Here is a 64,854-nt window from a genome sequence, read left to right as displayed (position 1 = left end):
ATCGGACACGAACGATCGCTCCAACACCACTTTGATGGGTAAATTATTTCCACTAAAGGTTGATTACGGTTCTCATGTATTAAGCACGAATGATCATTTCAATACTTTTTATTGGGTAACCAATCTCTTAACCCTAAAATATGTTTACAAATGCGGAATAGAAGAAAACGCAAACAATTGCTAATCTTTAACGTAAATAATAATTACCAGGATACTCAAAATCATTCAACAACAGTATATCTAATATTTAGACAAGTACAATCAACACAAACCATAAGAGGATTTAGTTACATACCTTTTGGCTCAGGTACAGATCATTCACGCTCCAAGCTTTTGGATCTCCTTACTTCTTGCATCAGGCTTTTAGTGATCTTCAGATCTCGGCTGCTATTTGCTTCTTAGATCTTCGGATCTCCAAGCTCTCAGATTCCTCGGAGGCTCCTTGCTCTTTGGACCTTCGGCTCTCCAAGCTCTCGGATTCCGCGGTTGCTCGTCGGTTGATCGATACCAAAGTCTTCGAAGATGTAATCTTCTAAAGGATAGAGACCAAGGTGTAGGCCAACTTTTTTTCTCACTTATTACTCCAACAAAGTGTCAGAATAATTCTTTCATTCTCTGGAAAAGTTCATGAACCAATTTTCCAACTCCGGGAGAGAGGAAAACATCCAAACCAAGAAGGAAGAGGGTGTTAAATTTTCAGTGTGGAATAAGGCTGTGTTGGACAAATTTTGAACGACCCCAAGCCTCTATTTAGAGCTTTCTAGCTTACAAACTAGAATATGCAATTTTGTGATTTTCCTTGATCTTATTCTAATTAATATGAGATATTTGTTCTATAAATAGAACAAATCAATATCTTATGGATACTTTAATAAATAAAATATTCATATCATATTTGATATTTATTTATTTTTCATATTAAAATATATAAAATAGGTAACTGATTAATATGAAATATCTCCATGATATTTTTAATAATAACATAATTAATATATTATTTATTTATCAGAATAAGAGATATTGTGCTATAAATAGAATAGTAGATAATATCTTCATGATACTCTTAATAAATAACACAATTAATATATTATTTCTAACAATAACATATACTATTATATAAATAGAACAGTAGAGAATATCTCTATAATACTCTCATAAATACTTACTATATTAAATATTCACCAAATCGGATCATATTTAATATATAATTTTTATTTTCTATTTGAGAAAAGCGTTAATCCTATTGAGCTATGATCAAACAAATGCAAGGCTCATGTAGCTCTATGAACAGGCCTACCATTTGCCATTTTGGGCATTGTGACTGTTGATGTCGATTTTGGATCGATCAACAATCACTAATGAAGAATAATACACGTATATTGATTAATTTTATTGATATAAAGAAGGTTACAAATGGGCGAGGTGACGAGCTCAACAAGCCGAACTCAAGATCTTGGTTATAAGAATACGAAATAGAATATTAATTCGAAACTAAGACTGAGAGCTTGCATGTGCGAAAATTGTCCTCTCCTCTTCTATTTATAGGCGAGATAGAACCTTCTGGCCGAAGACACGTGTTCCTCGATCCATTTTCCTCGCCGAGGTCGTAGTCGTCCGAGATCCGATCTTCGCGGCGCGGTCTGCTCTTTGACTGATCCTTCGGATCATGAAGACGTGGTCGAACTGGCGTCCCTCATCGTATCGGGAAATGTTGCTGGGCTTGGGCCGATCTGCCGAGAGTGAATTGGGCCCGTAATTGATTTCGTGGGCTGGTCTTCAAACTGATTATGGGCGTCAATCGGGCCTAAGCCCATTTGAAATTATATTTTAATATTTGAGTTTTTATACCCCACAATTAGCCCCCAAATATTTTGAAAATATTTCGAATATTTTGGTAATTTTTAACGCGGGGAATTCGAAGTGTTCCGAATAAAAAGGGGGAAGATCGAATATTTGGAATCACGTGGCATCGTATGAGAGCGCGTTCTTTTCACACGTGTGGTGACGTAACTGTATTTCGTAGGTCGAAGTCGCAGAGTCGGGGAATATGTTATCTTTGCAGATATCGAGCGAAATATCTTAGATTTGATTTCCGAAATCATTATATTTTTTCGGGATTTCGGGTAATAATGAAACATATAAATAAGCGTGCCGAAGAGTCACTTCTTCTCATTTATATTCTCGTCGTCCGCGGTTAAAAGGTAACTTTCTTTTCTGAGTTTCTCTCTCTACCCTTTAAATTCTCTCTAAGTTCTTCGATTTTGGTTAGACTTCGATCGCTTCTTATTCTTAGTTCGACCAACGAACTCACGAAAGTTCATAACTTTTAGACACTTCGCCCTTAAAAGCCATAGTTTTAGAATGTCGGGATCAGGACTTCGTCCATCAGGGTCTCAACCTCTAGGGAATGAAGATATATTGTTACCTTCTGCCGTGACCTCGACCGACCTCAGGAGAATCCGCGAAAAGTATCAGATTTCCCCGGAAATTAATATCCTTCTTCCTCCTCCTTGAGCTACAGCCGACACCGTAGTGGAGGGTTATTGTTGTATATATGAAATATGGCTGGAGAAATGTGGTTTAAGATTTCCCATTCATCCTCTCCTATTCGACTTCGCCCAAACTCTAGGGTTGACCCTTCCCCAGATGTGTCCGAATTTTGTTAGAATGGTCATGGGTCTGATAGTTGTGGCCTACGAGGAGAAGATCGAACTCACTTTGATGGATTTAGTCCGTCTGTGTGTGGTCAAGGCGAACTCGAAACACGATATGAAGTGTTTCTACCTCTCGAAAGCCGCGGGCAAGGGTGTGATCTCGAGTCTACCCTCGAAGGACAAATTTTGGGGGAGGCGATATTTTTACTTTGCCGTGAATGAGCATTCACTCGGTGACCGAGCTCGTTCTTTCTCGTCAAAATGGGTGAGCTCGCCGAGTATGCATAAATTTTAGTTCGCCCGTATTTATATTCTTCACAATGAGATTTACTTAATCATTTTCATCATCATTTTTTTTATATAGAAAAAATCAAAGCGCCATCCCAAGGAGTGGAGTTCGCCGAGAAATTAACGTTGCTGCAGTTGGGCGAAGTAGAGTGGTCGAGCTTCACCCCATTCAGATTCATTTCGGCCAAAGTTTGGCCTTTTCCACCAAAATTATCAGGGCACTTAGAGGAAGGTTAGCTTGATTTGATCTCGTCCTTTTTCTCACGGTCAATTATATACCTGTTTTGATCGTTTTTATTCTTTAGTCGTAGGGGACAATATGAATACCCCGATCAGTGCGAGTGAGGCGAGGAAGCAGAAGAAGGGAGGCGCTGCCTCGACTTCGACCCCGACCCCGGCTATCCCCGTCGACGATCCTAGGTCGAAGTGACCGGAGTTCGTCTGGTGACTGAGATCCCGATTGTTCAGGTGCCCTCCGACGAGGTACCCGAGACGGCCGAGGTCGCTCCGAAGGACGTTCAGGGAGCCGAAGTTCCCGAGGCCGAGGAAACTCAAGCCCCTGGAGTCGGCGAAGACGTCCCCGAGGGAGCTGAGGGTCGAGCCCCCGAGAGGGACGAGATCGGGGGGGCGCCCAAGAAGAGGAAGATGGCGGCGAACCGGGTTCTTGAGGGGGGAGCCCCCGGTGCGAAAAAGAAGAAGAAGAAGGGTCCGGGTCCTGATCTTGCTGGCAGGGACGGCGAAGAGACCGCCCCTGATGTCCCTGCGACAAAGTTGACTCTGGCGGAAAAGGGCAAAGCTGCCGCCGAAGGAAGCAAGTCTTCCTCGAAGTCGAGGTCTGGGGGCCGAGATGACTCCGCCCTGACCCGGAAGAAGAAACACGTCGTCAACTTCCACTTCGCTCGGGATCATCTGTTGTGCGACGACCTTTACTTCTCGGCGGGGCTTCTTCGTCAGATGACGTGTTCCGGGATGGAGCTCCCAAAGGTCCCTGACCTCGCCGAGGCAGACTGGTACAGGATGATGGCCTCGGCCATAACTGGGGTAATAATTTTTTTATATAGCCGATATGTTATACTTTGTGAAAAATGACTATTTTCTGTTACGGTCGAACTAATGAGAGGTTGATTTCAGCTGTCCACCCAACTGAACCGATGTGTTTTTCGTTATGAAAAGCGCCTTCGTGACGCCAAGGTCGGGCAGGAGAAGCTTGCCGAGGTTCAGAAGGGGACGGAATCTTTACAGGCCGAGCTCCAGGGGATGAACGACAAGATCACCACCCTCCAGAATGATCTTCTGGCCAAGGATGCTCTCTTGGAGAGGTCGAACGGTAAGATTGAACGCCTTCGCGGCAAAGTTCAGTTCTTGTCCGTCGACATCGATGATAAGATGGAGAAGATCAAGGGATGGGTGGCTCGTTCGAGAAGGAGAGCAACAAGCTGGCGGCCGATCTCAAGGCGTGAGATAAAGAGCTGAAGGATGCTCTGGAGGAGATCGCCCGGATGAAAAGGTCGGCGAAGGCGGAGCGAGATCGGGTAGTGCACGCGGCGAAGAAAGCGACCTCGCTCAAGTATCGCGAACAGATCCTCAAGCACCGTGCGCAGAAAGAGAAGATGGACGAGGCCGTCCTCATTCTCAAAAAGCTTGAACAATGTCGGGGGAACAAGGAATTGATCTCGGAGGCCTTGAAGGGCGAGATTTCGGACTAGGCGGCCGAGATGAAAGATACTGAGGATGACATTGCTCAGTACGAGGCCGACTACACGGCCGTCACCGTCCCTGAGGTCGAAGACATCCCGTTCACTCCATATGCCGACCGTTCCCCTGCCGATGTCTCTATGACCGAAGGCGAGGCCTCAGTCATCAACGAACAAGGCTCGATGCTTGGCTGTTCTGACGAGGTTCTCAACTCAATCCCGGAGAAAAATGAAGAGACGGCGGCATTCACGCCTACTCCAGAACATCAAGATACCGAGGCCGAACCCCGCGACCAAGCTTGAGTCCTCAGCTTTGTTTTTTTTTTTTTTGCTTATTCAATAAAATGTTTATTTTCTTTTTGGGGCCCGTGTTTTTGGGCGAAGTTTATATTGGTTTTGATACAATCATAAGGGGGCTTCGGTACCTCTTATTTTATTTGAATTTATGTTATTATTTTATGCAATTTTGATTTTTAATTTTGCCAAGATTTTTTAGCTCGCCAAAATCTATTATGAATGCATGGATGTTTACTTTTATTCAGTCCATCCTGCCGATCTGAATATCTATTTTGTTCGCTCCTGAGGCGGCTCAGGACAGTGTAATATGTTCAAGTCTTTTAGGTCGCTTGTATCTGGCCTAAAATGTTTCCCCTGAAGTTTCAAATGATTCGCCAAGTCTCTTAGATCGCTAAAGATCTAAAAAATTTCCCATAGGCCGAGGTTACGAATTGGTTCGTGGTTCAAAATCTTTTAAGTTGTTCGGACTATCGTTTGTCCGAAGCATTTCCCTTGTAGATTTGAAGCCGAAGTCCATAATCAAATTTGGTGAAAATTTTTCAAGTCTTTTAGATCGTCGTGGACCTAAAAAGTTTCCCTTAATATTTTCGGACGAGATCGGCCTTCGTGGGTACGATCTCTGATGACACTGCGAGATGTCGGTTCTCGCCAGAGTCGAGGTGTTTTCACTGCTAGCCAAATCCGAGGTCGTGGTCATTGGCCGAGGTGCGAGCTCCGTGGCTCAAGAGGTAGGGGGACTGTGCCTTAGTAAGAGGCTGCCTACGTACCCTTATGCAGGGATCAAGTAGGACGTAGTTCAATTTTTACTGGTTTTAACAGTAATACTTTTTGAGGTTCGAGACGTTCCATGATCTTAAAACCGGGATTCCGTTGAGTGTTTCAAGTTCATAAACGCCGGGATAGGTTACTCTGGTGACCCTATAGGGGCCTTCCCATTTTGCCCCGAGTTTTCCGGCGTTTGTCTCGGCAGTATTTTGAAAGATTTTTCGGAGGACCAAGTCCCCTACATCGAATCTTCTTGTGTTGACGTCTTTGTTGTAGAATCTAGCGATGGATTGCCTATATCGGGATAACCGTGATAGGGCTGAATCTCGCTTTTCCTCCACTAGGTCTAAGGCATCGCGCAGAGCCTCGTCATTTTTTGGCTCATCCTCAGGTGCGTATTTTATCCTAAGGGTTTGCACCTGATGCTCGATTGGGATGACAGATTCGACTCCATGGACGAGGGAAAACGGAGTTTCCCCTGTCGGCCTTCGCGGGCTGTTTCGGTATGCCCACAGCACGCCTGGCAGTTCTTCTGCCCACCGGCCCTTCTTGGCATCGAGCCTTTTCCTTATGGAGTCGACTATGGTCTTATTTGTTGCTTCCGCGTGCCTATTTCCTCGAGGATATCGTGGTGTTGACATTCTTACCTCAATGTTGTTATGGAAGCAAAACTTTCTAAACTTTTTCGATATGAATTGTGATCCGTTGTCTGTTATGATCTCGTGGGGAGTTCCATGCCGACAGATTATATTTTTCCAGATGAATGCTGTGACGTCGACGTCTTTTATCAAGACGAAGGCGCCAGTTTCCACCCATTTAGAAAAATAATCTGTTAAGATTAACATAAATCTTAACCCGCCAGGGGCGACCGACATTGGTCCCACAATGTCCATAGACCATTTCATGAATGGGTATGGCGCCGAGATAGATGATAATTCTTCCGCGGGTCTTTTTATGTTGGGGGCGTGGCATTGGCATTAGTCGCAGCGGCGCGAGTGCGCCTCGCAGTCTGCCAGCATGGTCGGCCAAAAGTAGCCTTGCCTCTTTATTTTGATGGCAAGCGCTCGTCCGCCTGCGTGATTTCCGCATTCCCCTTCGTGCACGTCTTCCAGGATTCGTCTAGACTCCTCTGTCCCGATGCACTTGAGGTAGGGTCCTGCGAAGCTTCTTTTAAACAGGCTTCCATCTATGATGCAAAATCTCGCGCTCCTCAGCACGAGCTTGCGTTTTTCCATCTTATCAGATGGGACCGTACCAGTTGTGATGTAATGTAGTATTTCATCTCTCCAATCTCCCCCTTCTATTGTTATGACCGCGGCGATGATCGTGGCAATAGAAGGTTGTTTGATTGTTTCGACTGGTATAACCCTCTTGAGGCCCGGATCCGAGGTAGATGCCAGGGCAGCCAATGCGTCGGCCGAAGTGTTCTCGCCTCGAGGGATCCTTGTCAGGGAGAATGCTTCGAAGTTTTTTGTTAGTTCTTTTACGACTTTTAGGTAGGCTTCCATTCGCCCATCCCTGGTCTCGTATTCCCCGGAGTATTGGTTTGCTAAGAGTTGGGAGTCGCAGAAAGCTTCCACTTTCTTTGACCCAACTGCAGTGGCCAACCTAAGTCCGGTGATTAGTGCTTCGTACTCGGCTTCGTTGTTTGATGCGAGGAAGTCGAGCCTGAATGACTGTTCTATAGTCTCACCGTGGGGGGAGGTTAGGTGTATTCCTACTCCAGCCCCTTGCTTCGATGATGCCCCGTCCACTTTGAGTGTCCAGGTGCCTTCGACTTCGGTCATGGTGGGACTCTCCCTCGGGAGTTCGATGATTAAATCCGCTAAAACTTGCGATTTTGCGGATGTCTTCACTCGGTACTCGATGTGGTATTCGCTCAGCTCCACGACCCACTTGGTTAACCTTCCTGATTGGTTAGGGCTATGTAGGAAACTCCTGAGCGGATGTGATGTCATTACTACTATGGTGTGAGATTGGAAATATGGTCGAAGTTTTCGTGCGGCGGAAACGACGGCCAAGGCCAGTTTTTCCATAATAGGGTATCAAGTTTCAGCATCGACTAACGACTTGCTTGTATAAAAGATCGGTCGTTGGTCCCCTTGCTCTTCCCGGACGAGTACTCCACTAACTGCCGCTTGAGATACTACGACGTATAGATAGAGTGGCTCCCCCGCAACGGGGTTTGCCAGGATTGGGGGTGTCGATAGATACTCTTTTAATTTTTTGAACGCTTCCTCGCACTTGTCGTCCCATTCAAGCTTCTTATTTCCTTTAAGGAGCCGATAGAAATGGAGACATTCATCTGTTGACCGAGAGATGAAGCGATTGAGGGCAGCGATGCGTCCCGTCAACCTTTGAACTTCACGCCTATTACGGGGCGAAGGCATCTCTCGTAAGGCGTGTAATTGATCCGGGTTAGCCTCAATTCCTCATTGGGTAACTAAATACCCCAGGAACTTGCCGGATGATACTCCGAACGAACATTTGGTGGGATTGAGTTTCATGGCATATTTATTCAATACCTCGAAACATTCCTCCAAATGCTTTATGTGGTCGTTCTCCCTTAGGGATTTCACTAGCATATCGTTAATAAACACTTCCATCGTCTTCCCTATCTTTTCCTTGAACATTTCGTTGACTAACCTTTGATCGGTGGCGTCAGCGTTCTTTAGTCCAAAAGGCATGACCTTATAGCAATATGTGCCACGGTCGGTGATGAAAGCTGTTTTTTCTTGGTCGTCCGGATGCATCAGGATTTGGTTATATCCTGAGAATGCGTCCATGAATGAGAGTATTTTATGCCCTGCGGTCGCTTCGACTAGCTGGTCGATGCGCGGCAACGGAAAGCTGTCTTTGGGGCATGCTTTATTCAGATCGGTGAAATCGACGCATACCCTCAATTTCCCATTTTTTTTCTTTACGACGACAGTGTTTGCCAGCCAATCCGGGTATTTCACTTCGCGGATTGAATCTGCACTGAGCAGTCTTTCGACTTCGTCATTGACTACCCGCGCCCTGTCGGGACCGAGCTTTCGTCTTTTTTGGGATCGCCGTTAAGTTGGTGAGACGTGACGTCGATGCTTATTCCTGGCATATCTTCGGTTGACCAGGCGAAGGTGGATTTGTTTCGTTTTAAGAAACATATCAGTTCTCGCCTGATGCTACCTTTAAGCTTAGTTCCGATTCCTACACACTTGGAAGGATCGGAGCCATCGAGCTGTACTTGGACTGTTAACTCAGTGCTTGGCGCATCGAGGGAGTCGGGGTCCTCTAGTGTGAGAACGCTCTCGGCCGACTCCACGTTCATTAATTGATATTGCTCTTCTTTAATTGTCTTGGCACAATGTTTGTGACTAGTGAGATAGCAACTGCGGGAGGTTGCCTGATTACCTCGGATCTCTCCTATTCCCTCGGGCGTAGGGAAACGAATACATTGATGAAAGGTTGATGGCACAGCCCTCATCATATGTATCCATGGTCTTCCCAAGATAATGTTGTAGGGGGATGGACAGTCCATTACTTGAAACTCTACTATTTTGTTGATTCCATGTGTTTTTACAGGCAACCTGATTGTTCCCAAGGATGGAGTAGTGGACCCATTAAAACCTGTTAAATGGGTTCGTTCTCTTTCAATCTCATCTTCATCGATTCCCATCCTTGCCAGGGTATCCTTGAAAATAAGATCTACAGAGCTGCCTCCATCGATTAGAACTCTCGCAACCTCACAATTAGACACGTCGATCGTGATCACGAGTGCGTCGTCGTGCGGTTCGGTTGTCCCAATTACTTCTTTTTCGGAGAACGAGATTTGAACATCTTGTTCTAGTCTGATTTTAGTTGTTTGGTTACTCAGTCGTCTTTGATGTGTTTTGATGGAGTTAACCGTTTCTTTGCAAAACTTTGAGCCGCCCATTATGAAGTCAACTCTGTGTTTTGCGACAGTCGGCGGGGAGTTTGGTTCTCCTTCCTCCTCGGGTCTCGCTCTCTTGGGGGAGGGGTTGCCCATTCCCCTGTTATTGCTATTGAAGACCTTCTTTTTTGGCGGGGGTCCTAGGTCAACGTCTTTTAGTTCCCCCTTTGCGTATTTCTCGGCTAAAGCCTTACGCATGGTCTCGCAGTTAACTGTGTCGTGGCCGTTAGCCTTGTGGAAACTGCAATACGCATTGGGATCCCGTGTCCATTTCTTTGCTTAGGGTCCTCCCTCCTTAATGTCATCACCGACATTGAACGTGTAGTTAGGAGGGGCGTGTTGCTTTTTGGCGTGAGGTGCGGCTTCGTGGGGATTAATCCTGCGAGGGTTATTTACGGGCCTCACCCAAGTATTGGAGGGTGGTTTCTTTTCGGCCACGCGTTGCCTCTCGTAGGAAGCAAATTCTTCTTCGGCCTTTGCATAATTTGCAGCCTTATGAATTGCATCCTCTAGTGTGAGGGGGCGGTTAACAGTCATCTCCAGTTTCAGCTTTGAATCGTGCCTTAACCCGTTCCTTAGAGAGGTTATGGCAGAATCGTGGCATACGTTAGAGATTTTCGAGAGTACGTCCTTGTAACGGATCATGAAATCCTTCAAAGATTCGTTCTCTCTCTGTTGGATCCCCCATAAGTCTGCTATGGTCAGGTCGTCCTCCACGAACATTAAATAATGTTTCAGGAATGCAGCCGATAGCTTATCGAAACCATCAATGGAGTTTGGTTTGAGTTTGGAGAACCATTCCAAGGCGGGTCCGAACAAGCTCTCGTCGAATAATTGGCAGTACCCTGCCTCTAATTCTCTCTCAGAGAGCATAACCCGTCCCATTGCGACTCTGAAGGACAATATGAAAGCCTTCGGACTTGAGGTGCCATTGTACCGTGGGAGGTGAACCTTTCCGGTATCTCCCAGCTGCACTTCAGTGATGTTTCTGGCGAAAGGAGTTCGCCTTGTTTCTTCTACGAGGCGATCTATCTCGGGAGCCGAGCTGGTCGCAGAATGAAATTCTGAACGAACAGCTCCCAGCTCGGCCGTTATAGATTCCTTGAACCTGTCCAGTTCGGTCATATTGGGTTTGCCACCACGAAAGAGGCGAGGTCCCGATTGGGCCGGATTGATCGCGGTTGCACTTGCCGGGCCATGACGGGTCTGATTCATCCCGCCGAAACGCTGGGGGGTGAATGTTTTATAGATCGCTGGAGGGCGAGGTCCCGAATCAGTCGCGAAAGACCCGGACGGTGCTCCCCCGGGCGGAGGCGGAGGGAGTCCAGAGGGATCGATCGTGACTTCTGTCGCGACCTCTCCAGCAGTCCCCCAAGCTGGAAGCTTGTGACGAGAGTCTGGTCTGTTCCTCGGGCGACCTGTATCCCAGAGAAATCCAGACGGACTCCGGGAGGGATAGCTCGGCTTGTTTGCGCAACCGAGGTTGCTTGGCGAGCTGACTCAGAGGCGGTCATATCTTCGGATCCCACTTGAGGATCCGAGGTGTTTTGAGGAGTCGAGAGAGTATTCAACCGGTCATTAAGAGCGCGGTTGGTCTCGGCTTGCTCATCAATCTTTTTGGTCAGCATATCTAGGATTGCCCTGATCCCCTGGGGGATCTCCTCTCCGGATTCGTAATCAGTCGGAGTGGAAGACATGCAATTTTTTTTTACGAACTGTTTCTTCCGAGATTGGTCTTTTTGAATTTCCCACAGACGGCGCCAAATTGTTGATGTCGATTTTTGGATCGATCAACAATCACTAATGAAGAATGAAATTATAAAATATTCTAATAGGGGTTTAGAAAGACGTCGTATAAGAAACGATTTAATAATGAAGAGCTATAATAATACACGAATATTGATTAATTTTATTGATATAAAGAAGGTTATAAACGGGCGAGGTGACGAGCTCAACAAGCCGAGCTCAAGATCTTGGTTATAAGAATACGAAATAGAATATTAATTCGAAACTGAGACTGAGAGCTTGCATGTGCAAAAATGGTCCTCTCCTCTTCTATTTATAGGCGATATAGAACCTTCTGGCCGAAGACACGTGTTCCTCGATCCATTTTCCTCACCGAGGTCGTAGTCGTCCGAGATCCGATCTTCGCGGCGCGGTCTGCTCTTTGATTGATCCTTCGGATCATGAAGACGTGGTCGAACTGGCGTCCCTCATCGAATCGGGAAATGTTGCTGGGCTTGGGCCGATCTGCCGAGAGTGAATTGGGCCCGTAATTGATTTCGTGGGCTGGTCTTCAAACTGATTATGGGCGTCAATCGGGCCTAAGCTCATTTGAAATGATATTTTAATATTTGAGTTTTTATACCCCCACAGTGACCTGATTTAAATTGCTCTTTTACAAGCTCATTTAAATCTATGTGATATTATGAAGTAACTTAACAGTAATAATTTATTCGTAAAATACTTTATCACGAATGTGAAAGATATTACAACCAAGTTGCAATACTAGGTGTGTAATCAATTATCTCATTATTACGAGTATCTCTATCCATCTTTATCAGAGCCACCTTGGAGACTATGGACCTAGTAATTGAAACTCTCATGAATACAAAAAATTAGATGAAACCTCTTTTTTCTCGTATTCATTCAATTCGTCAATCTCGGCGTCACACCACAACATGAGCCGAGGCTGTACTCTTCTTGGTACTATAATTATATTTTACTCGATGTTTATGAGCGTCTATTGATATAGTCAGCTCATGAGCTTAATCCTATAGGTTCAACTCGTAATGAGAAATGTCAATTATTTTGTTATACCTTTCTTGATATATATGAGACCTAACCAACATTGCTTCCCCAACTAAAAATTCTTTCATATGTACTTATTACAAAACTGCACACAATCAATTGGTTATGGAATCAACCCTTAGGTAAGTGAACTTTTTATTATATTCAGTAACTATCTTCAGTGGAAAATATTCCTTACAGATAGACCTTCAGTACATTCCATCATCATCGGACGTCCAACGCTCAATGAGCTAGAAGACAGGATATCCACGTGCCATCAAGACCATCTTTGTGTCTGACCGAGGTCATTACTTCTACAAAATCATGCTATTTCACATGGAGACTGCTGGAGCCACATACCAAAGGCTCGACAATCAAATGTTCTCGAAGCAAATTCGAAAAATGATGGAAGTATATGTGGATGGAATGCTAGTGAAAGCCTAAAGGCAGACAACCATATCCGAGATTTGGAAAAGATGTTCACACTCCTCCGACGGTACCACATGAAGCCGAATCCCAACAAAGGAGTTTTTAGGGTTGATTCGGAAAAATTTCTTGGATACATCGTCAACGAAAGATGAACCAAAGCCAAACCCGATAATGGGATGCTTTTGGGGTCATTCTTTATCTTACACCCCTACTTAATCTCTTAAATTCTCAACGCTTCCGAGCTGAAGATGACATTTTCTCCTTTCCGTTTAACATTACAATCACGTTAATTTTGAACGTCGGAGAGCACGAATGAGGGAAACCTCCCACACCCTTCTAGTTCATTGCTTACTTTCTTCTTAGGGGGCGAACCAAAAGAACTTCCTTCTATCTAAAGTCAATGAACTCTAGCCTTTGACGATACCAGCCTATGTGCGATATTAAGGTCTAGCCCAGTGTCGAGCCGTGAACGGCTCTCAAGTGTTAGCTCGAAATCGAACGTTAACACTTTTTTTGTCGCTCATTTTCGGACAACGATTTAAGAGCCCCAAACGGTTCGACCCAAGGCCTGACCAAGTGGTCGCGTTCGGGCTCGAGCGTGTCGGACTCGGTATCCCGAGTCTTCCCTTAGTTTTATTTTCTACTTAAATAAAGAATATTTAATTATGAGAGAATAAATTAAATATCTTATTTCCATTTAAATATTATTCTCTCCTAATTTTCATGAGAGAAAATAAAGGACATTATCTTATTTCGTTTTAAATATTATTCTCTCTAAATATTCATGAGAGAGAATAAATGACAATATCTTATTTCCTTTTAAATATTTTTCTCTCTCCTTTATTTAATCAACTAAAGAGAAAATATTGGTAAGTACCAATATGGAAGAAAGGAATTTTGACCCCACGGCCAAGAGGGTTGGACGCAGATAATTTCGACTTCCTTATTTTGTGCAAGGCCCAATTGCTTAAAACCCAATTAATAATTTATTTACCTGGTCCAACAATAAACAAATAAGAAATTGATTAATTATTTATTTGATCAAACAATAAATAATTAATACTACCATAAATAATTATTTAATTATGCAAATACCCATATTTCAGAATTGATGTTGTCAATCACAATTACAGCTTGTGAGATTATAATAATGAAATATTATTGTTAAAGGTTCTTTATTCGTCTTATCGAAGCCGAATCGGGGACTATGGACCTTTTAATAGAAGCTTAACAAATCTGATGAAAAAACGAAAAAAGTCATTTCTCTTTTCCACATCGATTTGTCTAATCTTGGTCAGACTCGACTTAGGTACGTCAAGATTGAACTCTCCTTTATACTAGAATTATATTTACTCATCGTTAAGAGTGTCCACTGATCTAGTAAGTTCGTGATCAAGATCCTCCAGGTTCAACCCATATCGAGAAAGGTCAAGTAATACGTTATACCTTTCTTGATACTTATATACCCTAAGCATTGTTGCTTCCCCAGCGAAAGATTCTTCCGAATGTACAGACTTCGGAAGTGCCGACAATCTGTCGGTTTCGGATTCAACCCATAGGTGAATGAACATTGACCTTCTTTTAGGGAGGCTGGATTCTGTATCTTTCAACCACTTCCCACTCGAATCATGTTCCGAAACTCCCAAGACAAAAGCTGTGATTAGCATGATAGTAGCCTTTTAGCGAATGAGTCAAAGAGAGCGGTAACTTGATTCAGTGTCAATGATCACTTCAGGATTCGATCAAGTCTCACTGGGACCATCATAGTGACCTCGGTTAGTGTGTCGTAACGGTACTCAAACGACACATCTACAACCAAAGCCTGTCCGGTCGTGCACTTACCACAAGTGCAGAATGCTCGCATGTTGTGATCAACCTTCACTAGTGTTCCACATATATGACTTTAGATAGAGCTATCCAGGCATGTATCAGTCATCGACCATGTTTTAGCTCACCGCACGAACTCGGGTCCCATCATGTGACTCAGTTTAATACAGAGGCTACGGATGATAGTTGCTATTGATTCTGATGTTCAGAGCTCAACCCACTAATCATATGATGCTAATAAAGTAAACTATTATTCTATTTAGTAATCATTTAAGATTTATTCATTATCTCTCGTGGCCAAGAATTCCTAACATCATCAAGGGTGAATAATATTCTTGTCTCACTAAGTCACACAACTAAAGAATAAATGCTTATGAAAATAATTTAACCAATAAAAATTAAGCAAAAATTTGAGAAATTTAATCTATCACTTAAGAAAATTTGACAAAATAACATGTAACTTACATTCTTTGAAAAAAAGTTATTATGTCATCTAGAGTACACGACGAAGACTTGTTGTCGATCATTCATAGCAAACCCGAAACATAAAGAAGAACGTCGCTCAGGGGCTGATGGTCAGGCCGGAGGTCACAAAGAGTGGTAATCTTCTTCCACGAGTCAACTGACAGGTCCTTGTGTCGAATCTACACAGCTCCTCGAGTCGAGTTTTACTCCTTGAGTTGAGTTTGCTCCACGGGTCTAATTTTGGGTCCATGAGTCAACTGACGAGTCCACGTGTCGACCCTAATTTCTCGAGTAGAATCTCTCCCCTTTCGTGTGACCTGCGTGAAATCTCGAACTCCGAAAGCCCAACGGGCCGGGTCACTGAAGACCGCTAAGGCCCACAACCAAAAAGTACAAGACCATGGAGCATGGAGTGGCCATCGCACGCTCCCCGAAAGGAGCATGCGCTCGGCGCTCCTTTTGAGCGCACGAGCGGTCCTTGAAAGAGTGATCGCGTGCGGCGCGCACAGCACATGGCGCGCTCCTTGAAGCCATGTGTGCGCTCCTTTTCAAGGAGCGCGCACCCGAGACCTGCTCCTCGCTCCATGAGGTGCGACCCTACGGCTTTCTAGGCCTCCTCATTCACTATAAATAACCCCTCTCATTGAGGGGGAAAGACACATTCATTCCTCTCAAAGATTACTCACTCTCATTGTTCTGAAACGCTGTCGGAGACTTTCTGAGCACAATTTCCTCTGATTGAGCACATGATCTAGAGTGCAAGCCGCTCCTAGGATTTTCCACTAAAAATCTCCTACGCGTCACACAAGACGCGTCCACGATTTTTCACTGAAAATTGCCTACGCGTCCAATGCACCAGCCACGTCCACGATTTTCTATTGAAAATCCCCTACGCGTCCAATGCGCTTGAAATTCGCCACTGAGAATCTCACACGTCTCAAAAAGAGAGAAAACACACATTCTCTCTCAGATCACTCGATCCTAGAGTTCTGAGACATCATCGAGGACTCGGACCCTATGACCACACGTAGGTTAGGTGTGGTGAACTTCTTCTATTCTCTTCGTCTTTTTCTCACCGGAAAGTGGTTTTCGGCTCCTCATCACTTCGCCTATAGTCGGCCTTTGTGTTCTTCACGTTCTTCGTGTTCTTTGCGTTCTTCATGTTCTTCGTCTTCTCGTCGGATTCTTTGTCTTCTCTTCGTTCTCTTCTCTTGGTCTTGATTCCTTCTTCTCTTCTCTCCGCCTTTGTCTTTTTATTTTTCTTGGTCTTTTATGATCTTTTGAGTGCTTTGAGAGCTTTTTGAGTTTTGAGAGCTTTTTGTAAGCTTTTGTTCTCTTGAGAATTCCCTCCTTTTGGTAAAAAAAAATGAGGGGGGGGGGGGGGGGGGGGGGGGGGGGGTATTTATAGAATTTTGAGTGTGCAAAGTTATGGAAACTTGGTCGGAGGGATTCTCCGGTTTTGTGGATTTTACAGGAGGGATCCTCCGGTTTTGTAGGTTTTACCGGGGGGATCTTCCGGTTTTGTGAGCTTTACCGGAGGGATCCTCCGGTTTTGTGGGTTCTACCGGAGGGATCCTCCGGTTTTGTGAGTTTTACCAGAGGTGTCCTCCGGCTTTGTGGGTTTTACCGGAGGGATCCTCCGGTTTTGTAGGTTCTACCGGAGGGATCTTCCGGTTTTGTGGGTTTTACCGGAGGGATCCTCCGGTTTTGTGAGCTTTACCGGAGGGATCCTCTGGTTTTGTGGGTTCTACCGGAGGGATCCTCCGGTTTTGTGAGTTTTACCAGAGGTTTCTTCCAGTTTTATGGGTTCTTCGGAGGGATCCTCCGGTTTTGTGGGTTCTACCGGAGGGATCCTTTGGTTTTGTGGTCCTGGCAGAGGGGTCCTCCGGTTTTGCGTCGTTTTTGCATTTGGATTGTCGTTTTTTCCCATACGAAAAATGACGCCATAACATTAACCCCCCAAGTTTTACGTGCGACTCGTCGAGCGTGAAACTATAATTTTTCGGTACCGTTTTGAACATTCTAGTGAACTTGGATGTGTAAGCTTCAATTACCCAGATCTATTTCGAATTTTCGCTCACTATTTTTTTTTTACTTGGTGGTGTGTTCCGAATCTGGTGAATGCTTCCGCTCTCCTTTCTTCAATAACATCTAACTCCATCCAAAATGTCTTGTTGTTGTTTTCTTCGTCAAAGCTTTCCATTCGGAAGGATAGAGTTCCGATCTCGACAGGGATGACAGCTTCGACTCCGTAGCTGAGGGAGAATGGGGTTTCTCCTGTCGCGGGTTTGATGGTGGACGAACGTTCGAGATAGTAGCCATCGTAGTCGAGTTCTTCTTTCTTGGTAAATCGCTTTCAAATTCATCGTCTTCTCTTCGACGGTTTCCTCTGTCGCAAGTCTTTCGACTATCGAGATATTCCTCAACAGAGATATGTTGGGTGGCGCGAGTGATAAGTTCCGACATGGCCGTCGGTCGTTGTGTTACCAGCGATATTAGGAAGTTGTTGGTTCTGAGACCGTCGATGAAGGCGTAATTGCATCGCTGTCATCATAATCGTCTACCTTGTTTGATTCTTCGATGAATTTGTTTAGGTAATGCTGAAGGGTCTCATGGCTTCCTTGCTTGATTGTCATGAGATGTGACTTATCTTTCCTTCGAACACGTGACGCGGCGAACCGTGTTAGAAACTTTTCTTGAAGGTCCTCAAAATATTTGACCGATCCTCGCTTTAGCCTTTGAAACCATTCGAACGCAGTTCCAATGAGTGTGAGGCAAAACGCTTGACACATTGTTGAGGGCGTCTGTCCCGCCATTTTCATGTTTGTCTGATATTGGTGAATATGGTAGAGTGGGTGAGCGCTCCCATCGTAAAGTGCCATGGTGGGTGGACGGAAGTTCTCCGTGGTGTCGTTAGCGAGCATGTTTGTCGCAAATGGTGAGGCTACCCCTTCAATCATGCTCCTTACCATTGGGGTCCTGGTCTGTGCTGCCTGCAACTCTCGGATTTCCTCTCTCAACATGTGGAACATGTTAGTTACTTCATCATTTCCGGCATGTATGGTGGTAGGCGCAAATCTGGTAGTACGTTCTCTTTCATTCGATGCTTGATCGATCAAAGTGATATGTGCTGCACGCGGCATTACCGTAATTGGAGGGGCGACTTCTTGTGGTCCGCCTGTTTTGGGGACGGCTTGGCGCCTCGGGATCTCCCACCGAGCGTTGAGGTGACGTCGTAGATCCACGTTGGGCCCTAAGCTTCCTGGCGAACTCGTACGCCGCGGCGGAGAAGATCTTCTGACGTCTCCGCTATCTGCTACTTCTTCTCCTTGGCCTAATCAGTCGAGAGCAGACCTTCGTGATTCGGCTCCGGCTCCTGCGACAGAGCAGGCGGCCTGAGGGATACTGACGCGTTGTGGGTTGATGCCTAAGTTCTGCGGTCCATGTTGATCTAGCCCCCGAGCGGTTCTTCGTTTTGCCTGGTGGTGGCGGCCGATGTCTCGGATACTTGGGTCAAGGTCGTCGTCTTGTCTACCTTCGATGTTCGCATTTAGTGTTTGCCCTTGTTCGCGCATTTGACCCCCGAAGTTAACGTTTTGCGGGCGTCCTTCTCTTGCATGGGCGTGTAAAGTCATGACCCTCTCCTCTCGATCTCTTGCGAACTTGCTTGCTAGCAGGAAAAGACTGTTCTCGAGGCGCTCCATGCGACTGTCTCGTTCGACGAAGACAGTGTCGAGGGGGGGATTTCTAACGCTGGTGGTATTTGGGTGTGGTAGAGGTGCGGTGCCTGCTGCCGGGACGACGCTTGGTGGTGAGGTTTCTTGGTCGTGCCTAGCTTGAGTTCGGGCCCGTGTGTGAAGTGCTACACTCTCCGCTTGTTGAGGGGCGTTGCTTCCATAAGCGGCGACGTGGTTGGACATCTTGCAGGAGATTTTTGCTGGAGGAGCTTTCCGGTTATGATGATTCGGCGGAGTAGTCCTCCGGTCTTGAGACTTTCGGTGGAGGATTCTTCCGGTTTTGAAAAGAGAAAGTCTACCAGGGAGGCTTGTGATGGTCCCGTAGAGGGAAGTGGATTTTCCGGTGGAGAACTCGTGGTTGTTTTCGAGTACCCCTCCTTCTAGCGCCAAAATATTAATCGCGTTTTTGGATTATCATTCAGAACCGTCCGTGGTTCGATCTAGGGTCGGACACTATGACCGCACGTAGGTTAGGTGTGGTGAAGTTTTTCTATTCTCGTCGTCTTTCTCTAACCGAAAAGTGGTTTTCGGCTCCTCATCACTTTGCCAATAGTCGGCCTTCTTGTTCTTCACGTTCTTCGTGTTCTTTGCGTTCTTTGTGTTCTTCGTGTTCTTCGCGTTCTTCGTGTTCTTCGTTCTCTTCTCTTGGTCTTGATTCCTTCTTCTCTTCTCTCCGCCTTTGTCTTTTATTTTTCTTGGTCTTTTCCGATCTTTTGAGTGCTTTGAGAGCTTTTTGAGTTTTGAGAGCTTTTTGTAAGCTTTTGTTCTCTTGAAAATTCCCTCCTTTTGGCAAAAAAATGAGGGGGGTATTTTTAGAATTTTGAGTGTGCAAAGTTATGGACACTTGGTTGGAGGGATTCTCCGTTTTTTGTGGATTTTACCTGAGGGATCCTCCGGTTTTGTAGGTTTTACCGGAGGGATCTTCCGGTTTTGTGGGTTCTACCGGAGGGATCCTCCGGTTTTGTGAGCTTTACCGGAGGGATCCTCCGGTTTTGTGGGTTCTACTGGAGGGATCCTCCGGTTTTGTGAGTTTTACTGGAGGGATCCTCCGGTTTTGTGAGTTTTACCAGAGGTGTCCTCCGGTTTTATGGGTTCTATCGGAGGGATCCTCCGGTTTTGTGTGTTCTATCGGAGGGATCCTCTGGTTTTGTGGTCCTGGCGGAGGGGTCCTCCGGTTTTGCGTCGTTTTTGCATTTGGATTGTTGTTTTTCCCATACGAAAAATGACGCCATAACACCACCATAAAATGATAAACATCGAAATAATATTTTGATTATTTGACAATAATAGTTAAAAACTAGTTTTTACACTATGTGACGTTTCAGCTAGTTACATTTTCTCAACATGAACTATATTCAACATTTGAATCTTATTCCAATATAAATATAATTTAACATATCCCATTATTTTGGATAGATGGAGAGACCTTATGAACCCATATGAACAATGTTTAAGATTTAATCATTAGACTCAAAAGTTCACAAATTTTTTCCAATGTTCATTACTAACGTCAAATGACTTCACTAAAGAATCGACTGTTGGAATTGATCTAAGGTTAAGAAAAGATTTAACGCTTCTAGCAAGCGACGGAGCAAGTGAGTATGTCAAATGAAGACGAATAGTTATAAGTGAGTATGTCTCATTTCAAGATTTAACTTTACTTGAGTGTATTCGTATATAATGAATGATTGTAAGACTCTAAGTGTTAAATGGTGTTGGTCATATTTAATATCTTCATAAAATATATAGGAAAAACTATAGAGTCCCAACTCTCTACGTTTCGTAACCAAACTATATAATCAATTGTCTATTTGCTTCTAAGATTGTGAATATTAATTTATAAAGAACCTCATAAGATATGTTATGCAAATAAGTATCAGACTCTTCTCATGTTGTGAGTTGTTTCGGGACAAAGATTATTTAATCATATCACAAACTTAAATAAACAAAAATGATATTTCTTATTGCTAATTTGAATTTAGCTTAAAATTATCCAATTTATTATATTTTAATAAATAAATCATCTACACCTATTTTTTGGGCACTGGTAATAAAGTAAAAGAAATTTAGTCCAAAAACAACTAGAACTAGACTAGAGAAAGCTATATGGACTAGGAGAGGACTTGGTGAAGCAAGAGGCTTAACAAATGGACAAACTTATCGACATAAATTGGCTTTAAATAGAATCTAGAATCTACGGCATAGCGCGATTATGATATGATTAATAAAAAGATTTCTTCCAAAATTTATCTTTATAAATATCTAAAACTTATCGACAGAAGTCGGCTTTAAATAGAATCTAAGGCTTAGCGCGATTATGATATAAATTAACTTAAAAGATTTCTTCCAAAATTTATCTTTAAAGATATCTAAAATTTTCGAGATTCATATGTAAAACAAAAGAGAGATTTTTTCACAGTTATCTGAAAATTGCACAAACAACACTATTTTATGATGCATTGAAAGCGTAAAATTTTCATTTGATTATCGAGGAGAGCATTTTGTAAGTTGTGATTAAGTGGTCTACGAATTATGTATTTTTTAGTATAAGATTGAATTGTACTTCAAGAAGTTTCCAAAATTTTATTTTATTTTATTTTATTTTTTATTTTTTTTATAGATGTTTGAGAAAAGAAGAATTAGTCAAATAATGACCTGATCAGTACACATAATTTGACAGAAATGCCTACCACACTTCTTACTGGACAGATAATACCGAAAAGTCCAAATTGAAGATCCTTTATTTATGTTTACGAATTGGCGAAAACTGTAAAAGACCCGACTCATGTGTTATGATATTCGACTGTAATCGTTATCTGACGTGTACTTATACGTCAGCACCTGAGAATCTGACGTGGCATAAAAAGCTTGGCTGCTCCAGAAATCGAAATAACAACTACCAGCAGTAAAAGAAATACGCTTTGAGAGAGGAATAATGTTTTGGTAAGACACGTTCAAACATCCATGCCCTCACGAAACCGGCCCTATATATATAATATGTATATTTATGTGTATAACCCTTTTCCAACAAACAAGTAGGCCAAGTATTTATTAATATAACTGTCTATATTTTCTTTATAATTCTTATTAAAGATAATTTTCCTCCCATTGACTTACTCTATCCCGTGTTACATATATAACAAATATAGATATATAATATCAGCCCTTAATAACCAGAGCACAAAAAATTAATCTAATAATGCAAATCATATCTTACCCATCTTCATCCTCATATCCTACTATTTCTGATCAACATTTCCCTTCTTATCTCTCATCAAGTCACGCCGATTATCTCTCTGCCGGCGCCGGAGAACCATGGATCCAGCGCCGCCGCGGAAGGAGCTCCAAGGTCCCCGTCCAGCCCCTCTCAAGATCCACAAAGACTCCCACAAGATCCGGAAGCCCCCCGTCGCGCCGGCGACGGCCATCCACCACCGTCCTCCGGTTGCGCCGCCACGTCAGCCCGTCATAATCTACGCCGTGTCGCCCAAGGTCATCCACGCGAACCCCAGCGAGTTCATGAACCTCGTCCAACGACTCACCGGCCTCTCCTCCGCCGAGCCGGCCACAACGTCGTCGGCATACCTCGCCGCCGACGGACCTTACGGCGGCGGAGCGGTGTCCCCGGCGGCGAGGTACGCAGCGACGGAGAAGGCGAACAGCGAGTACGTGAGGAGTAGTTTCGGGAACGATAATTATCAACGTGCAAGTGCAACGACGATGATCGATAGGAGTAGTAGTACTACCATGGAATTAGGAATCGGTATGAACAGCAAGGGATTTTTCTCCGGCATATTGTCGCCGGGACCCGGATCCCTGCCGCCGATATCTCCCGGGTTCTTCTCTTCGGCGCCGTCGGACACGTTCTTCAACGACCTGATTAGCCCAGTAATCCATGGTGGTTTTACGGCGAGTCCCGTCGGGGCTTCTTCTTCGTTCTTCGTATCTCCTCGGGCACATCATCTCATCGCTTCTCCGACCACTCCGTCTTTTGATCATTTGTTCTTCAACAACATATTTTCCGATCACAATTTGTAGCTTTTTAATTTCAAGAAGAAGAAAAAAAAGGATATATTCAATTTCTTGGAGATGGAGAAGCAAGTTGGCAATTAATTCTTATATATACGACTTCGTCATTTATGTCTGTAACTCTGTATATTCTCTTGACAATTTTTATTTTAATTTTTATTGACTTATACAAATTTTTTTTTTCTAAAGAAATACAAATATATATATATATATATATATATCTTAGATTCGTATAACTTTTTTTTTATATTTTTTTATATATATGAATCGTAGTTTGTGGGTCATTATATGATAAAATAGTATATTGGGCTCGTTAATTAGGTTATTATTATTTTTATTTTTTTTTGGGTAAGTGTTTTTTTGTCGAGTTTTGAAAGGGTTAATTAAGTTTCTGACGATATACCAAAAGCAACATAACCCCATCTATAGGTTTATTAGGCTTCATTGGACCATTTCATCTTCAATTATATATTCTTCGATCACAATTTGTAGCTTTTTAATTTTAGAAAAAGAAAGAAAAAAAAAAAAAAAAAAAAGAAGAAGAAGGATGTATTCAATTTCTTGCAGGTGGAGAAACAGTTTGGCAATTAATTCTTATATGGCCATTAAAGACTATCATCATTTATTTCTGCATATTTTCTGATTACCCATTTTTCCTTGGATGACGTACGCAAAATTATTTGTTGGTTGTGGGTCATTATATATATGGAATAGTTTATTAGGCTTTTTTAAGGGTTAATTAGCTTTATGATGACATACCGAAACCAAAAAATTTAGACTAAAAATTATAATTTTCAAAAGTTGAGGTGCATTGGTCCCCTCTGAGCCCAAGACAGTTCCTTAGGCCATGTTTGTTTCTCCTCTCAAAAACTGTTTTTTAGTTTTTGAGTTGAAAAAATTGAAAACATGTTTGGTTAAAGTTTTTGGAAAAAAATTTCAAAAAATTTTGAAGTTGTTTTGGAAAAAAGTAAAGATAACTGAAAACAAATAAAATGTGTTTTTGAAAAAAAATTTATTCTCTTCTCTCATCTTTCTCCTCATCTTCTCTTTTCATTCTTTCAAAAACAAAAATGAAAACTATACCAAACACTTTTTTCAGTTTTTTCATTTTCTCAAAAACAAAAATGAAAACTGTACTAAACAGCTTTTTGAAAACAACTACAAAACAGTTTTTCAGTACAACTACAAAAATTAGAAAACAGAAAACAAAAACTTTTTGAGTTAACTACCAAACACAACCTAAAATTCTAATCAAATTGAATATTTACAAAAGTCGAAAACTAAATAACGAGCTATTCGCCACAATGTAAAGTTGTGTTGTCATAATCAAAGATCGAAATACCGTTACCGTTACCGTTCCGAGCTTCAGAATTTACTGATAACCCCTGATACCGTAAAAGAATACCGGGAAAGCAGGAAAAAAAAAAAGAAATCGGTACCGTTGAGGAATACCATCAAATACCGTATTTACTGAGAGGAATCTAGAAAAAAAATATACAAACTACATAGGATAACATTTATAAATTTAAAAATAGTTTACAATGTTTCAACACATTACCAAATTACAAACACAACAAAAACTAAGTTCAATAGTACAAACTAAAATGATAAGGTTCAACACAATCCACCAAATACCATAGTTTAACAAATTCAGCATAAAAGGAACATAAATGATTACTCAAAGCGACCGTATGCAGTGGTCATGCACTAATCATACCAACTCACAAACTCTAACATATTCTCGGATCTAAATGAAAATTTAAAATAATTTATAACAAAGTCTAAAATTGAAAACAAGTCATAACAATTTCGTCATAAATCAATAAACAAGTTCAACATAACCATAATCATCACTAACTAATCCAAAAATTACAAAATAATTCGGATTAATTACAAAAAAAATTATAAACATGACCACAAACTATAAAATTGAAAACAAGTCATAACAATTTCGTCATAAATCAATAAACAAGTTCAACATAACCATAATTATCACTAACTAATAAAAAAATTACAAAATCGGATTAATTACAAAAAAAATTATAATAGCATGACCTTATCTCGACTGATTTTCATTTTATTTTTTTGGTTTCCCGAGTTTTATACCCGGTTTTTCGTTTTTTTACATTAAACCGGACCGGGAAGTGGGAACCAGGTTTCTGACTGGTTTCCGGTCCGGTTCCCCCGGAATCACCGGAATATTTCGGTTTTGCATCTTCCGGTGTCGGGGAGTTCAAAAAAGGGGAAATCGGTCCGGCTCCCGTCCGATTCCCCCGGGATTTAAAACCCTGGTCATAATAACCACTAACATGTGATCGTCTCATTGAGTGTGATAAACCAACGATGAATGAAGCTCAACGATATAAAAATGAAAATGAGGCAATGAAATTTCTTAATATACGTCTCTCGTGCTTCGATAGCAGGCCCGGCCAACGTTTAAGGGTGTATAACTATAATCATGTGGTATTTGCATCTTATGTCACAAATTGACAATCCAATTGCAAATAAGTCACACACAAACATTTTAGAAAGTTTTAGAGGAATATAAAGTGATTTTTAATGAGGTATTGTAAAAATTCAGAAGACATGGAGTAACTAATAAAAAGATTAAATTATGAGAGAGAGTAATTTGAAATTTGCACATGTGACACTAATGTAAATACGTGACACAAATGCAATTTTGACAACTTTGTGAGACAAATGCAAAAACTCGACGAATTTGTGACATTGACGCAAATTTCCCTATAATCATTGCTTTAGGCTCACAACTAAGAAGAAGGCCCACAACTGAATAGAAGATTCAAAAAATAATAAAAATGCATCAACTAAAAGCAAAATAATAAAAAATGAATTGTAGAGTGTGTAATGCACTTAAATCATTTCTCCAATTAACTGTCCAACACACAATACTTATAAAGCCCATTTAAATGACAAAAACCCATTTTTTTGGTCCAGTTAATTATGTCATGCTTCTTCTATAATTTTTTTTTTATTTTTAAAGAAACGACACTTCTCTCATCGTCAAAATAGTAACCATGATGATTTCTGTAATGAGAAAAAATTATTCTGATTTTATCTCTATATCTTCGTTGATAATTGTCATTTAGATTTTTTTTTCACTTTATATTATATGTGGTGTTTGCTTTCTTATGATTTTTTTTTCACTTTATTGTTGTAAGATGCCAATATTTCTTGATTTGATCTGTTCATAAACAAAGAATAAATATGTCTTGAAAAAAAATATCAGTTGGGATACAACAGATTAAGAAAAAAGAGGAAATTAAAACTTGATTCAATCTCAAAAAGAGTTATTGTCGTTTGTTTTATAATTATCTTTTTAACAAAAGGCCTATTTTTGAATTTTTCTTCAGGCATCAAAATATGTTAGGCCGGCCCTGCTCGCTAGCATACTTGCATTATCGCTCAATTTATTTTCGCTTATTGTTTTATGTATTCAATTTTTATAGTAATTGGATTTGTATGGTATATAACTAACGACTTAGATTTTCGTCACATCAAACAATTTTATTTGTCACACATGGGTCTCCACCCGAGACAATTGCAAACATGATGAAGATCTCTCCCTTAGATTGTTTGAGGACCATAAATTAACGATTGGTGTGAGGCATGCCAAGGTGAAACTAGACTACAAGAAATAATGGCTCTAGTCACGACATTTGTCGTGGCGGAAGCCAAAAAAAGTTGGGGCTAAATTGGTTTAGCAACGAATTTAGTCGTGACAAAAGTCGAGGCTGAAGCCTCATCGATATTCATTAATAGTTGCGACAAGTTGAAATTGTGGTATTGCCGTGATAAGTTGCCGAAATATTTATCACATGTCATTTGATGGGTGACTAGATAGTTGCGACTAGTCGTTGCTATATCTCTTTTTAAATAATAATAATATATATTTGTTAATATTATATTATTATTTAAATCACTAAAATAAAGTTTATATTGATAAAAGTGTACACTAATAGTACAAACCATGCTAATAAAGTAAGTAATATAATATTACATCGTTCACGATCGGGTTGAGGTCCTCTTACCGCCTCTTTTGTTGTGGGAGCACTTCCTGAACCAAACCCTCATTTTTATAATGCGGGGGCATTCTCGGAATACGAATCTCTTTAGTTTTTGTGAACATAAACATTACTCTCCATTTGATCATGTGGTGATCAAGGGTATCGCCTCTAATAAAGGTAATTTAGAAGCGACAATATTGCTTCTAAAAGGTGTTTTTTGTATTCACTGTCTAGGTGACTAGACTGAATGAGTCTGATACATCAATCATGTCACAATAGCTCACGGTTGAGACCTTGGGTGGTTCAGAGCTCAATCAAGTATCTATTTCCCATGTCTTGTATGGTTTCGCAAACTCAAAACCAAGCAAGTTAGAGGCTTCCAGCTATCGTCCTCGACATGCATGTAGATTCTGAGTGTCCTCACACTGCCCTCTTCATAAGAGATCGTAGAAGAAACAAAGCAACTAAATAGAGAACGGTGTCGAGTATTCACTACTACAAAACGGCTTTTGTCGCTTATAAAGGCCAAAAAGTCGCTTCTAAATGACCTTTAGTCGCTTCTAAAAGTCCGCTTCTAAGGTCATTCATTTCTAAAAATTAGATGAGACTCTTTTAGAAGCGGCATGTCGCCTCTAAATCCGCTTCTAAAACAAAATTTTGGCGTCGAAAAAAGTTCCCGCGAAATGGCGGGAAGGGTTTAGAAGCGACATTTGAAGCGTATTGTCGCTTCTAATCCTTTCCCGTCGTATCACGGGTAATATTTAGAAGCGACTTTAGAAGCGGATTGTCGCTTCTAAAAGTTTTGGTTTTTATTTTTTAATTTAATTTAATTTAACTTTTAGAAACATAAAATTAAAAGTTTCATTTATACCAAAATACGTCGTAATAAAACTAATTAAAAGTTTTAACAAAATAAAAACGAAACATTATGTGTCTGTACATAATAAAATGTCTAAATAAGAATAATTATGCATCGTTGTCCTCCTGAGGTGCGTCTTCCACTTGGTCCATATCTGAGCTCATCAAGGTCGGGGCCATGACTTGCTCGAGCCGATGACGATGGAGGATCCTTAGGTGATCATCGACGTCGTACCTCAGGGTTGCACTCGGATGTACGCGGGGAGCTCGATGTCGGCGATCCGTAACGGGTCATAATCTGGCTCAACCTCGATGCAATCTCTGGGTCGAACGCTCCTCTAGACCTTGCGTCGTATGCACTGGCTAAGTCTTTCACTGCTTCCCGGAGCGTAGACATCTCTTCCCCGTGGACTTGAGCTACTGAAGGTCCCGCCTCGATATCGTGAGCCTAGTTTTCTAGAAGATCCGAACAAGGGATCAATGGACCTATCCCCATAGCCCAATCACATCTCATGCCAAGAACAATAGCCATGGCAGCCTCCTCCATAGCGTCTTGGCTCGAGGATTCCCCTCGCGCCTCATCTTGTCGTCGTATATCAATTATTTGATCTATGATCCGGGCCTGCATACAATAGTTACAAAATTAATTACATTAATTTAAAACATGAAGCGTTACTGAAAATTAAATTAAACTTACGTAGTATTGTCCAGCAGCAGGCATCGTCCATTCCCCGTGAGTGGTTTGATGGAGTCTCTCCCACGCAACGAGCGGACTCATCATAAAACCATTATCTTGTCTCTGTAAAAGTAGATAACGAATTAGTATAGTTGTTAAATAAGCTGAATAAGTTATACTTTAATTAAAACTAACGTTCATCCATCGACAGTGAGCAAATGATATTGTCCCTTGTCGACTTTGTGTTGTATTTTTTGCTTGGTTAGCTTTATTTTGTCGAGGTTTTTTCTACAAAATAATATTATTACAAGTTATAAAACTAACCAGGTGGAGGTATGCGCTTGGATTTCTCGGATCCTCTATACTCAATATGACATGTCTTTGATAAGCCTTTTTTATCAAAGATCCGTGTCATATTGAGCAAGAGCATCCGAGAAATCCAATTGTCAGTTTTCTATCTTGTAATAATATTATTTTGCTACCTTGAAGTCATCGGTCTCCATCTTACTAATGCAAGCCGTCCACTCATCGACAGTCAACGTCTTCGGCTTGTTAGCCAACGCCACATCTCGTTTGCTGCCACACAAATTCCTGAGTCGGGAATTGTATTTAGCATTTCCATCACGAAAACGCTTCTTCGCGTCACGGACGATACTCTTTGTTGTTACGTTATGTGTTGGCTCAATTTTTACTGCAAGTTGTTAAGGAAAGATGTCGGACAACATGTTTCAGGATTTGTAGAGACATCTTTTTCCTTTGTGCGCAGACTCTAATTCTGGCAAGTTTCCTATTTTGCCAGACCTTATCGCATAAAACTTACCTTGATGATCTTCACACGTTTATGGGTAAGGAAACCCTAGATTGACTGCCAAAACCTGTACTCCTTAGCAGTTCTTGACTCTTTTGATCAAATAATCAGGGTTCCTAGACGTGCTCGACTGGCGGATTGAGAAACTGGTTGTATTGATCTTCAGCGGTGTATACCTCTAAACACATCTTTGGATCTGAGTGTTTGAGAGATTGTGGGTCCTTGTGCATTCGTGATTGAAGGTTTCACAAAAATTGACATTGAAGGCTACCAAGCATCAAAGAGTATATGAAGAGTGGAATTGAGAGGGGTCTCATATTCAGGGGGAATCCCTGTTTAGGTAATCACTGGTAGTAATAGACTTAGGGCATTGATATTTGTATTGTTCATATAAGTCCTTGTTTGTACTATTGACTACATTATAGTGAAATCATTTCCACTGGCCGTGTGCCCCCAGACGTAGGTGACGCTACACCGAACTGGATAACCATATTGTGTGTCTTTACTTTTATGCATTGTTTTATTGATTATCCATTATCAGTGTTAAAGCAAGCTGCCAGACATATTGCTGCTACATTGTGTTCGAGATCTTACCTTATATTGTAAACAGAATATCAATTGGTATCAGAGCGGGCACCCAAGTCCTTAGGCTGGTTTCCTACATGTCTAATCTATTCTATTTGAGATGGATAGTTACAAGGAAGGAGGCTCAGTCAATCGCCCTCCGATACTTGACGAAACTAATTATGGATATTGGAAGACCCGCATGATTGCTTTCTTGAAATCCATGACATCAAATCTTGGAAGGCCATCATCAATGGATGGACTCCACCCATAACTGTTGATGATAAAGGTGTTGAGACTGGTCTTAAGGCTGAGAAAGATTGGATTATTGCTGAAGATGAGGTTGCTATTGGTGATTCTCGTGCTCTCAACGCTATCTTTAATGGTGTAAGCAAAAATATTTTCAGGATTATTTATGTCGCTCATGAAGGAACAACTAAGGTGCGAAACTCAAAGCTTCAACTCGTCACCACTCAATTTAAAGATCTAAACATGGCTGAAGAAGAGAGTATTGTTGAGTTTAATGTTCGTGTCCGGGACATTGCAAATGAATCATACTATCTCGGTATTCCTATGATCGATGAGAAGCTTGGTCGCAAAATCTCGAGGTCTCTTCCTCCCAGGTTTCAGATGAAAGTCACTGTTCTTAAGAGGTTCATGATTTATCTACCATGAAAGTCGATGAATTGATAGGCTCTCTCATGACTTATGAATTGTCTCTTCCCAAAACTGATAAGAGACACAAGAGTCTTGCCCTGAAAAGCTCTCTCTCGGAGTCTAATGAGTAGGTACCCTCTGACTCTGATGAAGATATTAATGATTCCATTGCTCTTCTTTCAAAGAATTACAAAGGATCATGAAGAAATTCAGTAAGCTGCCATGAAGAAATGCCTCGCATGATGTCAGAGACAATTACTCGCAACGTGTCTTAGAAAGGAGGCAACACTCAAAGAGCAGGGGCTAGCACTGACAGGAACAACTACAACAGTGAGAACAAAGGAAAATGCATTCAATGTCATGAATGTGAAGGCTTCGGCCATGTCCAAAAGGAGTGCCCAAATTTCTCGAGGAAGCAAAAGAAGGGATATATTGCCACTCTTTCTGATGATGATGAGGACAGTGAATCTGAACATGTTAGCAATTTTGTTGTTTTTACTACCTCTATCATTAATCCTCTATCTGTGTGTACTGATTCATCAGTTGCTGATGACAAAGTCATACTTGATGTTGATGAACTCCCTGATGACGCTCTAAATGATGCTTATAATGTTCTGCATACCAAATGGGTAGATGAATCTCAGGTTCTTGATAAGAAGAAGAATATAATTCTCTCTCTAACCATTGACAAAACCAGGTTGTTGGAGACTATTGTGGAATTAAAACATGAAGTTGCTCGTCTTAATAGCGAACTTGAGAAAATGACAAAGTCTGTTAGGATGCTGAACTCTATCACTGATGACGTTGATAAAATTCTTACTCTTGGTAAGTCCGCCAAGAATATGAAAGGTCTTGGATTCACTCATGGTGACTCCACTTCCAAGACCACCTTCGTGTCTCCGAAGAATATTTCTCAGTCAAAGATGACCCCCAATATGTATCAGACATCTGGTCAGAACAATTTTCCTCGTTGTTATCAGTCTCAGCATAATAGATATGTGAGGTCTCCTGTCAATAGACCTCACTGGATTCGTCACTATTGTGGACATTATGGTCACATCCGTCCTTTCTGTTATCGTCTTTATGGAAGGAATCTTCATCAGCATCAATCCTTCCACATAGATCAAGGAAATCAAGCTCCTAAGCATCAGAAAGTCTGGAGAATAAAGGGAGACTACAGAGCCAACATCGCTTACACCTCTCTTCGTGCCTCAGCCCACAAGGATTGATACTTTGACATTGGTTGTTCTAGATACATGACAGGTGTCAAGAACTATCTCTCCAATGTCAAACCCTATTCCAACTGCTATGTCACATTTGGGAGTATGTTTGTGTTGTGTCACACTCCCTGTCGTTGATGAGGATATAAGATTCACTACCTTCCTTAACAGGAAACTGCATTGTTGGTTCTTGTGCTGGTTCACTCCCGTGAAAATCATTTTCACTGATGTTCGGAGTTGAACCGATATGCGCAAATTCAGGGTTTGCGTTCAGTGGTAAAATGTGAAAAACAATTGACAATTTTCTTTTATCTGACCTCTCTTTCCGAATATGTAAATAACAAGCCAGACTTATGTCAGAGTCAAATGTTATTGGTTTGATCGCCCCTTCAGTCTCGTATTTTATCAGCAATTTTTGAGTTTCTGGATTGAACTTCCCGCCGGAATACAACAACTTCGTGAAATCCTCAAAGTTGATCGTCGATGGTATGAGCACAACATATGTAACACCATCCTGATAATACTTGTCTTTGATCCATAGACTGCTATGCTTGACGTAGGTAAAAACATCTCATTTCATCTATGCAAATATAACATCAAAAGCTTCTTCATCAGGCATCCTAACACACACACACACACACACACACACACACACACACACACACACACACACACACACACACACACACACACACACACACACACACACACAAACAACACACAAACAGAGACACACAATCCTAAATCCGAATTCAATTTTCCTACCTTAGCTCAAACATACACACACATAACTCAAACAAACACAAACAACCCTACCTCAAACAGACACACACAACCCTACCTCAAATAGACACTCACAGACACACCCACAACACAAACAGACACACACATACGTTCAAACATGCACACTGACACACGAACTCGCACACAGACACAAAAACACATACACAGACCACAAAGACACACACAGAGACACACAAAAAGACACTAACAGACACACACACAACACAAACAGAAACATAGACACATAAATAGACACTCAAATAACCACACACACAACACAAACAGACACACAAACACACACACAGACCACAAATACACACATAGACATACAAACAGACACTCACAGATACACACACACACACACACCACAAACAGACGCACAAATAGACACTCAAACAAAACACACAAACACAGCCACACACATAACACAAAGAGACACAAAAACAGACACACAATCACACAAATAGACCATAAACACACACACAGAATCCTTAATTCAAAACTCAATTATCCCACCCTAGCTCAAACAGACACACACAAAGAACACAAACATACACAGAACACAAAGACACCCACACAAATACACACACAAACACGCACACAGACCACAAACATACATATACACAACCCTTTATTCCGAACTCAATTTTCCTAGCCTAGGTCAAAGCAGACACAACCATACAGAGAACACAAACATATACACAAAGAAATCTAGGAAAACACACTCGATATTGGTGTTTATAAATATGGGAAATTACTTCTTAGAAGTTCTTAAATTTTTAGAGTTTGACTCACTTCAACTACCAGATGAACAATTGTGAAATGAGCTGAGCGAGACTATGAATACCATGATAACAAAATTGCATTTCCATTACTTTGATTGCATATCCATACACACCCCTAATTTCAAAAACTCAAATAAATGGAGACGTACCTTTATAAATCAAGGATTCTCGCGGTGACGGTAATTTTTGACCGTGCAAATAAATATGCTGGATGTAGAAATCGAAGAGCAAAAATTAGATTAGAGGAAGAAGAAGAACGCGTGCGTGAGGTAGAGAGAAAAACGTGTGCGTGAGGTACAGAGAAGAACATGTACGGGTCGATTGGTCGTGGCGGTCACTCTCGGCCGACCAACTAATTTCGGCAGAGGTAGAATTGCCCGAGCAAAAATTGGATGGCAGGAAGATGAAGATGAAGATGAATGAGGGAAAGGGATGCGTGAGAGAGGAAAGAAAATAATTATGACGTGTAGTTAGTTGGGGTTTAGTTAGGTATTGAGGTTAAAATAGGAAAAAATATTTTCTCTCTCCTTAGACTTGGATGGGGTTTTGTTCTTCTACTCCTATTTAAGTGAATATCCCATTATGATAATCCGAACACCCATGATTGAATTTTTTGCGTAGTAATTTAGCTACATATGTAACTAAATTATGTGTATTAGTTACAAACATGTAACAAGAACATAGATTTTAATTACCAATATGTAACTTATATTTTTTTTTTATTAGTGACAAGTTTAGATCAAAGTATGTAACAAAGATGCAACTAAATTTTGTAAAATGTAACTAATTTAGTTATCTTACTGTTTTATGTATAGGGTTGGACTCGATACGTTTCAGAGGATTCTCTCAGCCAGTTCAACTTTAATTTCCATGGGAACGTCATATCATTCAAAGAAGAAGTCGCGATGTTCAAGGAAGAATTGACTTGTTCAGAGATTCGTGCTTTGAGAATTTTATGGATATGCCTTCGATAACATGATCCTTGAAGATCATCAGTAACCTTATACTGAAGACGGGTTACTTTTAGAGAGTTCCCAAATCAGACGATAGATTACTAATAGAGATCGCCGACGTCCCTAGGGAGTTCACTAATGAACATTTCAGCAAGATCATAGGCTTGCAGATAGATGACTCTTACACCGTGACGACCAACGAATATGATATGATTATACCCGGGGGCCTGTTTGCTGACACGTTCAAGAAAGGGGCAATTACCACCCGGGGCAACATTGCGGCACTTATTAAGGGCATCAAGGACTAGAAGGACGATGAGAAACGAGTCCGGTTTCTTCTTCTCCACTTTCACATAATTTAGTTACACATATGTAGCTAATAAATATATATAGTTACATGTTTGTAACTAATTCACATATTTTAATTACGAATATGTAACAAATGTTTATATATTTGTTACATGTTTGTACCTAATTCATAGACTTATGTTCCTTTACTTCAGCAAAGATTAGCAAATTTGAAAAAAGAGTTCAGTAGCATGGATACTGAGTTCATTGCTCTTCATCGAGAGGTGAGAAGGATTTCAGAGGACATGAAGTATGGCATGGAAACAATTTACACCATCTTAGTACAAAAGGCTACGAGCAAAAGTTTTTGGAGGACTAGGTTGAAAAGTTTTCGGAGGAGAGAAGGAAAAGTGAGGTTATTGTTATGAAACAACAACCAAAAGAGAAAGAGGAAGAGAAAGAGAAAGAAGAGTAACAAGAGAAAGAAGAGGAACAAGAAATAGAGATCGAAGATGAACAAGATCAAGAGAAAGATGACAAAGAAGAGATATCATAAGAGAAAGAGAAAAAGGAAGATATAGAGTTAGAGGAGAAAGAGGAAGAAATAGAGAAAAAAGAGAAAGAGGAAGAAATTGAAGAAGAGAAAGAGAAGGAGAAAGAACAAGAGAAAGAGGAAGAGAAACAAGTAGAAAAAGAAAAGAGAAAGACGACGATGAAGATGACCAAAATGGATGCAATGATGAAGAAGCCGGCAAGACAGACACCGATGATGAAACATGCAAGAAAGAAGAAGAGAAAACACTGTGAAAGTGGTTCCCGGTGGTGGTGGGAGAGGTCCCCAAGAAGTGTCGGACTCAGACGACGACATTGATGGCATATCGGCCACACTAGGACCTTTTCGCTTGCCTTAGCCATATTCTTATGGAGGGGTTGAGTATTTTCTTGAGGGAAGCTATTTGTTTTCGTTCTCTAAAAATAATTTCACTCAACCCGAAAGCTCTCAAATAATGGATGGAGAGACGTCTGAGGTGACCTCCGACCGGGTGATTTAACTTTGTGACTCCCCGGAAAGACCAACACGTGTAAGGCGGGCTTCAATACTCTTTATTCCAATAGTGGAGCCAAATATCTACTCAAAGTTCACAAGAGGGCTTCCCAAACCATTAAAACCCCTTTGTAGACCTTTTTGCGCCCCCAGATGATGGTGATGTGGCACTCATGCATGATTGGATTTTGTTAGGATTAAAGAAGTAAGTCTTTTTTTATGTTTGAGGATGAATATTGGTTGAAGGCCCTGTTTATAATAATTTTTGTTAAACATGATTATTGACGATGACAATAAGTACAAAAAATTTGAAGAAGAATTAGAACTAAGATCATTCGATTTTCATGTAGAGGTCGTTGCACAGAAGACTTGGTTCTACAAGATTTGGACACCGGCAGCGTGGCTTAGTGGTTCTATAAGTAATATGCGTAACTTAATAGAATGTATTAGTTACTTAAACACTTTGGTTTAGTTACTTATTGATAACTAGCACATATTATTTAGTTACTTACTTATAACTAAATGAATATTTTTGGTTACGTATAAATAATTATATGAATAGTTTTAGTTACGTATGAATAACTAAATGAATAGTTTTAGTTACCTATGAATAACTAATCAAATAGTTTTAGTTACCTATGAATAACTAAATGAATTGTTTTTGTTACGTCCTTGTGCAACACTTGAATTTGGCTTTCTACAAAGGTGGGTTAAATTCTACACCCACAATCAGTCCTCTAGTGTATTTAAAAAATGTATTTATTAAATAAACTATTATTTATGCCAAAATATGACTTTTGCCGTCTAATTTTTGAATTTTTGGGGGTTGATGCGGTGTCAGCGAGATTTGGACGCGTGTCGCGTTCTGCGTGAGTGACGAACCAAATCTCGTGACCCTTCAGCTCTCTTAGCGCGAGGCGGTTGAGCTTCCCTCTATTTCGTAGGCTTTTGAATCGACTGACTGATTCGACGGGCTATCCAATCGTCATCAATAAATAGGGCGATGGAAGAGACTCTTCGAAATTTCCATTTCTCATTTATACTCGACTCGAAGGAAACCCAGATCAGTTCTCCTTTTTTCGCGTTTTATTTTGTGTCGTTTTCATTTCGCATTCTCTCTCTTTCTCTAGGAAATTTCAGTTCCCCACTTACTCTTGCGAGTTCGTTACTTTCCAAAAATTTCAAAATGTCAACTCCCAAAAAATTAGATGAAGTTTCTAGGGATCTTAGATCACCCACCACCGTCATCGGGGAGGATATCCGAAGATACCTCGAGGAATTTGACGTTCCGACAAGCATCACTTTGGCTCTCTCCGGAGATGGTTATAACGCGGCGACTGTGGTGCCCGGATATTGTTGCGTTTACGAGATTTTCTTTAGAGAATACGGGCGTAGGTTCCCCATAGACCCGATGTTGTTATCGTACCTTGACGCCCTTAAAATCTCGATCCCACAAATGTGTCCTAATTTTCTTAGAATCGTGTCGGGCATGATAACCTTGGTCAAAGAGCACGACGTCAACCTCACGGTCTTCGACCTCGCTTGGCTAGGCTACGTCAAACGTAACTCAAAGCATACCCCTTCTACTTTCTATTTGGCTAAGGCCCCAGGTCGAAGTGTGATCAAGGGTTTACCTGGGAAAGATTTTCATTGGGGTAGAAGGTATTTCTACTTTGCAGTTAACGAGGAGTCAGTAGGTAGATTCCACGACAGGCTTAGGACGTAGTGGGCGTCCTCGCCGGGTAAAAAGGGTTTAGATTTTTAATCGTATATATTGCATTATTATATATATATATATATATTATCTTATATTCTGAAGTCGGAGTTCGACACTTTGCCATTTCAGCGAAGCTCGGCGCCTTGAAGTCAAACGAGGACTTCGAGAAAAAGCTCGCCGCACTTTGTCAAGGTGAGTGCGATTGGGAGAGCTTCACTCAGGAGAGGTTCTTGGAAGCTGAATATTGGCACAACACCAGGCTCGTTTCAGGATCCGAATCAGGTATGTATTTTCTCATTTCTTCATTTTTGTTCAATGCCCCCTCTCCTTTTTTTAATCTAACAAAGGTGCTTTGAATCACCAACGTCTTAGGCGAAAATAGCTCGAATCGTATGGACGACAAGATCGACCTCGTGACCGAGGCCCTGCTTGCCAAGGAAGCCAGGAAGGGGGCCAAGCAAGCTCGTCTTCCCAGGTCGGCCAGAGCTCGTCCTCCAATCCGCAGATCGCGACCGAAATGGGTGCTCATGAGGCCACGAAGCCTTCTAGCGCACCCACTGAGGTGGATAAGGGTTCCTCTACCAAGGTGAAGGCGGCGGTCGAGGTGACCGAGACGACCACTTTGTCTGACGAAGTATTAACCGTGGGAAAGAGGAAGAGTACTCCCTCGAAGTCAAGCTCGGAGGCAGAGACCACTCCCAAGGCCAAAAGGCCTAAGGGAAATAAGTCTTTGTTCAAGGAGGGCGAGCTCGCGCCCGTTCCTGAGGACAAATCGGGAGAGCGGTCTGAAGACAAGGAGGTTGAGAAGGGGAAGAGAAAGAAGAAACAAGAGAAGAAATAAGAAGTTAAAGTGACGGAGAAAGGTGGCGAAGTGGAGGAAAAGAAAGATGAAGAGAAGGAGGAAGGGAAGAAGATGAAGGAGAATAAAGAGAAAGAAATCGAGCTGGAGGAAGGCAAGGTGGTGACGGCTCGGGTGAGCCGCCCGTTCCTCGAGATGGATCCTTGACTTCGTCAGGGCCCTGCTCGGGTGGGTCGGAGTCTTCATCTCACCTCAAACCCAACAAGGTCGTCGTTCATTTAGAGCTCGACCATGGGATGTACGAGGACACAAGCTCGTCGGCTTTCCTCCTTCGCCAAATTTGTTACCCGACGACTCTGCTCGGGAAGGTGAGGGCGCTGAGGGGAGCCAATATCTACCGCGGTTTGTCTCTGGCCGGCACCAAGGTAAGAAAATTTCTTTGTAAATTGACTAAGTATTTTTTTGTTGTTTCTAAGATAGCTTTTTCCTTATTGAAATCTTATAATTTCAGTACATCGCCGAGATCAACAAGGGCGTTTACGCCTATGAGAGCAAGATCCGTCAAGCCGAAAAGGGGATGGCGGCCTTGGTAGAGCGAGTTGACACACTGGAGGCTCAGGTCGCCTTCTTAACTGACGAGCTATAGAAGAAAGACAAGGAACTCAAAGAGGCCCAAGTCGATCAGAAGACCTTCAAGGAGATGGCCATGGAGGTGAAGGAGACTCGTGCCTAGCTGGAGAACAAGGACCGTGCGTTGAAGATCGCCACCGCGCGGTTGAAGATCTTCAGGGTCAAGTTGCTCGCCTCGACGAGACCAACAAATCCATGTCGGCGATCGTTGTTCAGCTCACCACGGAGCTCGGTAAGGTAACTGCCCAGGTCGTTCAACTCCAAAGAAGAGCTCAGGATGTCAAGGGAAAGGGTGTCAGATCGGGGAGGAAGGTTGCGTCGGTGAAGTACAATGGTGTCATCGCCAAGTATCGTGAACACCTCGCGGCCTGCAACGAACGTGCGAAGGTTCAGCGTCGCTTGGACCAATGTCGCGCCGTGGTGTGGGCTTTCTCCGAGATGATAAAGAGCGGGGCCGCGGACGTTCCTGACGACTTGGAGGCATACAAGGGAGACCTGGAGAAGTTTATGAACGCACTCGTCGAAGTCCCCGTGCCTTCCCTTGCCAGTACTGAAGACGTAAGTTTCACCCCATACTCGGAGAGGGTTTCTCCTCCCGAGTCTTCTGACGATGTCCCATCCATGATGGACATCGACCAGTACGGGTCGAACTTGTCTGCGCCGAGCTCCTCGTTGGCGGGCATAGCGGAGGAACCCATGACCACTTCGGTCGACCTCGCAGTAGCGGATGCCTTTATCACCGAGCCGTCTGAGGGGGTGGAGTAGATCCAGCCTTTTCTGTTGATGAACAAGTCTTAATTTCCGAACAATATCTTTTAATTTTCTTTTTCTTTTGGGCCTGGTGTTTTGGGCAACTTTTTCCTTTTTTTTGTTAAAACTCTGTTTTTGTTGTAGTGAGCTCGGCCACAGGGTCGAGCTCGCTGCGACTTAATCTTATTTCCTTCTTTTCATGGTTTTGATATCTTGATTGCTTGTGTGATTGCCTTGATCATTGGATATTCCCTATGTATTTCAGCTCAGATTCTTTCTTTATCGGGCTGAAATGCCTTATCGGATCCAAAACCTTTTATAACTTCTCAGGTGTTTTAGCTCGGCTTTCCCTTTTAAAAAAACCGATGAATTTTTATCAAAATTTTCCTTAAGTATTTCAGTTCGACTCCAACATTTTTCTTGCTGAAAACTCTTTTAAAATTCGAGCAATCTTTATCAAAATTTCCTTAAGTATTTCAATTCGACTTCAACATTTGTCGAGCAGAAAATTCTTTTAAAACTGAGAAATTTTTATCAAAATTTCCTTAAGTATTTCAGTTCGACATTTGTCGAGCTAAAAACTCTTTTAAAATCCGAGATATTTTTATCAAAATTTCCTTAAGTATTTCAGTTTGACTCCAACATTTGTCGAGCTGAAAACTCTTTTAAAATCCGAGAAATTTTTATCAAAATTTCCATAAGTATTTCAGTTCGACTTCAGCATTTGTCGAGCTGAAAACTCTTTTAATATCAAAATTTCCTTAAGTATTTCAGTTCAACTTCAGCATTTGTCGAGCTGAAAACTCTTTTAAAATCCGAGAAATTTTTATCAAAATTTCCTTAAGTATTTAAGTTCGACTCCAACATTTGTCGAGCTGAACACTCTTTTAATATTCGAGAAATTTTTATCAAAATTTCCTTAAGTATTTCAGTTCGACTCCAACATGTGTTGAGCTGAAAATTTAGGTCGAATAAATGTTATGTTGGCCATATTATTATTATTATTTATATATTATTTTTTTTGTATATGGTTCGTCGGGTTCGTTATTTGGCGAAAAATCCTGACTGTCATTTTCCTTTGAGGGTAGTCAAAATGTTTGTCGGGTGTCGGTGCCCTAACAGGTTTGACATCGGTCAAACGCCCTTGTGTAGTTTGTTGCACTTGTTGGGGCGACGTTACTCTTCTGAACGTCTCCTAACTGCGATGGGAGACTCGATGCTCGTAGAAGTCTAGGGATTCAGCCTTGTCTTCTGTCAAGATTTATGACCCAGTCAGTCTCCTCATTCGACCGGGGTCAAGAGCTCGTTGCTCGGAGATCGTGGGGCATTCTGCAAATTTTGATAGACGGGGGCTGGACCTCGGGAACGAGTCTGCCTATATACCCAATGATTGGGATCAAGCCGAGACGTAGTTCGATTGTTTGTTCTATGCGATTATACATAGTATTTCTCTAGGTTTATGATATTACAAGATCGTAAGATGGGCGTTCCGTCTATGGTCTCTAACTCATATACCCTAGGGCGGACTACCTTCGACACTTGGTAAGGTCCTTCCCAGTTTGTTCCGAGTTTTTCGGCGTTGGTCTCCGCGGTATTTTGGAATACATTCCTTAGTACTAAGTCTCCAATTTCGAAATGGTGTGGATGCAAGTTTTTGTTATAATATCTTGCTACGCTTTGCCGGTAGTGCGACATCCTGACTAAAGCTTGCTCCCTCTTTTCTTCGATGAGATCGAGGGAGTCTTCCAGTGATGCGTTATTCGTGCTCTCATTTCCATGAGCGTATAACGTCCTTATCGTTTAGACCTCATGCTCGATAGGAATCACTAACTCTACGCCGTATACCAAGGAGAAGGGCGTTTCTCCCGTGGGCCTTCTGGGGATTGTTCGGTATGCCCAGATTACGCCTTGGAGTTCATCGGCCCATCCCCATTTCTTAGCGTTGAGTCTCTTTTTCAACGAGTTCACGATTGTTTTGTTGGCTGCTTCTGCATGGTCATTGCCTTGCGGATATCTTGGGGTAGACATTCTTAATTCAATCCCCTGATTGAAGCAGAATTGCCTGAAGCATTTAGATATGAATTGTGCTCCGTTATCAGCAATGATTTCCCGAGGGACCTCGTGGCGACATATGATGTTCTTCCATATGAAGGCTTGAACGTCCAGGTATTTTATTAAGGGGAACGCCTCGGCTTCCACCCATTTTGAGAAATAATCAGTAAGGAGCAGCAAGAACCTTAGCCCACCGGGCGCGGAGGGCATTGGTCCTACTTTGTCCATTGACCATTTCATAAATGGGTATGGTTCCGATATCGATGATAGTTCTTCCGCCGGCCGTTTTACGTTAGGGGCGTGTTTTTGGCACCTATCATAGTATCAAGAGTGCTTTTCACAGTCTTTGATCATGGTAGGCCAAAAGTATCCTTGCCTCTTGACTCTTATTGCTAACGCTCTACCCCCTGCGTGGCTTCTGCATTCCCCATCGTGTATTTTCGACAATATTCGGGATACTTCACTTTTAGAGATGCAGCGTAGGTAGGGGCCGGCGAAGCTCCTTTTAAAAAGGATGCCATTGATAATGCAAAATCACGCGCAAATTTGCTTAAGTTTGCGTCGCTTTGACTTTTCATTAAGAGCGTCTCCGTTTGTGATATACCTGATAATCTCATCTCTCCAGTCCCCCTCTTCTATTGCGACTATTACGTCGACGTTAACCGCAATGGAGGTTTGCTTAATGCATTCGACTGGAATGACCCTAGAAAGTCTTGGGTCAGATGTTGACGCCAGGGCTGCTAGAGCGTCTGCGGATGAGTTATCTCCTCGAGGGATTCTGGTTAGTTCTAAGGTTTCAAAAATTTTCGCTAAACTTCGCACTACTTTGACATACGTTTCCATTCGCTCGTCTCGTGTCTCAAATTCTCCACTGAACTGATTAGCGACAAGCTGTGAATCTTAGTATGAGTTTACTTTCTTTGCTCCACGTGCCTTTGCTAGTTGCATGCCTGCAATAAGGGCCTCGTATTCCGCTCGTTGTTGGAGGCAGGAAAATCAAGTCAGAATGATTGCTCGATCACTTCGCCACAGGGTGATACCAGGTGTATTCCTACCCCTGACCCTTGTTTAGAAGATGCCCCATCTACGTGCAGAGTCCATGTTCCGTTATATAGTTTGGCCTCTGTTGCATCTTGGGGTAGCTCTACTAAGAAATCGGCCAGGACCTGTGATTTAGCGTTGGTTCGTGCTCGAAACTTGACGTCGTGCTCACTCAGTTCCACTGCCCATTTTGTCAATCTTCCCGACTGATTCGGACTGTCGAAGAAAGTCCTCAATGGTTGAATTGTCATTACCACTATCGAATGAGACTGAAAATACGATCTCAATTTTCTTGCTGACGTGACAACTGGAAATGCTAACTTTTCAATGGCAGGGTACCTTGTTTCGACACCGTTCAAGGATTTGCTTATGTAGAATATTGGCTTTTGATCCCCCCCGATTTTCTCGTACCAGCACGCCGCTTACTGATGCGCCTAATACTGCCACATATAGGTAGAGAGGCTCTCCATTAAGTGGTTTGGTCAGGATTGGCGGGGTCGCCAGATATTCCTTTAGCTGGGTGAATGCCTCCTCGCACTTCTCATTCCATTATGCTCTTTTGTTTCCTTTTAGCAGGCTGTAGAATGAAAGGCATTTGTCGGTCGATCGGGATATGAATCGATTTAGCGTAGAGATTCTTCCGGTCAACCTTTCCACCTCCCGACGATTACGAGGGGAGGGCATATTTTGTAGTGCGTTGAGTTGATCGGGGTTCGCCTTGATTCCTCTCTGCGTGACTAGGTAGCCAAGGAATTTTCCTGAGGAAACTCCGAAAGTACATTTGGCGGGGTTCAGCTTCAGTTGATATTTGTTAAGTATCTTGAAGCATTCTTCCAAATGTGCTACATGGTCTGCTTCACGAAGCGATTTTACTAGCATCGTCGATGTAAACTTCCATATTCTTTAGGATTTTCTCGGCGAACATTTTGTTTACTAGCATTTCGTTGATACATTTTTTTTAGACCGAAAGGCATTACCTTATAGTAGTAAATTCCTCGGTCTGTAATGAAGCCTGTTTTCTCCTAATCTTCTGGATGCATCAGGATTTGATTATATCCCGAGAAGGCGTCCATAAATGAGAGATTTTTGTGGCCGGCCGTAGCCTTGACGAGCTGATCGATGTGGGGCAGAGGATAACTATCCTTTGGACATGCTTTGTTCAGATCAGTAAAATCGATGCAGACCCGCCACTTACCATTCTTTTTCTTAACGACTACCGTATTTGCTAGCCAATCAAGATATTTTACTTCCCTGATCGAACCTGCATCGAGTAATTATTCTACTTCGCCGTTTTACTCCTTTGCCCTGTTTGGCCCCAGCTTTCGCCACTTTTGCTTAACTGGCTTGAAGCTGGGATCGACGTTGAGCTGGTCTGAAGCTACGTCTATGCTTATTCCTGGCATGTCCTCTGTGGTCCATGCGAAGGTGCTCTTATTCCTTTTTAAGAAGGTTATGATTTCCCTTCTTATTTTTCCTTTCAACTCGGAACCTATTCCGACACAACGGTCAGGGTGAGCTCCGTCCAGCTGGATTTGCGTGATCAGCACCAAACAAGGTGAGTCGGGTTCTTCCGAACACTTTTCTTTGTCCTGCTCGGCGCAAGAGGGATTGGGCTCTTCTGAACGTTTTTTCTGCTCTAGTCCTGTTGGGCGCTCGATCCCAATAGTCATTAATTGCTATTGAGTGTCTTTTTCCTTCTTGATTTTGGTCTTGAGGTCGCTCATGTAGCATATCCTTGATGCTTGTTGGCTTCCCCTAATTTCCTTTACACCTTGGGGGGTCGGGAAATGTGTACACTGGTGATAGGTGGAGGGAACAGCTTTCATGCTGTGAATCCACGGTCTCCCTAGTATAATGTTGAAGGGTGAGGGGCAATCGAGGACCACGAATTCTACTAGTTTGTTTATTCCAACAACGTGTGCAGGGAGTATAATTACTCATATTGACGGTGTCACCATCCCATTAAAACCAGTCAAGTTTGTGGTTTCTCTTTCGATACCGGATTCATCGATGTTCATCTTTCTTAAGGTACTCCTGAAGATAGCGTCTACCGAGCTTCCTCCATCTATCAAGATTCGGCTCACGATGCAATTCGACACTTCTAGTTCAATTACTAGGGCGTCGTCATGCGGCGTGGCCAGTTTTTTGGCGTCGCTACCCCTGAAAGTGATCAGAATTTCTTCTTGATCATTGGGCTCGATCTTTTCAGGGGTATTGTTCAATCTGCGTTGGTATGCTTTTATTGAGCTAATCGACTCTTTGCAAGACTTTGAACCGCCTATAATACAGTCTATTCTCGGTTTGGTTTGGACATCGGTAGGGATGCCTTCTTCGTTGTTCCTTCTCCTTTTCTCGGGAGATGGATTTCCCCTGGGTTGAGAACCAAAAGTCTTCTTCTATGGCGGAGGCCCTAAGTCGATTCCTTTTAATTCTCCTTTAGCGAATATTTCGGCCAGAACCTTCCTCAATTTTTCGCAATTTAGGGTTGCGTGGCCATTGCTTTTGTGAAAATCACAATAAGCTTTAGGGTCTCGGGTCCATTTCTTGGTAGAACTTTCAGTGTGATCCCCATTGTTACGTTGAAGGCAAACCCGGGCGGGGGGTTTACCTTCTTGAGGGGTCCGTTCCACTTTTTGTTCATTCCGTTTCGCAGGGGTTGCATATCCCCTAGGACGTGGCCTGAGTGAGGAAACTTCATAGCCCTGTGCTTCTTGGCCAGCGAAATTAGAGGCGCAATGGATAGCGTCCTCTATGGTCAGTGGTCTATTAATGGTCATTTCTTCTCAGAATCGAGAATCATGCCACAAGCCGTTCTTCAGGGCTGTTAGTGCCGAATCATTGTTAATGTTCGGGATTTTTGTCATGACTTTCTTGAAGCGCGTCATGTAATTCTTAAGGGTATCGAAGTCGGCTTGCTGGGTGTTCTAAAGATCGGCCATTGTTGCTTTGTCTTCGATGAGCATAGAGTAGTGTTTGAGGAATTCAGCCGAGAGTTTTTGGAAACTGTCGATTGATCCTTCCTCAAGCCTAGAGAACCAATCCAGAGCGGAGCCTGTAAGGTTCTCAGCGAACAGTTGACAATATCCTGCTTCTAGCTCGTGTTCAAAAAGATGAGCGCGCGCCATAGCAATTCCGAAGGCCGTCATATGGGACATGGGGTTAGTGACTCCCGAGTACTTCGGGAGCCTGACCTTTCCTGCGTCCCCTATTTTTACTCTGCTTATGTTTAACGCAAAGGGGGTTCGTTTTGTTTCTGCAACCAGCCTGTCAATCTCGGGAGCCGAGCTAGTGGCTGAGTGCATTTTCGAGTGGATAGCTCGAAATCGTTCAACGATCATCCTTTGAAATGCTTCCATTTCGGTCAGCTCAGCTCTGACAGGCGCGAGCTCGCTTCCTTTAGGAGGCACCAGCGCGGGCGCCTGCTGATTCTCGGTGAGATGATCGGGCCCCTGAATGGGTTCATGGTGAGATGGCACTTCGCCAGCCTCTTGCGAGCTGGGGTTGTTGGAATTGATCTAGGGTTTAAGAAAAAGATTAAACGCTTCGGGAAGCGGCGGAATTTTAAAAAATTTCTTTTCAAGTAAAAACAGTTTTTACTAACCTAGACAAAGAGCAAGTACATGTAATTAAAACCTATTATGAGTATAGAAGTTTACTAACCTTTCTTGAAGCTTGAACTTTGTAGAAGCTTTTGGAAAGTTTACAACGCTCGTCTCCTCGCAGCACGTCTCTCTTTCTTTCCTCGGCACCTCGAGCAACCACGATAGTTTCTATCACTAAATCACTCGAAATAAAAGGAATCAGTGAGTGGGCACTTTTAAACACTACGACTTAAGAACGAGTCTTGAAGTCGCAGAGCTAAACTCTAGGTCAAATGAGGACCTAGGTGCCAAAACAAAATCGAAAATAAACTAGAGAGAGAGAGAGGAGTTCGGCCAAAGTTCTAGAGAGAGAGTCTCTCAAATCTCTTAAACTTGGATGAATGAAATGTGAGGAATGAGGCTCCTATTTATAGGAGGAGGATTACCTTCAAAATGTAGTTTCCTCTTTTCCTATTGCCTTGCACGTCCAACATGCCTCATGAAGGCTTAGGATTTGTTTCCTCATTTGATTTCCTCTTAGTTGGCCGAAAATGCACTTTCCTTCTTAAGGAAATTTGTTTCCCCTTTTTCTTTTGGCAAGTATCTTCATACATCAATGCACAAAATAAACTCTCTTTCCCACTATGGCATGAACGAAATTCAGCCTTATTTTCCTTGGGTTGGACGAAATTTGAGCTTCTAGAAGGAGCTTCTAGATGTTTCTTCATTTGTTCATGACAACATAAGAAAAGCCCATTAAGAATTTTCAAGTAAAATTCTATGAAATGAAATTAATCCTCAAGGCCCAATTACACTAATATGGCTGAGTAATATTTATTTCATTTGTCATCATATGACAATGTCAAAAAAATTTATTGACATTTTTTTCGTCCTATGTCCAAAAAGACAAAAATACCCTTTTGACAATTTTCGTAAAACTGTCTCGTTCTTGTTTTGACTTAGCTTTCAGTTTAACTATTCCTACTCGATGTGATTCGTGACAGTGACCTCATGGACCCAAATGAACAAAGCTTGAGCTAAACACTTGGACTCAAAAGTTCACAGACCTTTTCCAAGTTTAGCTTAATGCAAACTGACTCCACTAAAGAGTTGACACTGAAAATCTCTCGGTTCAAATGAATTTATTTTCTACTCAAGAATTCACCTAATTATAATGAGCGGATCCACTGAATATTATCTATGTTTACCCTTCATGAATGTCATCAGCTAGTCGGGATTTACTAAATTACCATTTTACCCTTCTAGCTGTTATTTCCTCAACTCCTTTGTCGCTTGTGAATAAGTTAGAAACAATGTATTGACGAGGAGCTAACAAGTCACATTGTTTCATCCAAAAGAGTCAGGACTCAATTTGGACACTGGCCAGTTCATTTACTCACACTCCAAGGAACAAAGCATGAGGTGACATACATTGCATTTCAGCAATCTTGTACATGAATTCCATATCTATGAGAACTTCACAAAGTTACTCATGACAGACTCATAACTTAGTACTTCACCAATAGGCCTTGTTCGGAATCACATAGTGAGTCCGAACTTTGACTTTCTCAAATGAGAATACTAAGGTGTGAAATGGCATGTCTCATTTCAGGATTAAGGTAAGCATGATGCAATTCATACATAGTGACTTCGAGACATAAGAGGTTAAATGGTTTGTTCTTATATTGTCTCTAGAAGTGCACTGGTCAATTCAGTACCTTCGGAAGATACCTAGAAGAACTATAGAGTCCCCAACTCTCAATGCCTCATAACCAGACATCATAGATTCTTCTAACAATCATACTGAGGTCAATAGTCCTTTGACCCTAAGATTGCGAATATATCGTTTTAAGCAAACTACGAAGAGTTTGTTCATGCAAATCTACATTTGTCTCTTCGTAAGTTGTTAAGTTTGTTTATGGACTAAAAGACTAAGGTTTTATCATAAAGCTTCAAACAAAGAAAGAATGAATGAACGTTTCAACTTTATTAATGAATAGATAGGCAATTACAAGCAAGAGTCTTCATGAGACTTTATTACATCAAATGTACAAAATAAAGACTACAACTCTTCTTGTGGGCACCATTGACAACAAACTCCCACTTGACTCAAAGAAGGTGTGTGTAGTCCTTCATGCCTAATCCCTCACGATGTTGGTCGAAGACCTTGTTCGCTAGGGCATTGGTGAATGGATCTGCGAGGTTGTCCACCGTTGAGATCTTCTTCACTTCCACGTCTCCGCGCTGCACGATCTCTCGAATCAAATGGTATTTCCTCTCAATATGCTTAGAGCGCTTATGGCTTCTAGGTTCCTTTGAGTTAGCGACAGCCCCACTATTATCACAATAAAGGGTCATGGGCTCGTCGACGTTTGGAACAACTTCCAAATACTTAAGGAACCTTTTAAGCCATACAGCCTCTTTGGATGCTTCACAAGCAGCCACATATTCTGCTTCCATTGTGGAGTCAGCAATGCAAGATTGCTTAATACTTCTCCACACAACAGCTCCACCATTAAGGATGAACACAGATCCCGAAGTGGATTTCCTGGAATCCTTATCCGCTTGAAAATCGGAGTCGGTATATCCCGTCATAGTCAGGTCAATACCTGAGTATGTAAGAATCAAGTTCCTAGTACTTCGAAGATACTTAAGAACATGCTTAACAGCAATCCAGTGCTCGGGTCCAGGGTTGGATTGGAAACGGCTAACTACGCCAACGGCGAAACATATATCAGGTCTAGTGCAAAGCATAGCATACATGAGGCTTCCTACGGCAGAGGCGTAAGGAATCTTCCTCATGTCTTCAATCTCTTGTGCAGTCTTGGGAGACTGGTCCTTAGAGAGTGAAACTCCATGCCTAAAGGGTGTTTGACCCCTCTTGCAGTCTTGCATCGAGAAGCGATCCATCACCTTATCAATATAAGATGCTTGAGAGAGCGACAGGGTCCGGTTTTTCTTATCTCGAAAGATTTGGATTCCCAGAATGTATGCGGCTTCTCCTAGATCCTTCATATCGAATTGCTTTGCCAGCCATACCTTAACCTCAGATAACTTACCCACGTCATTACCAATGAGTAGTATATCATCGACATATAGTACCAGAAACATAACTTTGCCTTCGTGTATTAACTTGTAAACACAAGGCTCATCTATTGACTGTTCAAAGCCGAAGCTCTTTACAGTTTCATCGAATCTAATATTCCATGACCTAGATGCTTGCTTTAGTCCATAAATGGATTTAAGCAACTCACAAACCTTGGTCTCTTGACCTTTATCCACGAAACCGTCTGGTTGAGCCATGTAAATGCGCTCGTCAAGATTGCCATTCAGAAAGGCTGTCTTGACATCCATTTGCCAGATCTCATAGTCGAGAGCTGCAGCTATGGATAGGAGTATGCGGATGGATTTAAGCATCGCGACTGGCGAGAAGGTTTCTTCATAGTCAATCCCTTCTTGTTGGGTATAACCCTTCGCCACAAGTCGTGCTTTGAACGTCTCGACGTTCCCATCAGGACCCCTTTTCTTCTTGTATATCCACTTACACCCTACGGGTTTAATCCCTTCAGGAAGGTCTACAAGTTTCCAGACTTTGTTGACATACATCGAGTGCATTTCAACTTTCATGGCGTCAAGCCAAAGGTTTGATTCAGAACAAGCCATCGCTTGGCTATAGGAAACAGGGTCATCTATGTCGGAGACGGCTACAAGAGAGTCTCCATAAGACATGTACCTGTCAGGCTTTTGAGTAGCCCTCCCACTACGTCGAAGTACTACTTGACGAGATTCTGATGAGTTAGGTTGTGTTTCAGTTGGGGTAAGAACAGTTCTTACAGATGAGGTAGAAGCTTCCTCACCCAACTTTTCTTCAAGCACAATTTTGCTTCTAGGTTTCGCATCCTTCATGAAGTCCTCCTCAAGGAAACGAGCATTCGTGCTAACGAAAGTCTTATCGTCCTCGGGACTATAGAAAATGAAACCTTTGGTTTCCTTTGGATATCCCACAAACAGGCACAATTCTGACCTACTAGCCAACTTGCTAGTCTTTTGCCTTAGCACATGTGCAGGGCAACCCCAAATTCGGATGTGGCCCAAACTTACTTTACGGCCAGTCCATCTTTCATAAGGAGTACCAGGAACCGTTTTAGACGGAACTTGGTTCAGAATGTAAGCGGCTGTTTCGAGGGCATATCCCCAAAAGGAAAGCGGGAGTGATGAGTAACTCATCATCGATCTAACCATCTCCATAAGAGTTCGGTTTCTTCTCTCTGACACTCCGTTTTGTTGAGGTGTGCCAGGTGCGGTAAGCTGAGAAGCGATACCTTCTTCTTTAAGAAAGTCATCGAACTCTCCAGACATATACTCACCACCTCGATCAGATCGAAGGGTTTTGATCACTTTGCCAGTTTGCTTTTCCACTAAAGCCCTAAAGACCTTAAATACGTTAAAGGTCTCGGATTTGTGTTTGAGCAAATAGACAAACCCATATCGTGAGTAATCATCAGTGAAGGTAACGAAGTATTCGTATCCTCCACGTGCCTGTTGGATGAGCGGACCACATACATCAGAATGTATTAGTTCCAGCAACTCAGTGGCTCTTCGACCTTTATCAGAGAAAGGTCGCTTAGTCATTTTTCCTTCTATGCAGGATTCACAAGTAGGTAGTGAACCTATTGCAGAGGCTTGGAGTGGACCATCCCTCACAAGTCTCTTAATCCTTTCTAGACTGATATGACCAAGTCTTAAGTGCCATAGGTGTGTTGATTTTGTTAGATCGGAGGATTCAGAAAGTTTGATCCTCTTTGGCTCCCTAATTAGATCATTATCTATTTCGGTGTCTAAAAGAGAAGGTTGGGTGGGATAGATGTAGAAAAGAGCATTCTTCATACATGCATCAGTGACAAAAGAATTATCAGGAAACGAAATACGAATTCCATTCTTAATGAACTTTAAACAATAATCTTGCTCACGAAGACGAGCAACGGATATTAAGTTCTTCCCAAAGGTAGGAACAAAATATACATTATTCAAGTTTAAAGTGCGGTCTTCAAAAGACAGCGTCAAGGATCCCACAGCCTTTGCAGACACCAGGCTCCCATCACCCCATTTGAAACAGAACTCGCCTTCCTCTAAGCTTTTGGTTTTCTTGAAACCATTCAAGGAACAACAAATATGGTTAGTAGCAGCGGAGTCAAGAATCCACGTTGATACATTATCAGCTACTAAGCATGCTTCGGTAACTAGTACAATACTATGTTCCTTTGCTTTGAGATTGGCAGGACAGTTCTTTTTATCGGCCTTGTGAGGTCTCTTCTTAGTTCCAGAGGCGGAGGCTCTTTGCTCAGTAGCATGTGCCTCTCCTTGATTCCTCTTTCTCTTAGTGAGACCTTCAGCAGTGTGAAACTCCTTCATAAGCTTGGTAACAGTGTACTCTAGCTTGTTTATGGAGTAGTTCATCTTGGCGGTATCAAGAGATGCGGGGAGAGTTTCTAAGATCATATCTATGATATTCTTCCCATCAATCTCAGATCCTAGGATTTCCATTTTATTCAGAAAACTAATGATCAGTATCATGAAGTCTCCAACAGGAGTCCTAGCCTGCATATGACAGTTCATAAACTGTCGGACTGCTTGTAGCCTTGTTTGACGCCTTTGCCCTCCAAACATCTCAAGGAGATTGTAGAGCATGTCAGCGGCAGTCTCGAAGTCACGATGTTGCTCTTTCAGCATATTGTTCATAGATGCCAAGATATAGCACGTCACAATCTCATCGGATCGAAGCCAGGCCGCTAAGGCGTCATTGTCCTCTTGAGTTGAATCATCATTCGTCAGAGGAGGACACGGGGTGGTGAGTACCCATTTGTGCTTGTTAACGGTAGGTATTATGTCGAGTTTACGTTTCGAGTCTATGTAGTTTTCGTTTTCGAGTTTGTTCGAGGAAAGAATGAAAGAGAGAGAGTTGGGAGACAAATTGCCTATAAAAGTTGAAACAAGTTTATGATTAGTCTTTGGTTTAGGATTTAAGTTTGTTTAAGACTTTATAAAATCCAAAGGTGTTATGAACGAAATGACACTTTACTCCTTCGAGGGAAGGCCGCAACGAGTCTCCTTTCATAAGTAAATGACTCATCATTAATGCATAGCCAAGATGTCAATACATCAATTTTGACTAGCCACCTTGTAAATTGGTTTGATCACTCACATCCTTTCGCAGGGCCTCGAGGGAGGATTACTAGGGATTGAGTCTAAGTGTGTAACCAACCACTTAGTCCAAAAGATTGACTTTGAAAAACAATCCGCCGAGGGGAGGTCTTGTCATCATCGTCTCACTCTCGGACGTAGCTCATTGAGCAATGATCAGAGCAAAGCGCCCTTGAGTACTCTCATTTAAGAGAGGGCCACGAGGGTGACTCTTAGTCCGGCGACACTTGCACTTTTCATTAGTGTTGGGGATCGTGGGTTACAAACAACAAGTATAACCCTCCCACTTAGTTTTTGGAGTTGGTTCATCGACTCTTTTAACTTCGGAAACAAATTTCCTAGTTAGAGAGCGACAGAGCGGACAACTAGAAGAGAATCCTAGATCGACATGTTCAGAGCAGTATTAGTGCATAAAGGCACAAGGTACATACTCGATCTTTTCCTATTTTCTATTTCGGGAAAGTGCGTGAGGGAAGTGTGAACTTCAACTCACTCGAACACTTGAAAGTTTGAGATTACACATCCTTTTATTTTTCGGCTTGTCTACAAGGAGACCTCCCACTCAAATTTTCAAGAGCATATAGATTTTGAACATATGTGATATAGATATAGTTTTGAAAACATTTTGAAAACTTATTTGATATGGGTGAAAAAATATTTTTCAAGTTTGAAAGTGAAAACGGTTTTTCAAAATTCAAACTAGTTTTGTAAAAACTCAATTTCAATTAATCTTTCAAAAATCAAAACTTTTAATCTTTACACATCATGTTTATAATCATATGAAAAACATTTTTTCTCAAGAAAATTTTCTCATTAGAGTTCTATAACTCATGGTAGTGGGGTTTGAAAATCCGGATTTCTAAAAAACTGGAGTTTCAGACAGCCGCGCACCTCGGAGTAAAATCGCCATATCTGGCGGCTCCGATGTCCTTTTGAGCCGAAACCGGTGGCATTGGACAGAGGACAGACAGAGCTTTAATTTTATTCAAGAATCATGAAATTTCGATTTCTGAGCAGAGAGTTATGCCACTTTTAATGCGGGTTTACTCCAGCTCGAAGAAAAATAAATAAATTAAAACTTGGTCCTTTTTAGGTGCGAAAAAGAATCGAGCGTAACGGAACGTTTTATGAAGGTTGTTAAAGCTTTTATTTGTGTTTTATTAGCAAGGTAATAACAAGGCATAAAAGAAATAACAACAAGCATAAAACGATTCAAGTAAAAATAAGAAACTAGCAAGATAACAAAACTAGTCACAAAATTTTACTCGAAATTTCTCAAACCTTTAAAACACGTTTTTCAATATAAAAAATTAAAAACTTTTAGAACTGATTCTAATGTGTTTTAAAAACATCCCAAAATCATAGAAAAACAACATGGTTTTTAATTTAAAGGCATGAGCAATAAATTAAAAAAAATCTAAGATTACAATTCTAACTTGTCACAAAATTAGTAAACTTTCGAAAACGATTTCCAAGCTCATAATTTTAAAAACATGTACATGCATCTCTTTGACCATAGCTCTGATACCATTTGTTGGAATTGATCTAGGGTTTAAGAAAAAGATTAAACGCTTCGGGAAGCGGCGGAATTTTAAAAAATTTCTTTTCAAGTAAAAACAGTTTTTACTAACCTAGACAAAGAGCAAGTACATGTAATTAAAACCTATTATGAGTATAGAAGTTTACTAACCTTTCTTGAAGCTTGAACTTTGTAGAAGCTTTTGGAAAGTTTACAATGCTCGTCTCCTCGCAGCACGTCTCTCTTTCTTTCCTCGGCACCTCGAGCAACCACGATAGTTTCTATCACTAAATCACTCGAAATAAAAGGAATCAGTGAGTGGGCACTTTTAAACACTACGACTTAAGAACGAGTCTTGAAGTCGCAGAGCTAAACTCTAGGTCAAATGAGGACCTAGGTGCCAAAACAAAATCGAAAATAAACTAGAGAGAGAGAGAGGAGTTCGGCCAAAGTTCTAGAGAGAGAGTCTCTCAAATCTCTTAAACTTGGATGAATGAAATGTGAGGAATGAGGCTCCTATTTATAGGAGGAGGATTACCTTCAAAAGGTAGTTTCCTCTTTTCCTATTGCCTTGCACGTCCAACATGCCTCATGAAGGCTTAGGATTTGTTTCCTCATTTGATTTCCTCTTAGTTGGCCGAAAATGCACTTTCCTTCTTAAGGAAATTTGTTTCCCCTTTTTCTTTTGGCAAGTATCTTCATACATCAATGCACAAAATAAACTCTCTTTCCCACTATGGCATGAACGAAATTCAGCCTTATTTTCCTTGGGTTGGACGAAATTTGAGCTTCTAGAAGGAGCTTCTAGATGTTTCTTCATTTGTTCATGACAACATAAGAAAAGCCCATTAAGAATTTTCAAGTAAAATTCTATGAAATGAAATTAATCCTCAAGGCCCAATTACACTAATATGGCTGAGTAATATTTATTTCATTTGTCATCATATGACAATGTCAAAAAAATTTATTGACATTTTTTTCGTCCTATGTCCAAAAAGACAAAAATACCCTTTTGACAATTTTCGTAAAACTGTCTCGTTCTTGTTTTGACTTAGCTTTCAGTTTAACTATTCCTACTCGATGTGATTCGTGACAGTGACCTCATGGACCCAAATGAACAAAGCTTGAGCTAAACACTTGGACTCAAAAGTTCACAGACCTTTTCCAAGTTTAGCTTAATGCAAACTGACTCCACTAAAGAGTTGACACTGAAAATCTCTCGGTTCAAATGAATTTATTTTCTACTCAAGAATTCACCTAATTATAATGAGCGGATCCACTGAATATTATCTATGTTTACCCTTCATGAATGTCATCAGCTAGTCGGGATTTACTAAATTACCATTTTACCCTTCTAGCTGTTATTTCCTCAACTCCTTTGTCGCTTGTGAATAAGTTAGAAACAATGTATTGACGAGGAGCTAACAAGTCACATTGTTTCATCCAAAAGAGTCAGGACTCAATTTGGACACTGGCCAGTTCATTTACTCACACTCCAAGGAACAAAGCATGAGGTGACATACATTGCATTTCAGCAATCTTGTACATGAATTCCATATCTATGAGAACTTCACAAAGTTACTCATGACAGACTCACAACTTAGTACTTCACCAATAGGCCTTGTTCGGAATCACATAGTGAGTCCGAACTTTGACTTTCTCAAATGAGAATACTAAGGTGTGAAATGGCATGTCTCATTTCAGGATTAAGGTAAGCATGATGCAATTCATACATAGTGACTTCGAGACATAAGAGGTTAAATGGTTTGTTCTTATATTGTCTCTAGAAGTGCACTGGTCAATTCAGTACCTTCGGAAGATACCTAGAAGAACTATAGAGTCCCCAACTCTCAATGCCTCATAACCAGACATCATAGATTCTTCTAACAATCATACTGAGGTCAATAGTCCTTTGACCCTAAGATTGCGAATATATCGTTTTAAGCAAACTACGAAGAGTTTGTTCATGCAAATCTACATTTGTCTCTTCGTAAGTTGTTAAGTTTGTTTATGGACTAAAAGACTAAGGTTTTATCATAAAGCTTCAAACAAAGAAAGAATGAATGAACGTTTCAACTTTATTAATGAATAGATAGGCAATTACAAGCAAGAGTCTTCATGAGACTTTATTACATCAAATGTACAAAATAAAGACTACAACTCTTCTTGTGGGCACCATTGACAACAGGGGTTACTAGGATTTTCCACCGTCGGGATGGTGGATAATATTTCGGGACAGATTGTTGGTCCTCCCGGAGGGGGAGAGGGCAATATGCTTGAACTCGGCATAAATTTCGGGGTGCTCATTCCAGGCTAGTCACCGTCGGTAGAGCCCGACTCCTTGATCTTTCCCTGAATGAGCGAGCTGGCAGTTCGACTGCTGCGCTCGCTGCCTCACTTGCTACTTTGTCGACCTCATAAGCCGCCCTGAGGGTGGCCTATTCGGCGGTCAGAGCGTTCAGTGCGGTCTTGGTGGACTGTTGGAACTCCCGATTCTCTGTCGCTCCAGCGACAAGAGTTTTCAGAAGAGATTTGATCTCGGAGGTGGCCCCCGTGATTGAATCCATCTGTTTGTTTTCGTTATCCATACTTATGATTGATTTTAGCTCAAATCTTCGGAGGTTGAATTCTTGATAGAATTTCCCACAAACGGCGCCAAATTGTTGATGTCGGAATCGGTTCCTCAACAATCACGAAACTTATTTTTATGTAGTAGTCGTTTTATTTTTATATTTATGTGAATCTCAAGAATTCGTCGTATTAGAAATGAAATAAACTCTAGAAAGAAATGAAATAACGAAAATATTTATTGAAATAATCTAATTGAATACAATTGACGAGGTGCTAAGCTCGGAGTACAACAGTGATGCCGACCTCAACGTAAAAAAGTAATGAAAAATCTTCTTTCAAATAACAATAATAGCGATTAGATAATGAAAGTAACAGGCTCCCTTTTGTTCTTTTGATCGACTACTTATAGTATACCAAAGCTGATCTCCACCGTGGATTTTGCAGACGCGCGGTCGGCCTGGAGGATGACGCGCTTATCGTGCTGGCAATGGGTGTACTCGATCTCATGGAGAAATAGAGCCTTGACCGAGTCTTCTGGGTTAAACGTGTGAAGGCGCTGACTTGGTCATGATGAAGAGATGAAGCAGCTTCGTGGTCGAACTGGGCTTGGGCCGGACAAGACGTGCGAACTGGACTTCCAACATTGAGTCGGACTCTGACCGTGGCACAGCGGGTTGTGTCTTTCCTGTTGGGCTTTGTCAATTACTCAACCGCGAGGCCCAGTTAAATTAGGTGGGTTAAATTCTACACCTACAGGGTACCTTTTTTTGTTAAAATGCGCGCAAACCCACTTTTCATGGCCAACCTCATTCTCAAGGTAGGTTCGGATTCCCGTGTCTTCTTCATCAAGGATACCCATTAACTTTTCTCACTCGAGGTGTTTGTACGCCTTGGAGGCACCAAAAAATTTCAATGCCGCTTCTTTCGCCAAACCTTTGAATTTATTTCGTACGTTTTTTAGTAGATGGTACTACCCATGATCAGATTCTCTGGATCCCTGTCCAACAGCCTGAAGTATTCATTTATTCCTATCCGACACAATCACCTAATGTTGTCTATCCCCAATTTTTTTAACTGTGTTAAAAAGTAAACCCACGACTGAGTAGACTCTAAATCACCAACGCCAAAGGAGAGTGGATAAATCTATTCGTTTGCATCCATCCCACAAGCTGAAAAGAGCGTGCCTCTATAGTAATTCGTCAGAAATGTTTTGTTGATGATAATTACGGGACAAATATACTTCCATCCCTTTTTCCATGCGCTAAGAGACACAAAGAAGTATCGAAAACGACGTGAATGTACAACTGTCACAAAGTCGAATGAAGAATCTGGATTGGCCGTCTCCATCATGTACCTCAATGTAGGCCGATTTGCGAACGATCCGTCCTCAGTACCATATAACGATTCTAAAGCTTTCTCTCTAGCCCTCCAAGATTTTTTATAATTCATTTGCACTCCATAATACTGATCCATGTGCGCCATGATGTCTTTAGGCCTACACGGTGATAATATTGGATCTACGAGCCTGTTTTTTACAACCTCCCCGACCAAATACATGGTTGTCTGAGGATGGTGTCCTTGCTCGTATTGTGCTGCATAAGTATGCTTAGAGTCGAACCTACAAACATCAGGCACAATAACAAGTTATATAAATGTATACTGTTTACCAGATTTTAATTACAATTGTGTAACTAATATTTATTATAGTAATTAGTTACATACCTGTAACTACCTGTAACTAATTTTCAGATTTAAGCTACATTCACGTAACTAAATTCCCATAAATTAGTTACATTCATGCAACTAATTTCTATGGTTTAGTAACTAAATCGTGCAAGTAGTGACTAACTTGTAACTAATTCACTATCTTACGTAACTAATTAATATATTGTATTTTGCAATATTACCTCCTTATATGAAATTATAGGATTTTCCTCAGTCTAACTGCCAATACGGTCCACTTACAAGAGTCATCATGACAAACCACATGGAGTAACTGTGTAGTAGATGTTCTAACCTTGAACGTAAAATGATTGTTGATTGCAAACATGCTCAAATATTTTTGCAACATTGCTTTGTTAGCATACGATACTCCTTTATATACCCTTATGAGAGAATGCATGTCCATCACGTCCAAGAGCGTGGAATCTGATGATAGAACTATTGTCGCTTAAGGTGGAGGAGTGCTCGGTTCGTCAGAGGCTGGAGGGAACTCACTCTTACTCATGTTAGATATGTTTCCGTCGTTGGGGATATGAGATGGTTCGCCAGCGGGCAGAGGGGAATCTTCAGAGATGTTGTCGATGATATATCATAATCATGTTTCATCACATGCGTTAAGAGAGCTGCTCCTGGATCTTCAGTTCTAGGAAAACCACTCTCTCCAGTGTTCGGAGTAGAACCAACATGCGCAGAAGAAGTCTTCAATGACTCAAGCTCCAAAACTAGAGACATTTTTTATGTATCTGGTTTCTCTTTCCGAATATGTAAATAACATGCAAAACTAATGTAGGAGTCAATTACTCTTGGTTTTACCACCCCTTCTGTTTCGTATGTAACACTCGGAACCTTATGAGTGTTTTGGTTTAACTTTCGCAAGGAACACGTGAACAAAACTTTTGTTAAATCCTCATACTTGGTCGTCGGCGGTTTGAGGGCTGCATACGAAACACCGGCCTGGTAAAAATCATCTCTGAGCCATTGACCGCTATGCTTGAATACGTAAATATATCTTCTTTCATCAGTGCTGCACAATAATAACAAGTAGAATTTGTTACACACATGTCACTAATTATTACCTAGCAGTGTAGCAAATTAGTTACATTTACATAACTAAAAACGAAAACTAGGGGGGTTAGTTATAAAAAAGTAACTAAACCTTTAAATAAAACCTGGGATAGTGACATATTTGTAGCTAAAGTCAATAACGTTTAATATGAGTTTCAAAAATACAGGCATGTAAATCTGAGTTTCAACATTTTTCGTTATCAAGAATATGAGACTTACCTTTATAGGTTTGGTTGATGTAGATCTGGAACAAAAATTTACAATAAAAAGCCGGCGGTAAATTCAAGTTTGAACTCCGGTCCGGTCATCGGAAGAAACTGATGAGGTTTGATCGGAAAATATCTGGACAGAGATTGGAAAAAGCTGATGAGAACTACTGTAATGGTAGTCGGGAAAAGCTGGGACAGTGCGAATGATGGTCGGAAGTGATAATTTTTTTGGACAATGGCGGAGAACAATGGCATGAGTAGAAAAGAGATGAAGGTATTATGAAGAAGAAGGTGAATGTGGGAATGAGGTTAAAGATAGAGAATTAAGGATTTATGGTAGGTGGTATTGGGTTTATTATGAAGTTAAAATGGGTAAGATTTGTTTCTCTCTCATTTGATCCAGTTTCTCTCTCCTTTGATTACTCTTAAATGTGCCTTTTAAAAAAAAAAATTATGTGTCCAAACACTATAATTTACTCCTATTCAAGTCATTCCCCCCTAAAATCAAATCAGGCCTACTTTCGCTTCCTCTCGGTAGAGTTGTTAAATGAAATTTGTTCCACTTACACTGTGACTATTCATTTTTTTTCTTACTTCACAATTTTACTCTGTGAGGCTGGAGAAAAAGCTAAATCCGATGGAGTCATATTTTGAAGCTTTGAAAAGAGGTTAGAAGCTTACTCAATGCAATACATTTTGATTGATGGATTTCTATTTATATATAGCTATTTTTCATAATCATCGTTTTTTAGTTATTTAGTTCGATTATTTTAAGCTTTGATTTTTTTAGGTTATTGTAATTAGTCAGTTTATTTTTTCTTTTTTCGTTACGTGTGATTTATTTTTAGAACATAGAAAAATCATGTTTTGTCGAAAATAAATTTAGAGAAAAAATTCCGTTAACTCTCTTTTGAGCTCTTGAAAAATCTATAATAAAAAAGATATAATAACCATAGATACATAAATGGATGTAAACAATGTACGTTTTAACAACTTTTAGAATATATGATCGCTATATCATGTTATTTCTTTTTAGAGGGCCTAATCATTTATAAATTTTACTTAAGGCGGCCTAATCATTTATAAATTTTACTTAAGGCCTGACCCTGACCAAGTCTCCTAGTACTTCATTCAGAATTAGAAATAAAAAGAATAAAAATAACCCTATTGTAATGAATCCTATAAATGCATTGTACTTATGGGATAATCTTAATCACATTTTTGGGTTTATGAAAAGTTTTTAGTATTAAGACAAACAGGTTAAGTTTTGTCTTTCGATATACTAATAACATTTTTTATTTAACATTAAATCTGCTTATACTAACATAAACTGTTATTATGAAATTATTTACGGAAGGCTTGTTTGTTTGTAGCAAACATCAATTTCCTCGAGGAAAAATTACACAACGTTTACTTTAGGAATGCCAAACTAAGCGAAACATTACTACACACATTGTTTGGTAGTTGATAAAACTTGTATAGCGCGAAAAGAAAAGGATTTGACACAAGACCGTACAGAAAAGACCAAACATAGCTAGGAAGCGAACTATAGATGTATAGTAGAGCTTATTAAAGTTTGAGGTCTGAGTGTTCAAACTTTTGTTGGATGATTCTTTTCATTTTCTGAGCCAAGATAGGCGGGATCTGATTCCTCCAATCTCCCACCTCTCCTTTCCTGAAATACGAAGTGTTTGGAACCCCAGACAAGCGAAAACCTTCGCTATTTCCTTTGTAGCTTTTCATCTTCTCAATGCTACACGCGTCGCATATCTTCTTCAACGCCCCTTCTTTCTCCTCTTCCTCTGAGAAAGGAAACCCTAGAAACCCCGCTAGCTTCTTCACCTCAGCCTGCGTGTATATATATATATATATATATATATATATATATATATATATATAAGCGCATGTGCGAAAAGACCGGAAAATCTCATTTTAATCATAACAAGAGTGATCGATCATGCTTAAGTTACAACTGCTTATCTTATTGTTTACAAGTATATTAGTGCTAGAGTAAGTTGTGAAAAGTTTAAATATTTAGGTAGCAACGTGATGAAATAAGTATTTAAATAAATGGAAACTAGCCAACAATATCATAATGTATTGAATAATAATAATAAAAGGGATAGTTTGGCAACGCTGTGAAAACATAATAAAACGACATTGTTAAAAAGGTATAGGATGAAGGTGTTTGGAAAACGATTGGTAATTTTGAACGAGAATTAAAACCGGATTTAGTGTTTGATAACTACATAAAAAAGTCAATCTTGAAAGACTACAAATATAAATACATTAAAAGACAATATATATATATATATATATATATATATATATATATATATATATATTTGGAAGTCGTCGGGATTTGCAATATGGGGAATATTTTTTATTAGAAAAATTATTCTAAATTTTATAAGAGTGTGTTAGAAAAATAAAATTATTCTGAAGACATATAAAAAAATGATAATAACTAGTATTTATCTAGGGATATAGTCAATATTAGATCAAAGTCCCTAAAATACCATTTCTCCAATTTCACCTCTCTCTCTCTCTCTCTCTCTCTCTCTCTCTCTCACGTTTAATCCATTCTCTTCTGGTCCGATCTCATCGCTAAACCTCCCAAACCTCCAAGACCTAAACATCTCCGTAAACTTCTTCTCATGCCGAGTACGGAAATCTCTCTTGATTTTCCCCGAACTCGCATTCTCGAACAATCCGAATCTGGTCCGAACTAATTCTTCTCCTCCGGAAGGAGCAATCGCGTCTGTAATCGTGAACTCCACTGTGGTGTCTTCTTCTCTAAGAACAATTCCGAAAAAATCGACTACGAAATTTGCGAGTATAGACGGTAAAGCTAGGGCTAGGATGACCACTCTCGCTCTGGCGGCGATAATTCTCGGCGATGTCCTCATGGTAATGGTGGTAAGCGTACTTCTGTATTGCTTCTACGCGTTGAAGATTGCGAAGTGCTCGAAGATGACATCGACAAAGAAGATCATGTACTCGTCGAGTCTGTACCCTCCGGTGGCGATGGCGGCGAGCTTTGAGAGGGGGAAGAATGGTGTTCTTTGAGGGGACGATGAATGTTGCGGCGATTTTAGATTATAGGTTTTTTTTTACAGTTAATCCGATTAAGTATCATAGTTAATCCCGATTAACTGTCACAGTTAATCCCGAGTAACTGTCACAGTTAATCCCGAGTAACTGTGACGAACCTCTTTTGAAAACGATTTCGAACGTTGATGAGTCTCGCGGTTGCGCCAATCTAGTTGTTCGAAGGTCGTATATCCAGTTCTGCATATTAACTGTGATAGTTAATCGGATTAACTGTGAAGGTTAATTCGATTAACCGTGACGATCCTCCTCCGGAAGCAATCTCGAACATCAGCGAGTCTCGCGGCTACACTGATCCAATCGTTTCAAGGTCGCAAGTCCAGTCTTGAAATCGCAGGAAGAAGCTGAAATTTGAGAGTTTCGCGCCGAATGTCAAGACCTCGTTTCGATATAGACGAGCGAGACTTCGCTGGAGAATGGAGCAACGTTGGAGGCGATCCAGTTAACGGCGGCGTTCAGATCGGAAGCGTTAGGGTTGAGATATCGCCGTTTGAAACTTCAATGAAAACTTGGATTCCGGTGCTGGAGACGGTGGAGATGACAGTTAATATGACTTATTGTTTTTCTTGTTACGGTTAATAATATTTATTATTGTTCTTGTTACGGGTAATGAGATTACTATTTTTCTTGTTACTGTTAATATTATTTACTCTGATAGTTAATAATAACCCTTAAGGGTATTATTGGAATACTGGAATGTTATTGTTGTCGACGAAAATTGGCAACGTGGAAAGCTTCGGGTGATTCGACCCAAGGTCGGATCAAGTGGCCACACCAAGTGTGGGAACTCAAAAGTCTTGAGTTGTCGTTTCTCTAGCCCAAAGGCGTTCCCTGAGGATAGAATGGGGTGAATAAGGGATGACTACGCTTCTTGTGAGCTGCCTACGTACTCGAGTTGCGGGATCAAGTCATGACGTAGTTAAATGCGAGTATATTTGCTTTGTGGGGCGCGGAGCCTGAAAGGTGTGCTCGATAGATGAAACAGAGTGCGGAGAAGTTCTCAACGATGTTTCTTCTCCGCACTCTGTTTCAAGACTCTAGAATCGAGTGACCTGAGAGAGAATGTGTGTTTTCTCTTGGAGGTGGGGAAGATTCTCAGTAGAAAATTCTTAGCGCAGTTGTGTGCATGATATTAAATGCTCGATTAGAGAAACTGTGTGTAGAAAGCCTCTGACAACGTTTCAGAACTCTAAGAGCGAGTAATCTTGAGGAAGAATGAATATGTCTTTGATCCTCTCTGAGGGGGAGGGGGGATGAGGGTATTTTAAAGTGGATGTGGAGGCCTATGAGGGCCTCTAGACGCACTTCCAAGAGCGCGCAATAGAATTTGGCAAGCGCGGGGTGCGGGGAGCAGTCCGCGCGCGCCTTCTGCGCTATGGCCAGGCGCGCCTGTAGATCGGCGCTATGGCGTGCCGTGCCAGTCTGTTGAGCGCACGTGCGCGCCTCATTTTTTGAGGTGCGCGTGCGAGGGGGCTTCTAAGAGCGCACTCCCCACGCATGTCTGCACGGCGTACGAGGTGTGTGGCACGGGGTGCACAACCTACATCATTCGTGACTTCAATGCAAGCGAGTGTGGGCTCGCCTTGGGCCCGTTTTGTGTAGGCTTTATGGGCCTCTTTTGAGCTTTGACGTGGAATTCATCGTAAGTTGTCATGGGGAATTTAATAATTTCCAAAAACCACCGACAACAATTATTTTAACGAATTGGCTAATTTCCTAAATATGTTAATAATTTAGCTATAATTTTAAAATAAGGGCTGTTTGGGCTAGATACCTAGCCCGCCCTAAAATATAAAGTTAAAATGTAAAATTGGATAAACAAAATTTGGATAAGAATTTTAAGTTTCAAAATCTAGTGGACATATACCCTTGATGGTCTTCATATGTGGTCCTTTTTTTGTTGAAAAGATTAATTCATTATGCCTGACCGGAAAAGATCAGAAATAGGCTCCTTACAAAGGGAAGAACATCCTCAAAAAAATACCGTCCCATTCCAGCCTTAACGAGACGCCCAAGAACTAAGGGAATGAGCCAAAACATTTGACTCACGAGGAGTCCACACAGACCGAATATGAAAAAATTGGAATTAACTTCCACTGTGGACACCTTAGTCCCTTGAGAAAGGGAGTCCATTATTGGTTTGCGGTCGCCTTTGAAGATGACATTTTTAAGATTGAGTTTGCCCGCAATCCCGACCACTGCCTGAACTCCTAACAGCTCTACCTTAATCGACAAAGCAACCTCCACATCTGGATGATTTGGCCCTTATCATCACGAGCTACCACTCCGATCGTGGCCTTCCCATTACTGAACGCTCCATCCGAGTTGACCTTCGT

General features: G+C 41.4%; 3 protein-coding genes across 3 annotated transcripts; 1 reads left to right on the top strand and 2 right to left on the bottom strand.

Moving 5' to 3' along the window:
- Window positions 1–5,745: 5,745 nt before the first annotated feature.
- On the bottom strand, window positions 5,746–6,339 carry LOC149390528 (uncharacterized). The gene has a single exon (XM_089619794.1). The coding sequence runs from the start codon at window positions 6,337–6,339 to the stop codon at window positions 5,746–5,748; it is 594 nt and encodes a 197-aa protein (XP_089475920.1).
- Window positions 6,340–6,675: 336 nt separating this feature from the next.
- On the bottom strand, window positions 6,676–7,656 carry LOC149390527 (uncharacterized). Its single transcript, XM_089619793.1, has one exon. The coding sequence runs from the start codon at window positions 7,654–7,656 to the stop codon at window positions 6,676–6,678; it is 981 nt and encodes a 326-aa protein (XP_089475919.1).
- Window positions 7,657–21,899: 14,243 nt separating this feature from the next.
- Window positions 21,900–23,049, top strand: LOC149390526 (protein MKS1-like). The gene has a single exon (XM_089620703.1). It carries the CDS (start codon window positions 22,175–22,177, stop codon window positions 22,895–22,897), a length of 723 nt encoding a protein of 240 aa, XP_089476829.1. The 5' UTR covers window positions 21,900–22,174; the 3' UTR covers window positions 22,898–23,049.
- The last annotated feature ends 41,805 nt before the right edge of the window (window positions 23,050–64,854 follow it).

The sequence above is a fragment of the Urtica dioica genome, chromosome 7 (assembly GCF_054948205.1).
Source record: "Urtica dioica subsp. dioica isolate 48M chromosome 7, U.dioica_male_clone48M_v1_H2, whole genome shotgun sequence".
Taxonomy (NCBI): Eukaryota; Viridiplantae; Streptophyta; class Magnoliopsida; order Rosales; family Urticaceae; genus Urtica; species Urtica dioica.
This window is presented reverse-complemented; position numbering and strand designations above follow the sequence as displayed.

Coding starts and splice junctions, on each gene's coding strand:
- LOC149390528 (XM_089619794.1), bottom strand. CDS start 6,339: ATGTCAACACCACGATATCCTCGAGGAAATAGGCACGCGGAAGCAACA.
- LOC149390527 (XM_089619793.1), bottom strand. CDS start 7,656: ATGACATCACATCCGCTCAGGAGTTTCCTACATAGCCCTAACCAATCA.
- LOC149390526 (XM_089620703.1), top strand. CDS start 22,175: ATGGATCCAGCGCCGCCGCGGAAGGAGCTCCAAGGTCCCCGTCCAGCC.